The sequence below is a fragment of the Coptis chinensis genome, chromosome 1 (assembly GCF_015680905.1).
Source record: "Coptis chinensis isolate HL-2020 chromosome 1, ASM1568090v1, whole genome shotgun sequence".
NCBI classification, from domain to species: Eukaryota; Viridiplantae; Streptophyta; class Magnoliopsida; order Ranunculales; family Ranunculaceae; genus Coptis; species Coptis chinensis.
In genome coordinates, this window is record NC_141456.1 from 55,652,170 (window position 1) to 55,724,258 (window position 72,089).

The 72,089-nt window shown below is 36.3% G+C and overlaps 2 protein-coding genes and 1 long non-coding RNA gene across 3 annotated transcripts; 2 read left to right on the top strand and 1 right to left on the bottom strand.

Moving 5' to 3' along the window:
- The first annotated feature begins 20,183 nt into the window (after positions 1-20,183).
- On the top strand, positions 20,184-21,113 carry LOC147524612 (uncharacterized). Its single transcript, XM_086575530.1, has 2 exons — positions 20,184-20,435; positions 20,610-21,113. Exons 1-2 carry the CDS (start codon positions 20,283-20,285, stop codon positions 21,111-21,113), a joined length of 657 nt encoding a protein of 218 aa, XP_086431656.1. The 5' UTR covers positions 20,184-20,282.
- An 8,790-nt stretch (positions 21,114-29,903) lies between these two features.
- On the bottom strand, positions 29,904-38,588 carry LOC147524613 (salicylic acid-binding protein 2-like). The gene is made up of 4 exons (XM_086575543.1): positions 38,454-38,588; positions 30,711-31,024; positions 30,485-30,622; positions 29,904-30,213 (listed from the first exon to the last, which is right to left on the bottom strand). Exons 1-4 carry the CDS (start codon positions 38,557-38,559, stop codon positions 29,923-29,925), a joined length of 849 nt encoding a protein of 282 aa, XP_086431669.1. The 5' UTR covers positions 38,560-38,588; the 3' UTR covers positions 29,904-29,922.
- A 15,383-nt stretch (positions 38,589-53,971) lies between these two features.
- LOC147524614 (uncharacterized) lies at positions 53,972-58,477 on the top strand. The gene is made up of 2 exons (XR_015219933.1): positions 53,972-55,360; positions 55,406-58,477. It is a non-coding gene; the product is annotated as an uncharacterized LOC147524614 (long non-coding RNA).
- Positions 58,478-72,089: the final 13,612 nt, after the last annotated feature.

Here is a 72,089-nt window from a genome sequence, read left to right on the forward strand (position 1 = left end):
ACCGCGTCCCTGCACAAAATATTATTAAGTCCTACCCTCCTGCAAAAGAAAGTTAGAAATTTTATATAACATATGTAGATATCCTATAGGTATTCAAATGCAAGCCCAAACACACTCGCACACTCAAATCAATTTCTCTTATCAATTAATCAATTTCTTTTCTTATACACCCACCCTTTAATACCTACTCCACGATTTGCACTCCACACATTTGCCAAATCACATATTCGTGTGTGCCTCTCTCCCACCGAATACCACAATACCATAGCCATCTCTAGGCTTTCATACACATATTTCACAGCCTCTTCAGGCACAAAAACTCAAGTCATTCATGGCACATTCAATGAATACCTTAGGTCATTCCCGCCACATTCAAGGAATACCTATCATATCACTACTGGGCAATTCATGGCACATTCAATGAATGCCCTGGGTCATTCCCGCCACATTCAAGGAATACTCAACCCTACATTCCCGTACACTCAAGGAATACAACTAACCCGCAAGGCAAATACCTTAGTTCCTCTCTAGGGCAGTCCCAAACAATCTGGTTATTCATGGCACATTCAATGAATACCCGGGTCATTCATGGCACATTCAATGAATACGCATTTATAACTCTAACGGGCCATTTATGGCACATTCAATAAATGCCCACCTAACATATGACCTCATCAGTCATAAAACTCATTTCCAAAACTTGAGGCGTGGAGAGTTCTAAAAGGGTGCGGTAAATTTGTTTACGCAATATTGAACTTTATTGCATATATTATTTCTGAGAACGAAGGAGTATCTTGTTTCATGTACTTTTGGTTTACGCGTTATTAATTAGATTGATGTATAAGTGTCATAACGTTGTATATCATAAAATAGTGAAATATCACATAGTAGTTAATACATGTACACACGTATATATAGAAAAGGTCTTAGCCTAAAGCCAAGCATGCTAATAGCCCTAGACCTATCCTAATAGACCGAATCATAATCCGAGTTAAAAGTCAAACTGGGTCAACTGGTCAAAGTCAACCCTAGTCAACGATCCAAAGTCAACTCCCAATGGTCAACAAATATCAACCAAACCAAGTCAACAAAGAATCAAAAGACCTAAACTCCTCTAACCCAAAAGCCCAAAGACTAAGGCCTAAAGTCTAACACTTAAGCCCAAAATGAAATCTAAAGTTTAAAACACTTCAGTCCACATGCCATATTCCGGCCCAAGTCCAAGCCCAGCTAAAAAAAAGAGAACAGTGCGTTTTCTTCCCTTCATCTTCCTCCCTTCCCCAGCGCATCCACCACCAGTCAACCACCACAAGCCATCGCTCGCCACCACTAGTTAACCTAGCAGTTTGGTTCCTTTTGAAAACCCTACCTACCTATACCAACAAATCGCGATTCCCTTATACTGAAAAAATCGGGATCTACGCCATTAATGGCTTCTCTGGAGCTTCAACAGCCCCACCCAATCTAGTATTTAACCCTTCCACTACAACCAACATTAAACCAAGAAATACAACTTAATAACACAAGAGTTCAAACAACAATCCAAACAGGCGACGCCATTAATGCTCCCTCAAAGCTTCGACAGCCCACATCTCACGACACCAACAATCGCCGTCAATTCAACTCACTAAAACGCATAGATACTTACCTAGTTCACCTCGACAGTTACAGTAATCATAATCAATTTATGTATTCATTTTATTTCAAAGGATTGGGGCAGATTTTTTGTAGACACTTTCGTACTAGAGAAAACAGTAGTTAAACCATAAAATTTTAAATGTAAAATTTATCATGTGAACATAATAGGTATTCTCCAATTCCTCCACATATATACAGAGTGAGTAAACACAGAAACTTAACATGAGCAGTAAAGCAGAAAACGGATATCATTATATCTTTGTCAGTAAACCCAAAACATGTTGTAAGAGTAATAATAGTAAGAACTTTCATGTTCAATGAAGTGAGGTATTCTCTACTCACCCATATTGCGTTTCGACTATCAACTAGCTAACAGAAAAACTCTTCCTTTTCTTCATTTAGTAAAACTCCTTTTTTTTTTCCTTTCCTCTATATAAAACTCTCGTTGTGTTTTTTCCTCAAAAACTCTACGTGACAAAACTCCTTTTTTATTAGTTTTAAAAACCTCACTGAAAAACAAGGATAACACTTATCTATTTACTTAAGGGACTTTTATCCCTAAGCTCATAGTTATCATATATCTAGTTTAACCTATTATCATTATTCTTATTCTTATTCTTATTATTATTATTATAGGAAAATAAAATAAAAAGATGGAGTGTTCTAATATACACACCTTAAAAGGATCTCATCCCAAGATTCAAGGTAGAGTGTCAGAGAAGAGTTCAGGATGCATCTGCCTTATCTTATCTTCAAGTTCCCAAGTCACGTCATTTTCCCTTTCACTCCATTGCACTTTTACTAAGTTTACAATCCTCCTCCTAAGGTGTTTCACATCCCTATCTACTATCGTGATAGGCCTCACTGTAAAAGTTACATCATCGTTCAACTCTAGCTCTAATGATTGAACAAACTCAGTAGGATCTTTCATACATTTCCATAGCATAGACACGTGGAAGACATCATGAATCATCACTAAGTTAGGCGGCAAAGCAAGACGGTACGCCAAACTACCAACGGAGGCTATTATCTCATATGGTCCAATATATTATGGACTCAACTTTCCTTTCATGCCAAACCTCATAACTCCTCTCATAGGGGAAACCTTCAAAAACACAAAATCGCCTGCAGAAAACTCAACCCGTTTCCTCTTCAAATCTACATAACTTTTCTGCCTACTATGTGCTGTCTTAATCCTTTCTCTAATGACTTTAATCTGTTCAGATGTCTCTCTCACTATCTCAGGCCCAAGCAATACTCGGTCTCCCACGTCTGCCCAACAAGTTGGTGATTGACATGGACGCCCATACAAAGCCTCAAAGGGTGCCATACCGATGCTCGACTGGAAACTGTTATTATATACAAACTCTACCAAAGGTAAATGCTCCTCCCATCTTCCACCAAAATCCATTACACAAGACCGTAACATATCTTCTAATATCTGATTCACCCTCTCTGTCTGTCCATCTGTCTGAGGATGATAAGCAGTACTCATCGCCAAACTAGTAACCATAGCAAGCTGAAAACTCAACCAAAACTTGGAAGTGAACAAAGGATCTCGATCTGAAACAATACTCACTGGAATCCCATGTAACCTGACCACTTCCCGAATGTACAAGGAAACTAACTTATCTGTATTTCTACGCACGTCAATAGGAATGAAATGAGCAGACTTCATTAAATGATCAACAATAACCCAAATAGATTCATTACCTCTCCAAGACTTAGGCAAGCCATCAATGAAATCTATAGAAATGTGCTCCCATTTCCAAATCGGTATCTCTAATGGATGAAATAATCCAGAAGGCCTCTGATGTTCTTTCTTAACCTACTGACAAGTTAAACACTGAGAAATATATTCTCCGACATCTCTTTTCATTCCTTCCCACCAAAAGGTCATCTTCAAGTCTTGGTACATCTTCGTTCCTCCTAGATGAATTGTAAACCGAGAACGATGAGCTTCATATAATATCTCCTTCTTTAACTCTGCATCATCTGGTACACACAATCTCTCATGAAATCTCAATCCTCCCTCAGAATCAACTGCCCAATCAAACGGACAATCATCTAAAATATCAATTACCAGATCATCTAACCGACTCAAAAGAAATCGGTCTCTGTGCTGCATGGCAATCACTCTACTGAAAATCACCGGCCTAGCCTCCAAACTGCATATATACCCCTCATCTATATCTGGTGTAGTCCGGACGTCATAAGCTGCTATAGTCTCTAAACTCTTCCACTCTTGCATCATAAGAATGGTCAAAACACCAGGCAATCGGCTAAGTGCATCCGCCACTACATTGCCCTTGCCTAGGTGATACTGAATCTCGAAGTCATAACTACTTATGAACTCTATCTATCTCTGCTGTCTCATATTCAACTCTTTCTATGAATAAAGATACTTCAAACTCTTGTGATCTGTATAAACCTCGAACTTCTCACCATATAAATAATGTCTCCACACCTTCAAAGCAAAAACCACTGCCGCTACCTCCAGGTCATGAGTAAGATAACGTCTCTCATGTATCTTCAACTGTTGTGAAGCATACTGATAAGAGCCCAAAACTGTAGTTTTAACCTTGTAACAGCCATACTTTTAGACCAATTATGTGAGTAATAATTAAGAGTTAATACTGATTACGTGTTTTTATACATTTCAGGCTTCAAAGTCCATTATGTGCAGAAATGTGCCACTTTAGCGAGATAAAGGAGCAAAGGTCGGTTGCTAAGGAGTTCTGTAATTAAAGGCCAAGATTCAAGAAGACAAAGCCTTTCTAAAGCCCGGTCAAAAGCTGAAAGGTCGACGCGGGCGTAAACAAAGACACAAAGTCGCTAGAACATCCGAAGGCGTCAGATCTTTGGACTCGGACCTTGGAATGGGGCCTACCTTATGTCAAAACGACCGGCACGGAAAGAGCTTTCCAATGGTCTAAGCCTTGATCCAATTAGAGGAGCAGAAGTGGACGAAAAGTCTGTTGAAGCCAACTGCAGCTAAAGAGGCCTTTTTGGACTGAAAGAATTGGGTTTTGGGCCTGATTCTCTGGCCCAAAACATGGTTCCAAGCCCATGCACGATTTTTGGATCTGAAAGTATAAAAACCAAAGCTTCACTCTTTGTTAATGGTAGCTAGTTAGACCTAAAACAATAGATAATTATAGATCTAGTTTTTATTTAATTAAATTAAGTTTAGTTTATATTCAATTCTTGTTTTAGATTAAACTCTTAGAATCATTATTCTTAATTAGTTTGATAAATAAAATAGCTATTTGTCAATTTCGATTCTTGTCATTTACAATTATTTAGATCTAATTTCCCTTATTACGTAGATAGCTAGACTTAGATTAGTTAGATTATTAATTTAGTATTTGAATCATTATTTTATTATTCATTAGATTAATAAAATAGTGTTCTCCATAAGTTAGTTTCATTTCCATTAATTGTTTAGTTTCAATTCGTAGATTCAAGTAATTGCCATTATTAGTTTAATTCAATTATTGCATTAGTAGTTTTGAATTGGGTTTAAACAAGCAAAGTTTCATCCTTTATATCATGTCTTGTTTGAATTCCATTGGGAATGATAGCATGATGATTCTCGGCTAAACCTCCATTGAGGGGTTGAGAAGCCTTGATGAAAGCTTGATTCGATTATCGTAGAGTCGGCGAAATTCCTTCCACTCTAGAAACGATTAGTTCACCATGAGAATGGGTTTAATCGCTCACATACTAGTTATAAATTGGTAGAAATGCCATGTGTAATTAGGGATTAGGAGTAACCATATTGTTCTCATGGCGCGTTCAATTCGATTTACTGACGATTAAATGGTTACTAGGATTAAGTCGAAGTTAAGGTGGAATCAATCCCCCTCTAACTCCTTATCATAGAATCAACGTAGCATTCCCATAGTTGCTATGATAGTCGACTAGTTGCATCTTGTGGGTAGTTGCATCGTAGTCAAGTTGCCACTTCGTAAATCTCTCATTAGACTTTAGAGTTAAGAGCACTTATACGTAGAGAACACAGCATGCGAAAGGACTAAGAGTGGAACGAACTTCCTACTCCACTATATCTCATAGGATTGAGAGTAGAATCTTTGATAAAATATAGACACGTAAGATAGTTTTAGTTTACTTACGTTTTGAGTTTCATTATTCATTTCGTAGGTAAACTATCATTATTATCATTTATCAAATGGCGCCGCTGCCGGGGATTATCAATTATTATCAATTTTATGTTTATCAAATGGCGCCGCTGCCATCTTAGTTTCACTTTCGCATTGTTTTTGTAGTACAAGTACTTTTCTTAAAGTCCCATTAAACCCACCCACCCTTGTTTGATTCATACTGTGGTTTTCCCGAAATGGGCGTGGAAAGTTCTCACAAAAATATACATGGAGCGCCGATCCGACCGCGCCCTAACCGAAAGCGCTGCTGCCTAAAAAAGATCAGAATAATCGAGCGACCGCCCCATTGTGGAGCGCAACCCGCCCTAAAACATTGTCACTTCAAGTTACGCGAATGCGACCAGCTTCTAAGTGAGTGCACCCACTCTAAGCTGCTAGAGTTTTCCCGGATTTCTACGGTTTTGATTGAATTTTGATTTTTCAAGTTTTTCAGTGTTCTAACTTGTTATATACACCTGAACACGCGTAAACAAGACACTATTCATAAGAGAAGCAATGACGCAATCAGGTATTCCTTTCTTCCACACCTCGCTTCTCCTGTTAGAGGTTTATACTAGTATATCAGAATAGTTTGGAGTGTTAATGTGTTTAGCTAAAATTGGTCTTAGCCTTGTATGAGATTAAGGTCTGGCCGAACAAAAACACCAAACGTAATTACATAACAATGTCAACAAACAAGTATATCTAGTATACCACCCACTACACCTCTAGCTACTATTTCACACACACCACCTGACATAATGCCCGACGAAGGAGAGACTCCTCTCTCGAACTTTTATAAAGCCTTGAGCGATAGCCCCAAATCTTGCATCGTTCTAGCGGACCCATTGGGGATTTCGAATCCCCCAAATATTTTAATTTGTTACCCGCTTTTCATGGATTAGACCATGAAAACCTTATCAAATTATCGTAGGATTGAACAAGTCCTAACAACATTCCACCATCCTACGGTTGGTGCGGAACAAATTAAACTAAGGGTATTCCTTTTCACCTTAGCCGATAAGGCGGCGTCTTGGTTAACTGCCCAACCGCCTAATTCTGTGGACTCGTGGGCTAAACTTGTTCAACTGTTTATGGAACATTTTTACCCACCCCTAAAGATGGATGAGATGCTTTCCAAGATTTATTTCTTTCGACAAAATCCTCATGAATCATTTTCAGAGGCTTGGAATCGTTATAGAGTGTCCACATCATAACTTAGCGAAAGACACGTTAGTTCGTGCCTTTTTCAAAGGACTTCTACACCACCATAAAGAAGTCCTAGACATAATGAATGGGGGTAGTTTCTTAAGCAAAGGAGCCTCGAGGCTTATAAATTTTAGAGGATCAAACTAAGCTTAAATAACAACCGGGGGGGTAGTGATGATATCCACCGCTCCGCTAGTTCATCAAATACAGTTAAGGCCGCCGGGATGTTTGAAATTAAACACGATCCCGAGCTTAAAACTCTAATCGAATCACTCAATAAAAAGGTAGAGGCCATTTCTGTTCAACAAAAGCCTATCCCCCGGGCATGAATGTAAATTCAAATCCATGTAGTTTCTGTTGGAGCCCGAGCATCCCCGACTTCCACTGTCCTATAGCCTATGAACAGGCTTGTTCCATTAATAGTGAACCTAACGCCCCTTGGAGACAAAATCCCAACTTCGGTTGGAGAAATAACCAACACGTCACACCTCCAGGGTACAATAATCAATATGTTAGGCCAACACACAGTTTTAACCAAGCTCCACCGCGACAAGGATAGGGTCAGGGTAATTTTAATAATTATAACAACCAAGTGCAACCTCGACAAGGTCAAGCACAAGGTCAAGGAAGTTATAATAATTATAATGCTAATAGAGGTATCGTTCCGGTAAATAATAATTATCAAAATCCACCCATTAATAATTCACGTGAAATAGTTCCAGTCACACCACCCGTGACTACTACACCCACACAACCGGATCGTCTTGACACCTTCATACAAGTGAGCCAAAAACTTTTCCAAACCTTGGCTCAATCTAACCAACAGCTTCTACAATCCGTTAATAATTTAAGCCAACAGTTGGCCCAAGATAAATCCCAACCCAAAGGTGTGTTTCTAGGTCACGAAATATCTAATCCTAAAACAACAAACACAGCCTTTGAGGTAACCAATAATACTAGTAATGACTATGAAAATGTAAGTGAGCTAAAGGCCATCACCACTCTCCGCTTAAGCAGAGTGGTTGATAACAAAAGTAACTATGCCTATAGTTACCCCACCAAGAGTAGCCTACACCGCTATTTTACTAGATACCTAAAAAGAAATCAAGAGCGCATTCAATCGTAGGGTACCGGCCACAACACAACCTAAGAAACGAAAAGCCATGGTTAAACATCCAGGTGATACCATTGCTAAATATAGACAGAAACCACCATTTCCACAAAAATTAGCCGTGTTAACTAGGGATACTAATTATGAGGAGATTAGGGACGTTTTCAAGAATCTAACTATAAACCTTCCCTTCCTCGAAGCTATTAAAAAGCTACCACACCATGCTAAGTTTCTTAAGGAGTTGTGTACTACTAGGCGTAAGACAAATATACCAAAAGACGCCTTTTTAACAGAACAATTCCCAACTCTATCTGAACATAATGGAATTGTTAAGTACAAGGACCCTGGTCGTCCTACTGTACAATGCACCTTAGGAGATTCCTATACGACGACCGCGTTATTAGACCTGGGGGCTAGTGTTAACTTACTCCCGTTTTATTTGTATAGACAAATAGGCCTAGACGAAATGTAACCCACTAAAATGACATTGCAATTAGCTGATCGGTCTATTAAGTATCCTAAGGGTGTGTGATCGAAAATGTTCTGGTAAAAATTCAGGATTTCTACTATCCGGCTGATTTTGTCATCCTTGATACAAAAGTTGTTAACGACTCTGTCCCGATCATCTTAGGGCGTCCTTTCCTGGCAACTGCCAATGTGCTCATTAATTGCTGAGATGGTTCAATGTCTATGTCTTTTGGCCATCTTGCTGTTGAAGTCAATGTTTTTAAAACAAAGACACAGTTACCCGATTCGCCTATGGATGGAGAGGTTAGCATGATCGAGAGCTTTGCTCGAGATTATTTCAACAACACGTTCTCTGATAATCATATGCCCAAATTTCTTTCCTTTGGAAGTTCAGACTCCAACATTTTCATCCCTACACTAGTCGATACACATATTACGGATGAGGATGAGATAGATGACTTTCTCAAAGATGTAGAGGACTATCATAGTAACATGGATATGACCAATTTAGATGAGAAATTCGATGAGTTTCTTAGAGGAGGTGATGATTCACCCTATCAAGAACTACTTTGCACAACATCCACCTTGACTCCTCTCCTTCCACCCTTTCAAAGGAATCTCGAGTTTGCACTCGATCCTTTTGTTTCTTCTGTGCTTCATAATTTTTTAAATCTACCTAGTAAACAAATACTTTAGAAAGACAAACCATTTGACACCTTCATTTTCAGACTTGAGACAGTCCCTACCTACACTATGAATGAGTTTTGTGCTAAACCCACATCCTCATTTTTTCCATGCTTTCCTTCTACAACTTATCCATATCCACCATATTCTCCACAACCATTCACCTTCCCACACTTAGTTACTAGAACACCCTCTCGTTCAAAAATGAAAAAGAAGGTGCATGCTAGGTTACGTAATAGGGTTATCCGACTTAAACTTTCTTTCATTTCACTAGGTTGCGTCATAGGAAATCTTGGTCCTTGATTGTGTTTGGATATGTTTTCTGTGATATTTATTTATGGAATGATCCACAACTATTTCGGGTTGTTGATATATGATAAACCTGCATGTTCATACATATGTTTAGATAAAGTTTCGAGTATCCACTATAAACCGACTCAACTTTTGTGTTTTGTGCATTTCCTTTCATTTCCATATATTGGTGAGTGCACCATTAAGGTAACCGGGCCCTCCCTACGGAGTGTGTGGCTGTAAGTACCGGATCCTAAGTCCACGTTTAACATAATTCACGTTTTCCACTCTTGCATGTTTTCTCGGATTTTTGAGTCATGTTTCTCTATGGGGTGAATTATGTCTTTCTTGTTTATTGTTTTTCATTATAAAAAAATATATATATATATAAAATATATATATATATATATATATATATATATATATATATATATATATATATATAATAAACATAAACAATCTAGGAAGTCTCGGGAATCTGACTTTAAAAGACCCACTGCTAAAAAACAAATTTTCTAAGCTTTGTTGTAAAAAATTTGTTTGGGGGTGGGGTGTTCGTGTTTCCATCCTAGAATGTTTTATGTCCCATTAGAGTTGCTTAGGCCGTTGAATTGTATTATGATTCGGGTTAACATAATCCATGAATTTAGAGTTTAGTCGTTTGCATAACGTACGTCATGCACGCATTTTGAGGCATTTTCCACTATCTTATATGTCATCCACAGTCGGAATAGAGTGTTTTATGGATCATTAGATTGGAAATTCTCTCCTGATCATTTCCATGTCTCATTCACAAAAATCGGACCAGCAACGAAGCGGCAATTTTGATTTGAAGTTTCGCTAAAAATCGAAAAATTCAAAAATTTCGAATTGGGCTTAGGCCCAACCCGCACCCACCGGCAGCGCACCCGCGCCCTTACCTTTCCCCAAACAGTCGCGTTCATCTTCCAAATCGCCATTAACGACCACCAAGCTCCAAACCTAAAAAAAAAAAAAAATTAAAAAGAAACCTAATTAAACCCACGCCCACAATCAAATCAACTTCAAATCTTCTATAAATCCATCCACCACCACCTCCACCAAGTAGAAAAAAGCCAAAAACTATCGGAAATCGCAAAAATTGTGAACTGTCGCGCCACCACCGTGCCACCACCACGGTTTGTTTCAGTCGGTCGACTCAAATTCCAACACCACATCCCTTTTAAACCCCCACTACATTCCAAACTCTAAAATGGCTCAACAACGTCGAATCTTGCCGGAGCAAGCATTTACTGGCGACCACTTCGCGCCGTTTTACGGTGACAAAATGATTAGTAGAGACTGGAATAGCTTGTGGTACTCGACTGAAGCCTTTTACCACGAAGACTTAGTCCGACGGTTTTACAACACGAAGGAGGTGGAGGGGACTAGAATTTTTGTTATGGTGGCGAAGAGGAGGAAGGAAGTAACTACTAGGTTGTTGGCTGAGATTCTAGGCATTCCGCCTAGAATCCATCTGGATGTCACGTTGCAGGAGTCCCAATACAATGGGGTAGAGCCATTGATGAACGTGACAGTTACCGAAGGGAACTACAATGCGAGATTGCATTGTGTTCGCTAGGCATCCCTCAGAACCAACCAGCTGGCTGCAGCTCAGTGGATTGGTCAAAACGTCCTGGGCAAGGAGAAGGTCAGCGACATCGGTCTGAACTGCCTCCACATTTTATGGATACTCCAGGAGCAGAAGTATGAGTTTTGTATCTTGGAGTTTTTGCTTAGCATGATTAGGGGAGTAGGGAAGGCTGTTGCACCTCTCCTTGTGTTGATAACTAAGATCATGCTGAAGTTGAGAGCAGCTCCGGTGTCTGATAGGTCTTACATCACCCTGCACCGAAATCCTCGCATTTATAAGGAGTGTGTCCAACGAGTTTGGAGGTTGCCTGAGGATAGGATAGAGGACGAGGAGTATGGTGGAAATGAGAATGCCGAGGAGGATGGGGGAAATGAGATTGCCTCGGAGGATGAGGAGGACTTGACTTGTTTTGATGCGGATGCCCTGGAGAGGTGTTGGTCAGATGCAGAACGCATGGCCGTAATTCATCGTGGCATGCGTTCACTCAACACTATCTGCGAAGACCTCCGGACTCGACAGGCTACTATTCATCATAACTTCGAGATCCGATCCCAAATGAGGACGAAATGGGGAACAGATGAGGGCCGAGCTAGAAGCTCAGCGCCAGTTCCGGTCCGACATGCTTACACGACTCCCACCTCACGGGGATTCTCCTTTTGAGGACACACCATCGAGGCACGAGCGTCGTCGCCGAAAGACGAATGGTGCTGGCCCATCGGGAGCTCAGGAGCTATCTCCTGACCGTGTGCCCTCCGCTACCAGTACCGAAGTAGTTAGGGATAGTATCATTTGATGTTTATTTGTAGTTTCATTATTGTTATTTATTTTAATGTAAGTTTTATTCCGTAATTTGAATTTTGGAGTGAAATGTACTTCGAATGAAAATTTTAATATAATGAGGTTATTTTCATTGTGCGTGGTTGTTTAATATTGATCCCACCTTTCCAAATTGTTTGGGGGTGGTGTTATCTATTCCAGCATGATTTTTATATGACCCTTGTTTTAGAATTTATTGCGAAGTCAAGGTGAAAATATGGCCGTTTAGGCAAATCTATGAATAAGTGTATGAAATCTCGATTAAATAGGTAGATTCTATCCTAAATTCAACCTAAAAGATACTAGGTTTGTTTTAGAATCAAGGAAATGAGTTGTTTCCGTTTTCGGGTTTGGAAAGTTTAGGATTTCCGGAAACTACCGTAAAAACTTGTTGGCAACTTCCCGATCCGTTTTAGCAACTTTAAACCTATATAAACTTCATTCATTCTACACTCACAACTCACACTACACCTAACCTTCATCACTCACCTTTCACTCCCACGATTCCCCACGTTTAGCCTCAATTTCCGATCTTGAAGAGACGGGCCCGCTGAGGAGAGTGCACTCAGCGCCACCGCAATTTTTCAGAATTTTTGTCGAGGAGTCGCTTCAAGGTGAGCACGACCGCTCAAACACTGGAATTTTTGTCTTCAGAGCGCTTTCGCTCGAAGCTTCCGCTGGACTTCGTGGACGAAAAAATTCAAGTTTTCTACGGGTAGTTTCCGGATCATTCGCAGCTATTCCAGAGCGTAATTTTGAGATGACATCTCCTACCTTGATACCGGAACAGTCTTTCAAAGATTTGTTCCAAAGCACTACTTATGGTTCTTGGTTTCGCGAGGCGATCACATACGTTGGCTGGGAACCGCTTATGGTAAGACCTGATGCACTTTATTCTCCAACACTAGCATCTTATTTTTACGATAACTGCATTTTCTTTGAGAGACCAGATGGAGAATCAACATTGATAATGAACCAATGGAAATTACCAGGTTCTTGCTAGCATTTATTCTTGGACTTGCTATGCCCGCTGAAATACAAGACCCATGGTGCTATTGGGTAGATAATATGTATGTCTACACTTACGAGTTTTTGCATGAGTCGTATGGCGCGGGCATTTTCCGTATCGAGGACCAAGGGAAATATAACGTCGCCTTTGGTAGCCTGTCCATGAACATAGGAACTATTATGTTTTGGATCATGCTAAACATTTTAGGGGAATGGCGTTTTTCTTACGTGAATGAGGTCACTTGCAAAAGATCTTCCTTTGCTTTAGCCACGGGGACGTATGTGTCATGACCTTCCCGAACCTTGATGTCTAGTTTAGCTCGATCCCATAGCATGAGGCATAATTACCTTCTTATGCCTATTCTAATTTCCGTATTATGCTATGTTTCTTTCCTTTTTTTGTACACGCTTTCACGGATTGGATTACGGATTGACAGCATGCGACCCACCAATAGTATTATTCGATCTTTCCGTGCAATGACTTGGCAAGGGTGGAGGATACAACCTCATCTTTTGCACCCTACACCCGTCGGACCAAGTGGCTCTTAATAGGTTAGCAATAATAGATGATAAATGGCGGAAGCCCGCAAATTATCATGGCATGGCAGATGGAACCTCACTTCTTTATAGAAGAAGAGGATGAGGAAGATGATTAATAGGTTAAGGTAAGTTTTAATTCTAGTTAGTGTCCGCTTATGTCCCAAGCAATTTCATTCTTGTTAACCCCATAATGGGTAGAACTTCTATAGATTAGTCAGTTTTATTTCCTATATTAGTAACCTTGTTTTGCGGATGTTTCTAAATTTCACGATTCAATGGTATTTTTCCTACCCTCTTTATTTAAAATGCTTTGAGGACAAAGCATGTTTCTTGTTTTTTGGGGCATAGAAACACGTGTAATTAAGGCATCTATTAGGATATAGATAGAGATAATATGCATTTGTTTTCTAGTTAAAATTTCAAAAAATTCAAAATATAAATAAATAAGTTCATGCTATACACTTAGGAATATTGGTATTGTTTTCCTTCTCTATGCTCTTAATAATCTAGAAGTCTCCGTAGATTTTGCATTAGAATAATTTTTAGAAACTTAGGTTAATATATAGGTAATAATCTTTGCATCTATCTATAAATATATTACATGAGTATCGATGATTGTTAGCGATGAAGTTTCTGAAATCTAGGCTAGAGTACTTATTCTACAAATCTTGTGAGAATATAGCCAAAAGCCTTATATGAAATAAACATTTGAGAAATGACACAAGGGAGAAGTAAAATCCGGATAGAGAAATCACACGTCCACTTGCTTGATCACTATGCCATATCCTAAGCGAGAATTTAGGCCCTCTTTGGATTGATATAGCCAGAAATTCAAACCTATGAATTATTTTCCGCTAGTCGCCCCTCTGAGCCTTTCTTTAGCCTTTCATAAACCACAAATCCTTTACCCTGTTACAAAACAAAACAAAATAAAAAATTCAACCTACCCAATTTAGATAAGTCTGAAAATAGAATGAGGAAGAAAGAAGAAGAGAAAAACTTGTGTAAACAAAAGTTAGTTAATTGCTTCAGAAAATAAAGAAAAGAAGTTTCCATCCAAAGAAAAGAAAAATAAAAATAGAAATAAAATAAAAACTCCAAAAATAGAATAAAAGGGAGTCAAAAGCCAAAGAAAAAAAAAATATATATATATATATATGGCTAAGGATGGAAACAAAGTATAGAAGAAAAAGAAAATAACAAGGTTTTCTCTAAGTTACATAATATGAAGACTCTATTATCTCAGGACTTGTCCTTTTTGAATATCCATTTCTTTCCTTCTTAAACCATCTCCTAATCCCCCAACAACACCTAATAAAGACCTCTAGCTCAATTAGGAATAGGTTAGTGTGATAGTAAGTGGCAGATGTGTTTGATCGACTCCGCTTCCTTTGTTGTCATTGAGATTGTAAGGTAAAGTGTGCCCACTGCACACTGGAGTAGCGGAACTTGAGTGGAAAAATTAGAGTGTTGTATCTTGACTATTATTGTGAGAACCTACTTAAGGACTCTATCCCGAATTTCAGAAACGAACCTGCTAGGCATTTCATAGTATTACTCATAGTATTTATATTTGTATCATAGATGATTGATTATTATGCATATATTAGCTTAGGTTTCGACTTGATTACTCTATATGCATTGCTAGTGAGAGGTATAGTTAATTTAGAGCATGAATAAGGAAACAATAGTTTTATTTCTTAGTCGTTGTAGTATAGAGGAAGTTTGTGAGTACCTTCACTGGAAAACTCTCATGAGGCTATAACTCGTCCACTAGGGAATTCCTAGTGGTTTAAGGCCTTGTTGCATATGGTCAATGCAATCGCACTCAGCGAAACGAGAGTAGATAGAACTCCATTTTTGGTCACTTATTCTAATTTCTCATCTTTGCTTGAGGACAACCAAAATGCTGTTTGGGGTGGTTTGATAAGAGCCCAAAACTGTAGTTTTAACCTGTAACACATACTTTTAGACCAATTATGTGAGTAATAATTAAGAGTTAATACTGATTACGTGTTTTTATGCATTTCAGGCTTCAAAGTCCATTATGTGCAGAAATGTGCCACTTTAGCGAGATAAAGGAGCAAAGGTCGGTTGCTAAGGAGTTCTTTGATTAAAGGCCAAGATTCAAGAAGACAAAGCCTTTCTAAAGCCCGGTCAAAAGTTGAAAAGTCGACGCGGGCAGAAACAGCACACAAAGTCAGCAGAACTTCCGAAGGCCGTATCTTTGGACTCAGACCTCGGAATGGGGCCTACCTTATGTCAAAACGGACCGGCTCGGAAAGAGATTTCCAATGGTCTAAGCCTTGATCCAATCAGAGGAGCAGAAATTGGACGAAAAGTCTGTTGAAGCTAACTGCAGCTGAAGAGGCCTTTTTGGACTGAAAGAATTGGGTTTTGGGCCTGATTCTCTGGCCCAAAACATGGCTCCAATCCCATGCACGATTTTTGGATCTGAAAGTATAAAAACCAAAGCTTCACTCTTTGTTAATGGTAGCTAGTTAGACCTAAAACAATAGATAATTATAGATCTAGTTTTTATTTAATTAAATTAAGTTTAGTTTATATTCAATTCTTGTTTTAGATTAAACTCTTAGAATCATTATTCTTAATTAGTTTGATAAATAAAATAGCTATTTGTCAATTTCGATTCTTGTCATTTACAATTGTTTAGATCTAATTTCCCTTATTACGTAGATAGCTAGACTTAGATTAGTTAGATTATTAATTTAGTATTTGAATCATTGTTTTATTATTCATTAGATTAATAAAATAGTGTTCTCCATAAGTTAGTTTCATTTCCATTAATTGTTTAGTTTCAATTAAGTAGATTCAAGTAATTGCCATTATTAGTTTAATTCAATTATTGCATTAGTAGTTTTGAATTGGGTTTAAACAAGCAAAGTTTCAACCTTTATATCATGTCTTGTTTGAATTCCATTGGGAATGATAAGCGTGATGATTCTCGGCTAAACCTCCATTAAGGGGTTGAGAAGCCTTGATGAAAGCTTGATTCGATTATCGTAGAGTCGAGTAAATTCCTTTCCTCTCTAGAAACGATTAGTTCACCATGAGAATGGGTTTAATCGTTCACATACTAATTATAAATTGGTAGAAATGCCATGTGTAATTAGGGATTAGGAGTAACCATATTGTTAGCCAAAGCGATTCATTTGGATTCTGACGATTAAATCGATAGTAGGATTAAATCGAGTTAAGGTGGAATCAATCCCCTCTAACTCCTTATCATAGAATCAACGTAGCATTCCCATAGTTGTTCGATAGTCGACTAGTTGCATCTTGTGGGTAGTTGCATCGTAGTCAAGTTGCCACCACTTAGAAATCTCTCATTAGACTTTAGAGTTAAGAGCACTTATAATGTAGAGAACACAACATGCGGAAGGACTAAGAGTGGAATGAACTTCCTACTCCACTATATCTCATAGGATTGAGAGTAGAATCTTTGATAAAATATAGACACGTAAGATAGTTTTAGTTTACTTACGTTTTGAGTTTCATTGTTCATTTCGTAGGTAAACTATCATTATTATCATTTATCACATACGACACCACCTTATGGTCTTGCATTAACACACAACCCAAACCAGTTCCACTAGCATCTGTAAAAACCATTAGTTTTCCGCCTCTAGTCGGGATTACTAGAATTGGAGCGGTAGTCAACCTCTGTTTCAATTCTAAGAAAGCCTTCTCACAATCATTAGTCCACATAAACTTCACATCCTTCCTAGTTAACTTCGTGAGCGGAGCTGCAATAAGCGAGAATTTCTCAATAAATCTTCGATAATATCCAGCTAACCCCAAGAAACTCCTAATCTCTGTAAGAGTGGTTGGTTGTTTCCATTCTTTCACTGCAGCAACCTTCTCAGGGTCTATAGCATTCCCTTCACTTGATACCACATGTCCCAAGAAACGAATTTCATCCTCCCAAAAATGGCACTTGCTAAACTTAGCATACAACTTCTATTCTCTGAACGTCTACATCACTATCTTCAAATGCATCTTATGTTCTTTTGTGTTTTGTGAATACACTAAATTGTCATCAATGAAAACAATCACAAATTTATCCAAATAGGGCTTGAAAATACGATTCATCAGGTCCATAAAGAATGCAGTTGCATTCCTCAACCCAAAAGGCAGCACATAAAACTCATACAACCCATATCGAGTTCTAAATGCAGTTAAAGGAATACTCTTCTCTTCAACTCCCATCTGATAATAACCAGTCCTTAAATCAAACTTTGAAAATATCTTAGCCCCTTTCAACTGGTCCAACAGATCATCAATCCTAGGAAGCGGATACTTATTTTTTATAGTCACCTGGTTCAAATCCCAGAAGTCAACACACATCCTCAAAGTACCATCCTTCTTTGAAACAAAAATAGCAGGCGCACCCCATGGTGAGTTGCTCGGTCGTATGAACCTGGTCATACACACCTTAAAAGATTCAAACCCATATACTCAAAAGATATGGTTAAGCCAAAACAAAACACTAAAACTTAAACTCTTACCCCTTCTTAAGTAATTCCTCGACTTGCACTTTCATTTCGTCCAAAAGCTTAGGCGCCAACCGGTAAGTCGACTTTGAAACTGGTGCAGTCCCTGGTAACAAGTTTATACGAAACTCCACCTCCCTCTTGGGTGGCAACCCTGGAATCTCCTGAAAAACATCTTCGAAGTCTCTCACTACTTCCACATAATTGATATCCCTCGTGGGTATCTCTATAGAGCACAGGAAGCTAGACATCACCGAGTCCTCCTTACTAACAGATGTGTGAATCAACCTCGGCATGCCAGGTGTATTCACTATAACTTCTCTCCTCGCACAATCCAAGGTAACATGATAACGCGTCAACCAGTCCATACCAAGTATGAAATGGAAACCCTCAAACCCCAAAATGATCAAGTCAACCACAAAGACACGATCTAAGAAGTACAACTTCAAACCTTTGCACTCGTCATATAAGGTAATAGAACCTCCTAGCGGTGTCTCAACATATAAAGGCTTAAGTAAAGGTGTAGTTTTAAAACGTTCTTTCTCAACATACTAACGAGATATAAAGGAATGTGAACACTACTACAGAATGACACTTATACCACTGTTTTTAAGTGTGGTATAAATATATTTACCACTGTTATACAACCATGACAATAGGTGGTGTGGTATATAATAATAGCGAAACTGTGGTATATATGTTTAACGGATACCACGGTTTTTCAAAGAACCGTGGTTTGTAATGCCCATTATATACCACGGTTGTCAACATAACCGTGACATATAAGCTATTGAAACCGTGGTTTATATTAGTGTATGTGTTATAATACCGTGGTATATAGTTATACTAAACACTACGGTTTATGCCAAACCGTGGTATATATATATATATATATATATATATATATTTAATAATAATGCTAGTAACAGTCTTCCACTTAAAAACCGAACCTGCATAACAAAATTTACACAGCTTGCCTGCATACAACATTTCCATCTTCCTAACAAATTCCAAAATGTACAATAAACTATCAAATATTGCAAAAAAAGATAATAATAATAATAATAAAAAAAAAAACTTCTATTAATTTTTTGAGTGCACTAAGAAAACAAACTTCAAATTCCTTTTCATAAATTAAAAAGGTAAAACTCATAAATTAAACTAGAGGGGTCTGAACATTGCTAAAACTCATCCTCATTCGCTTCCAACTGAAACACCCCATTTTCCTCAATGCTCGTAATCTGCCACAAAATCTTCTGGGGCTGCTTTGCCGTAAACACCAACCTGGGAACTCTTCAGCCAATAAGGCACCTTTTCCGCTCTTGCAGACCATTGTTCTGGCCACTGAGATCCCCGCTTAGATGCATCAACTGGGATCTTGTACATACATGCCTCCAGTGGCACATTCCTACGACGATAAATAATCACATGTCAGGAAGCTTAGCTCACTGAGTTCTAACTGGACTAGAAACTGATCAAACGAGGACACTGAATCGCCTTTATTTTTAACACGCGTATAGCTCACCAGGTCAAACATATAAAACTACGCATAAAAAAAACACACACACACAGATAAATATGCTGCTAATCTCAAGGCAAGAAATTGTACAACTGCCACAGATAACACAACAATAGTCGAAATGGATACACGGAGTAAAAACGCAATCTAATATTATAAATTTACACTTCTAATTTTAAAGACTATTTTCGACCTTAGCTACTATACACTTCTAGTTAAAAGACATAATGATATTGTTTGTAAATATTTATATTTCTAATGAAAAACATACTAACCAGGATATCTTTCCATAAAAGATCTATTGTTCCATAAGGAAAAATGGCCCATTAAGTGTGATGTACCTAAAAAGTGTGAGCCATAACTTTGGCCAAAATCTAGTATGAACCATTAAACTTTCATGTACTTTTTCTGCTCTTTTTCATTTCTGTATCATAGTGAGTTTAAGTTCTCAAGCAAACTCTTGATCAACCGATCATCACAGTTGCATTTCAACACATAAAAAAACTAGTCCTATTAAAAAATCTCTCCTAATGAAAAAAAAAATCTACAACAAACAAGTACAAACTGCATGCTACAAGATCAAACAAGTACTAATTAACTCACTCACTCACTCGTCACCTTAAACTGTCTCTCTTCTTTCTTTCTATCATGAACAACACTATTTACCAACTCTTCCTCTCTTGAGAAGGAAGTAAAAGGAAACTATTTAATGGGGTGTTTTCTTAATTGTTTTGGTGCAAAAAAGGAACGTAGACGACGAAAACCGAACAAAAGAGTAATACCTAAAGATCAAAGAATTGGTTGTAATGAATCGGCCAAGAGAGTGCAACTTTTACACAATGTACCCCCATGCAGAAATGTCGTGAGGAATCGGAGAGAGAGTGCTACCTGTAGTTGCAGGCCAAAGAGAGGCTTGTGATGAACCTTTTTGCAAGAACTGGTTGTGATGAACCTCTTTGTCCCGCTATCTCTTTGAGTCAAGACCTCCTGAGAAAAATCCAAAACCCCAATTGTAGAATCGAGTGATAAATTGCAGGAGCAATTGGGCTTTGGTACTAGAAAGAAAGTCACTTTTGACTTGAATGTAAAAACCTATGAAGAGACTTCAACTCACGAGATTAGAGATTATGAAAGTGAAGAAGAAAAAGAAAGTGAAGATAAGAAAGAAGAGAGAGATGAGTCGAGCATAATAAGTGTAGTAGGATCTTTCCCATCAAACCATAGATACCAAAATTGCAGCAATAGTGATGATGAATACAAGGTCGAGTCGGAGGAAAGTGAGCTAGATGACGATGAGGATGATTATTATGATGATGACGATGAAGATGACAAATCAACCAGATTGTGCAAGATGAGTCTTCGAGTCCTTTTCTCTTTACCATCTGCAGCGATTAAACGACATGGCTCTGAAACTCCATTGGCTGAGAAGGAAGTCAATAGCCCTTTGCCGCTAAGCCGTCATCGCCCCGAGGAAATGAAGACCCTAAGCTCTAACCAGAATACTTTCGAGATAGAAGCCAATATGTCCATTCAGTTTTAAATCCAAATTGAGAATCTAGCTCGGTGGGAGGTTGCGAAGAAGAGGTCAAAACCACCACTCATACAACGAAGGAGAACACCAATTTAGATCAAGAACTGCAAATACCATTCAGTTTAGAACCAATATTCAAGGTTTCACCATGTAGTTCAAGCCCAAAGAGTGATTGGTCAAAGTCTCCCAAGGAAGAATTAGTCGTGGATGCAAGCCTTTCAAACCGGTTGGGTTCGTGCGAAACAACACCCTCAACCAAGACTAGTAATTTATCTATTGGTAATGAGTCACCGAGAGAAGCATGTCGTCGAGAGATCAAATTCACCAAGAAGTCACGAAGATCGACCAATCGTAGGTGCTTTAACTGTTGAAGAGCTTAGACATTTTTCAGCAACTTCATCACCAAGAAAGTCACCAAGTAGAAGTCCGGATGAAATGCCTATCTTAGGAACTGGGGAAGCTACTTTGGAGTCATACAGATAGGCTGTGGATTCATCAAGCTCGGGTTCTTCGTATAAAGGAATACCAAATACAACCAAAAAAATGAGAGAGGACAAAAAGTGAATTGGCATTCTACTCCATTTGAGACAAGGTTAGAAAGAGCTTTGATCAAAGGTGAAGCTTCGCCAGCTAGTAAATGGTTTGAAAAAGTAATGGATGGACCGCTAGCTGGCGGCTTGTGTTTTTCGTCTTGGGTTTGTATTTTTATGTTGATTCACATTTGAACATATTGTGAAGATACATGTGTTGTTTTGAGAAAAGAGTTTGAGAGTGTTGTTGTGTTTATGTGTCCCTCTTATCTTGTTTAATTAATTTATTTATTTTACGGACATATTTTGAAGATATAATGTATTAGTTCCACATTTGTTTGAAAAAAAAAGTACTAATTAACTGAAATACTATGAAACTGATATTTCATTCTAAGCTCAGAGTTGGACAGATGATAAAAATAAGATCGATGAACATACATAAAGACAGTATATGTTAACAACATCAAAGTCACAAAAACAAGAATAAAACACTTTTCAATCTTTCATCTCTTATAAATTCAATCAACTGAACTAGCTATAACTCCTCACTTAATAATTCACCCCCAACAGAAACAAATCCTTAGCAAAACAAATAGATTTCATAAGAAAGATGCATCACCCAATATACTAATTAAATAAATAAAAAATAATAATGAAGAAACAAACCTGTTAGATTGAAGCTAGTTCTGGCCAATGATAACCTTAACTCAACGAAGTATAAAACATTAAAGAATAATAGAAACAACAGAATGCTTAGTTAATTGTTTTTAGAGAGAGAGAATTACAACGTCGAAACCCTAGAACTACTAACAAAGAGTTTGAGGGAAATAATTTGAATGAAATAGAGAGTACCTTATTACAGAACAGAGATCAGCGTTCATTCTGTATAATTCCTTTAAAGATTGTTCTTTCTCTAGATCTTCCTAAATTTTTCGCTTTTCCTCTCAACTACGGTGGTGGATTTCTAAGATTTAAACTAATATAATAAAAAAATCTCTAGTTAACTGGGAGAGAGGCAGAGAATGAAATGGGGTTAGTGGGAAAGAGAGAGAATGAGAAACCATTGTTTACCTTTGTCTGGGGGGAGCGAAAGAATAAAAATGGTGGAGCAGAAAAAGAGATGGAGAGAATAACAGAGATGCGTGCATGACCAAAAGCGGCTGCATTGCTTCAATTTTTCTTTTTTCGTTTTTTTGTTTTTTGGATATATTTCTATTGTTTTGAAACATTATTCACAGTTATAAACGTTAGACAATGCCAAACTAACTGTGACCAGGTTATTTAATTTTAATTCTCGATATTTCCTAACGATTTCTTCCATAAGTAACAGATATACCTATGACACACTATATAACGGATATATCCGTTACTAACTGAAATTTTGGTCTGTTAGAAAATGACTGTTCTGGTGTAGTGAGAATAGCGGGAATACAATTTGAATGAGTTTCGTACTGTGTATTTTTTTTTCGTGTATTTGACTATTTGGCATAAAGTCATAAACCACGGTAGAAAGTGGAAAATTTATATACCACTGTTTATGTTTAAGGTAGTGGGGATGTGGAGTACTCTCATGCTGAAAAAAAAAACTAACCATGGTATATGACCCAACTTATCCCACGGTTTTTATGTAACTGTGGCATATACTAGTAAACCAATGACCAAAGAAATTTCCGCCGTGGTATATAAGTATTTCCCACGGTTTTGGAAGAACCGTGGTATAAATGTTCTTATTGACCGTGGTATATGTGTCATTCTGTAGTAGTGGAAGCACCCGAATCAAACAAAACTCTAAATATAAACTGAGATGAACTAAAGGTACCTTCAACATTCCCATGTCCTGGCATAGCTGCATAGGCTCTAGCACGAGTGACTGGTGTTGGTGCTCTGTTCTGCTGATTACCCTGCTTGGTAGGGCAATAATGAGATAAATGACCCACCTGCTTACACTCCCAACAAGCCCTTTCAACAGGAACTATGGCTCTGAGCGCTGGTGCTGGTGCAGGTAAAAGTAATGTTGTTGGTCGATACGGAAGAGTGGGAGCTCGACCCTGAAACTGGGGACCCTGCCTCTGCCACTGATTCCCCTGAGGTCTATAGCCTCCAGTCTGCCCTAGTGGCCTATACCACCATGCTATGCAAATCCTCCCTGGGGTCGAAATACACCCTACTGATGAAATCCTCCCTGAAACCCTTGGGATGGTGGCCTCTGAAACAAACCCCTCTGAGGTATATCATAAGGCATAAACATATTCGGCTGCCTGCTCTCAAAAGGCCTAGGACCAACAGCTGGTATCTCACCAAACTTCCTCTTCCCCCTCGACTCTCTTAGGGTAGCATTCTGTTCCTCATATCTCAATGCCAAATCCAACACACGATCAAAGGTGTCCCCGTCAAAAGGAATCAACTTGCTAGACAAGTAACTCTCTAACCCAATATGAACTTTTGGTTTTTCTTCTTGTCAGTATCCACAAGATAGGGAGCAAACCTTGATAACTCATTAAACTTGGTCACATACCCAGTCACAGACTTCCCGTCTTGAGTCAACTTAGAGAACCGTTGAGCCAACTACTCTTTTACTACCTCCGGAATGAACTTATTCTCAAATCAAACCTTGAAGTCTTGCCAAGTCAAAGTTCTAGTGTCCAGACTAGGGGTGAGAGCTCGCCACCAAAACCTAGCAGTGTCATCAAGTTGGTGAGCTGCCAACTCCTGCTTCTGAACCTTAGTAAGCTGCATACACTCAAATATATTTTCACAACTTTGAATCCAAGACTCTGCTGCAATCGCATTCCCAACACCAGTAAATCGCTGCCCACCAAGAGTACCAAACTCTTTATTGTGCTTAGGAAAAGGATCTCCCTGACTAGGATGGTTATTCAGCATGGCCTGCAACAATTGATTCAACTGTCCTCCTGACATCTGTACTGGAGTGTTCACTGCAGGTCTAGTAGTATTACCATTACGTGTCTCAACCATGATCTACAGTTCAAACAAAACTCCCGTTAATATTCACATATTTCCAAAACTCTCAACACTATAACCCATATTCCACATCCAAGGATCACTTAGACTTTTAAATCTAAGCTAATCTAGGCTCTGATACCAAAAATGTCACAGCCCGAATTTCTAAACAAAAACAAAGTGAATATTTGAAATATAAATATCTCAAACATCACTATGTTCACTTGTTTAAAAACCCAGACTATGATGGGGTGGGTACAACACATACAAAACCCTAATAGCCATATCATAAAAGAATCAACTTAAACTGCATAATCCCCATAATTTTTCCACCATCATTTTATTAAACTATCTTCCGTCCAATAAAACATCAAACAAACTCTCTGAATAAAATTCCTCACTACCATGTTCTCATGTCATGCTAAAAAGTAAACTACGTTATTACATCCTTCCAATAAGAATCGGACCTAATAAAAGAACTAACGGACTACTCTAGGCAAGAATCCAAATCACACGCTGTGGTTCCACTGCCGTCCACCTATGTTCCCAAGAACACACCCACGTTACCAAAACAAAGCAAACATGGGTCAGCAAAATAGAATTTGTTGGTATGAGTAGACTAACCACATATAAATATTTCCAATCTTTACTTATCCAACTAACACTTTAAAATATATCATAATTTAATCATTCTCAGCTTGGAAGACATGTAGTTTCGTCATTTCAACCGGCATAGTTTCTTTCCAAGCAAGACTTCCATCTTATTAACTCGTTATAATAATTTGTTTTAATAACTAAGTAATTGAACTAAAACTTACCGATATCCACTGCTGTATTAGGGTAGGACCGCGTCCCTGCACAAAATATTATTAAGTCCTACCCTCCTGCAAAAGAAAGTTAGAAATTTTATATAACATATGTAGATATCCTATAGGTATTCAAATGTAAGCCCAAACACACTCGCACACTCAAATCAATTTCTCTTATCAATTAATCAATTTATTTTCTTATACACCCACCCTTTAGTACCTACTCCACGATTTGCACTCCACACATTTGCCAAATCACATATTCATGTGTGCCTCTCTCCCACCGAATACCACAATATCATAGCCATCTCTGGGTTTTCATACACATATTTCACAGCCTCTTCGAGCACAAAAACTCGGGTCATTCATGGCACATTCAATGAATACCTTAGGTCATTCCCGCCACATTCAAGGAATACCTATCATATCACTAACAGGCAATTCATGGCACATTTAATTAATGCCCTGGGTCATTCCCGCCACATTCAAGGAATACCCAATCTTACATTCCCGTACACTCAAGAAATACAACTAACCCGCAAGGCGAATGCCTTAGTTCCTCTCTAGGTGATAAAAGATAAAAGATGATAATTTACCTACGAAATGAACGATGAAACTCAAAACGTAAGTAAACTAAAACTTATTACGAGTCTATATTTATCAAGTTTTCTACTCTCAATTCTATCGAAATAGAGTGGAGTAACAAATTCGTTCCACTCCTAGTTCTCTAGCATGGAATGGGTTCATAGTTAACTAATCGGTCTTAAGTCTAATGAGAGGTTTACGAGGGGAATTCTATACTACGAGGTGAATGAACTTAACAAGTTACGAACAACGAAATGATACTGAATACTGAATACTGAATAATGAACTTAAAGAATTAAAGGGGAATTGATTCCACCTCGAATCCAACTTAATCACCTAGCATAGACTGTTGTAATCCAATCCTTACGTTCTTACTGTAAGGATTGCTCGTTCTAATCCCTAATTAACATGGCATTTCTACCAATTATAACTAGCATGTGAGGTTATTTACCCATTCTCATGGCGAAACACGGCCTTCTCTAATGGAATAAACTCTATAACGATTCTACACTTATACAACTAAGCTTTCATCAAGGCTTCATCAGCACCTCTAATGGAGGTTTAGCCTTGATTCATCAAACCATCATTTCCCATATTATTATAACTAAACATCATATCAAAATTCTAACTTGACTAATTTAACTAACAATACTTCAATCTAATTTAACAACTCAGAAATGATAATCAACAAGAATTAAAACTAGATCTATAATTTGAAATGACAAAATCAAAATTGACAAATAGCTATTTTATTTATCAAACTAATTAAGAACAATGATTCTAAGAGTTTAATCTAAAACAAGAATTGAATTTAAACTAAACTTAATTTAATTAATGAAAACTAGATCTATAATTATCTATTGTTTTAAGTCTAACTAGCTACCATTAACAAAGAGCTAAGATTTTGTTTTTATATGTTTTCAGATCCAAAAATCGTGCATGGGCTTGGAGCCATGTTTTGGGCCAGAGAATCAGGCCTAAAACCCAATTCTTTCAGTCCAAAAAGGCCTCTTCAGCTGCAGTTGGCTTCAACAGATTTTTCGTCTACTTTTGCTCCTCTTATTGGGTGAAGGCTTAGACCATTGGAAAGCTCTTTCCGAGCCGGTCGTTTTGACATAAGGTAGGCCCAATTCCGAGGTCTGAGTCTAAAGATACGGCCTTCGGAAGTTATGCTAACTTTGAGTGTTGTTTCTGCCCGCGTCGACTTTTCAGCTTTTGACTGGGCTTTAGAAAGGCTTTGTCTTCTTGAATCTTGGCCTTTAATCACAGAACTCCTTAGCAACCGACCTTTGCTCCGTTATCTCGCTAAAGTGGTACATTTCTACACATAATGGACTTTGAAGCCTGAAATGCATAAAAACACGTGATCAGTATTAACTCTTAATTATTACTCACATAATTGGTCTAACAGTATGACTGTTACAGGGTTAAAACTACAGTTTTGGGCTCTAATCACTAGGGCAGTCCCAAACAATCTGGTTATTCAGGGCACATTCAATGAATACCCATTTATAACTCTAACGGGCCATTTACGGCACATTCAATAAATGCTCACCTAACATATGACATCATCAGTCATAAACCTCATTTCCAAAACTTGAGGCGTGGAAAGTTCTAAAAGGGTGCGGTAAATTTGTTTATGCATTATTGAACTTTATTGCATATATTATTTTCGAGAACGAAGGAGTATCATGTTTCATGTACTTTTGGTTTACGCGTTATTAATTAGATTGATGTCTAAGTGTCATAACGTTGTATATCATAAAATAGTGAAATATCACATAGTAGTTAATACACGTACACACGTATATATAGAAAAGGTCTTAGCCTAAAGCAAAGTATGCTAATAGCCTTAGACCTATCCTAATAGACCGAATCATAATTCGAGTTAAAAGTCAAACTAGGATAACTGGTCAAAGTCAACCCTGGTCAATAGTCAAAGTCAACCTGCCAATAATCAACAGCAGTCAAGCAGCCAGGTCAACAGCAGTCAACCAGACCTAAACTCCTCTAACCCAAAAGCCCAAAGACTAAGGCCCAAAGTCTAACACTTAAGCCCAAAATGAAATCTAAAGTTTAAAACGCTTAAGCCCACATGCCATATTCCGACCCAAGCCCAAGCCCAGCTAAAAAGAAGAGAACAGTGCATTTTCTTCCCTTCTTCTTCCTCCCTTCACCAGCGCATCCACCACCAGTCAACCACCACTAGCCACCGCTCCCCACCACTAGTTAACCTAGCGGTTTGGTTCCTTTTGAAAACCCCTACCTACCTATACCAACAAATCGCAATTCCCTTATACTGAAAAAATCGGGATCTATGCCATTAATGGCTTCTCTAGAGCTTCAACAGCCCCACCCAATCTAGTATTTAACCCTTCCACTACAACCAACATTAAACCAAGAAATACAACTTAATAACACAAGAGTTCAAACAACAATCCAAACAGGCGACGCCATTAATGCTCCCTCAAAGCTTCGACAGCCCACATCTCACGACACCAACAATCGCCATCAATTCAACTCACTAAAACGCATAGATACTTACCTAGTTCACCTCGACATTTACAGTAATCATAATCAATTTATGTATTCGTTTTATTTCAAAGGATTGGGGTAGATTTTCTGTATACACTTTCGAACTAGAGAAAACAATAGTTAAACCATATAATTTTAAATGTAAAATTTATCATGTGAACACAATAGGTATTCTCCAATTCCTCCGCATACATACAGAGTGAGTAAACACAGAAACTTAACATGAGTAGTAAAGCAGAAAACGGATATTATTATATCTTTGTTCGTAAACCCAAAACATGCTGTAAGAGTAATAATAGTAAGAACTTTCATTTTCAATGAAGTGAGGTATTCTCTACTCACCCGTATTGCGTTCCGACTATCAGCTAGCTAATAGAAAAACTCTTCATTTTCTTCTTTCAGTAAAACTCTCTTTTTTTTCCTTTCCTATATATAAAACTCTCGCTGTGTTTTTCCCTCAAACACTCTACGTGAGAAAACTCCTTTTTTATTAGTTTTAAAAACCTCACCGAAAAACAAGGATAACACTTATCTATTTACTTACGGGACTTTTATCTCTAAGCTGATAGTTATCATATATATAGTTTAACCTATTATCATTATTGTTATTCTTATTATTCTTATTATTATTATAGGAAAATAAAATAAAAAGACCGGGTGTTATAATATCCACTAGTTTGTAGGCCCGTGCATACGCACCGGCTCTTTTGAAAACATTTAGATTTTTTTTAGAAAATTGGGGCTACCATTTTAGTCGCTAACCCGTTTTAATTTTCTAACAAATTATTTTAAATTAAGTTTTAATTAAGTTTTAAAAACTCATTTTTTCAATTGGGAGAGAGATCATGTTTTAATAGGAGAATAATTCAAGTTTTAATTAAATATGCTAGATTTTCCCTTTTCAATAGGGGAGGAATTCTCATTTTAAATATATTAATATACTTCCTGCTTTAATTAGAAGTGCTAGAATTTGTTTTAATAGAAAAGAAATTCCGGTTATAATAGGAGAGAAATTCCCGTTTTAATAGGAGATGATGTGGAATTTTAATAGAGCTCGAAAAATACCTCATGTGGGAGCTTTAATATTAAGATATAGATATAAAGCACTGGACAGGTTTCATATAGAAATGAGGAAAATGATTGGCCATGTTGTGGCTACTTCAGCACTTTGAGGTGGAAATCAGTCAACATGGTAAATGCTATCGACTTCATGACCCCAGTAATAAACCCACTATTTGTCGAAAATAATCATACATAGAAAGAACTTAGGGAAAAAAAATCATACATAGAAACATGGAAGAGATGTTGTCACCACGGCCAATTTCACTCATATCTAAACGCTGTTATAACGAAAGTTGTAAGTACAGCATATATTAATAAAGTTTCTCACATTGCTTATTACAAGATTACAAGTACGCATTCGCAATATCTAAAGAGAACAGTGCAAAGTTCTTGTGGCTTACAAATCATTGCCATATGATCTGAACCCTTAATCTCCTTAACTTGTTTTACTCGATTATTTTCAATCATCCATCGCTGGAAATCCTCTGGAATTGCTTTATCCTCATTGCAGACAATGTAAATTCTATTGACCGAACCATATCCTTCATTGGAAAATTTTGCAACAATTGACAAGTCCTCTGCAAACGTTGATCCCACCCTTATCAACATGGTAGCCAGTAAGATATCCTTTGGATTGGGAAACATAAACGAAGGGGGTCGCCAATATTTCTCGGGAAAAATGATCAAACTAAAATTCATTGAAGATAATGTATAATTGTATATACGAAACTAAACAACCAAAAACATTAAAACAATGGTGATCAGTTAGGGGTTCGGTTTTGGTTTTCAAGGGTAGGCCTCGAATTGGTTTCCACAATTAGAAAATTAATTTTAGGGAACTAAACTACTCATTTGAATCAAATAGATCTCAAATTGTGTGTAGGTGTGCTTGAAGTACCTCAGCCGGAGAGAGTTGATAGAGCATCAATGATGAGAACTTGGGACCAAATAACATTGTAGTTTTTGGCTTTTTAGTATCTCCTTCGATTGAAAACTGAGTATCTAAGAAACTCTCATTCGAAGATAATTCAAAGTACTAAGGATGCACAAAAAAGGAAGCAGAAGCAGTGAGATCTAAAGTTACATTTAACAAAGAACACGCTGGTCTACACTTTTTTAAATCAAAATGTATACCTTATCCTATATGAAGGACGATGTGAAGTATCCGGCATTAAAGTAGTTAAAAACACACCAACAGAAACTTTCTCAGGGAACATTTCCATTGCATAAGCTATATTCAATCCTCCCAAACTGTGTCCAACAAGAATTATTCTTTCCTCATTAGAGATTGCTTCCATGAACTCAATCAACGGTTGCGAGTACTCCAACATGGTATCAACCTCATTCAGTTTCTTAAGGTTAATACCTGAAGCTGCAAGATCAAGTGCAGTAACTTGGTGTCCGGCTGACTCTAGCAAGGTTTTAAGTTTGTTGGAAATAAGGTTGGATAGATGCCCACCAAGATAAGGATAAACCACTGAGTATAGGACTCTATCCTATCAGATATTAGATGAGTATAGGATTCTATCCTATCAGATATTAGATGAGTATATGACTCTATCCTATCTGATATTAGATGAGTATAGGACTCTATCCTATCAGATATTAGATGAGTATATGACTCTATCCTATCAGATATTAGATGAGTATATGACTCTATCCTATCCAATATTGAGGAGGTGGGAACCTCTATAAATAGACCCCTCACCTCTCACATATTAATCATCCGAACAAAAAGAAAAAGCTCTCTCTCCTTTAATGGCACCTCCAACATTTTCTAAAGTAGAAGCCCGGTAATTTATGGAGATTCCATAGGTGGTATCCTCCCTAGCCATTGTCGGTTTTGGTTCTTGGTTCGTGAAAAAAGGTTGCTTCCGTTAAGTGGTTGGAACTTGACTCCAAGAAAGTTAAGAAGAAGAAGATCTTGAGTGTGCCAAGAACATCTTCTCCTCGTAGATCAAAGCTTGGAACTTCAAATTGAAAGTCGTGACCAAGGTACGATCTTCATTTCATTTAGCTATTTTATGCATGTGGTATAACGTAATTGTATATATCGTAGGAATCATGCATGAGATATCGATAAAATATCCTACATTGGTATCGAGCCCGGTTTTCCATGGTTTGCATGCTTTTGTTTTAAGGTTTTGATCTTGTGATGTACAATTTTTGAAAAACTACGGTTTTTCAAAATCTTTTAATTAATTTTTAAATAATTAGGTTGTTTAAAAATTAATTATATATTGCTTAATTTTTTTTGCAAATAAATTATTTATGGGAAATAATTAGTGGAAATTTTTTTTTCTAGGAAATTTTTTTTTTTAGAAATTTTTACATGGAAATTTATTTCGAGATTATTTCTCTATAAATTTTAGGATTTTTTTTTCACATGTATTTTTCCACAATTAAAAATTGACATTAGGATGTTTATTTTTACCATGCAGTAATTATTTGAATCTGAATTTTTACTATTACATGTATATAAAATTGTTTGTTTTCTATCAACGGTCATATGAAAACCAAGGCACAATGCCTAAGTCACATAGACCCGAAACTTGTAGGAAAACTGAACCAGATCTTGGGAGACGGGCTTCCAAGAAATGCATGACTGCTAAGCAATATAGGAGAACTTTCAAGAGTACTATCTTGAAATCTGATAAGATAGAGACAGAGCCACCATCACCAGAATATACACCAAAGAGCCCTAGTCCTATTCAGGATAGGAATGAGGCTCGACCACTTAAATCTCTCCTACATCGATTATGGGACGATGCTAAGGAACCAAATCCATATGATGTGTCATCAGGGTTTATTTTCCCACCTCACGGGGAAACAGAGGAAGTGGCTAGTAATTTTCAAATGGCTAATAGTGACTGTGAGGATGAGGATGACTCCCCTGGGCACCCAGGACGCTTCTATGTTCATGGTTGACTAGCTCTGTTTAGTTCTACATTGTTTTTTGAAAGATAGGAAACTCTTTTTGTAGAAACAATTTTATGAAATGGAAATTTAAGTAGTAGATTTTTGCATATTCTATGTTATTGATAGTCAAATGCATTGATTTTATTTAATGGCTAGAATCATGCTAGTAGATTATCATGATCATCTCATATGTGAAAATGTGGATTACTTAGATTTAATTTAAGAGATGATTCTTATTAAGTAGTATCTTATTTTGGAATTCAAACTTGATAGAATGGCACCCGATGGAAAATCCCCGTTCTGATGCTACCGAAAAGGACTTGTTAAACGATAAGAATTATGAACTTTGGTCTAGGAAAGTTAGGCTAATTCTGGCAGATAGGAAGGTCATTGATGTAATAACCGAGACAATGAGCGAACCTACATTTGAAGGATTAACACAAGTCGCTTATCTTGCTGTTCTTAAGAAGTACAATGAGTATACAAGCAAAGATAATGTTGCCCGAATTGCCATACTTGGCACCATGAGGAATGACTTCATGATGCGGTATGATGGCCTTGGATCGGCTAAAGAGCTATGGGAAGCGAAAGGCGGACCTTGGGGTACGACTACTCTTGCCACACCGTGAGGAGGCTACAAATGAGCTTTAACAAATTTATCAATCTGCCCCATACCTCTATGACCTGACATTGCACGGTGATGAGAAACATGGTTCTTTGAAGTTAGCCCAAGCTGCAGGGCGAGTCCCGTCAAATGAACAACAAATTCAAGCCGTCATTAGGTCTTTACCTAAAACTTGGGAAAAATTTTGTCTTATTTTGACGATGACGACAAGATATCACAAACTTTGCACAGTGCAAAGGAAATGTGAAACTTGAGGAACAAAGGCTTCTCAATGAAAAGCCCGTTGTTCAAACCGAAGCAAATGTTGTCAACTCCAAAAAGAGGAAGGCTCCTTGGAACAAGAAAAGTGGAAAAGGGAAAGGCAAGGAAAAGGCCAAGCCTAACCCACGAAAAAGAAACCTAGGAAGTCGATAGACATGACTAGTGTTGAATGCTTCCGTTGTCATCGATGGGATACTATGCTAGGGCATGTCCTTCTCCCCGAGGTGAGTTTTACTTTAAGTATCTTGTCAATGTGATAAGTATCTGTCATCTTTGTCTGATTCATCACAATATTGGATTGTAGATTCAGCAAATGACGGACCACATAAGCCGATAGGTCCCTGTTTGAAGATTTTCGAAACTTCCACAAGGAACTCGAAGAGTCCACATGGGAAACCAAAGTGTAGCCGATGTTTTGGGCACGTGCACTTGTAGGTTGGATTTTTTTCGAGTGGGAGATCCATCCTTATTGAAGAAGTACTCTTTGTACCCTCAATTAGGAGAAATCTTTTATCGGTTTGAAATTACTTCAAGAATCCTATGTGTTTAATTTTTCCCGAAACTCGCTTGAGATATCTTTAAATAACAGTTTTGATAGGTCATGCTTATTTAATGAATTCTTTTATGACATTACACTTAGCACAAACTGAAGTTTTTATGTCTAAAATGGTTGGTTGCCAATTGTGGCATGTTAGACTAGGACATATTGGACACGATGGGATAGACCGCTTAGCAAGGGGAGGGTTGTTAGGTAACTTAACCTCTGTTAAAATAGAAACCTGTGAAAGTTGTCTTGCTGGAAAAGCCACCAAGAAACCTTTTGGGAAAGCCCAAAGGGCAACTTATTCACTCAGACATCTATGGACCAATGAATGTAACAGCAAGGCATGGGGCTTTGTATTTCATTACCTTCACAGATGACTATACACGTTATGGGACCGTGTACTTGATGTCTCACAAATCAGACGCCTTGGACTGTTTTAAAAAGTACAAGAACCTAGTTGAGAATCAACTTGATAGGACAATAAAGGCCTTAAGAACCGACCACGGACATGAATATCTTTCTGATGAGTTTAAGGAACTCTGTGAAAATAAGGGTATAGCTAGATAGCTAACTATTCCTTATACCCCTCAGCAGAATGGTGTCTCTGAGAGAAGGAATAGAACCCTGCTGGACATGGTTAGATCTATGATGGCTCAGGCTAACTTGCCTATCTCATTTTGGGGTGATGCATTGTTAACGGCTGCGCACATACTTAACCTAGTTCCTTCAAAAACTATTGATAAAACACCCTATGAACTATGGGCTGGTAGACAACCCGTTTTGAACTACCTTAGACCATGGGGGTGTGCTGCCTTTGTCACTTCTCAAAATCGAGAATTTGGAAAGTTGAGTGCTCCTGGAAAGAAGTGTATCTTTATAAGATACAAATTGAGACTTCTAAGGGGTATGTCTTCCTAGGGAGGATACTCAAGGGGCATGTCACGTAAATAGAAGCACGTAACGCCGATTCTTAGAGGATCAATACCCAATGAGGGGTGAGGTTGATAAGGATATACAACTTTCTGGTTGATAACCTTATAACTGGCCGATGAACAAGGCGAAGATGAAACTTTCATCAACCCTAATTCTAACAACAATGGCATTGGTCAAATGATTGATCAATCCCAACCTCGTAAAGAGTGTTAGAGGCCATATCCCCAAACGCCGGTTTGAGATTGAAGGGGAGATAAATATGACCAATGCACTTACACAGAAATATCGATGAACCTAAAACGCTCAAGGAGGTTATTTCTGGGTCCAATACAAGTAAGTGGATGGAAGCTATGAAGGAAGAATTGGAGTCGATGAAGAAAAACAAAGTATGGGACTTAGTTGATCTACCTCCAAATAGGAGATCTATTGGGAACAAGTGGGTTCTCAAGATCAAGAAAAATGCGGAAGGGAACATAGACAAATTCAAAGCTAGGCTTGTTACAAAAGGTTACACCCAAAAAGAAGGAATAGACTATGAGGACACTTTCTCACCAGTAGTGAGATTTGCCTCCATATGTCTCCTCTTGTCAACAGTTGCCCATTTAGATTTAGAGCTTTACCAGATGGATGTCAAAACTGCTTTTCTCAATGGAGAATTACAAGAGGAAATCTATATGGATCAACCCACTGGTTTTTCAATCAAGGGTCAGGAACACAAAGTGTGTAAACTGAACAGATCCATATATGGTTTAAAACAAGCCTCTAGACAGTGGAATCTGAGATTCCATGAAGCAATGCTTCAAGACAAATTCAAAATGGTAAATGAGGACCATTGCGTATATGTCAAGACATCTAAAAATGGTTTTGTGATTCTATCTCTATATGTGGATGACATTTTGTTAGCAGGTAACAATAAGGCATTAATAAATTCCACTAAGGAGTGGTTGTCATTAAACTTTGAAATGAAGGACATGGGTGAAGCTAGTTATGTCTTAGGAGTTAAAATAACTCGTGATCGACCCAAACGCTTGTTATCTTTGTCTCAGGAGACATATATCAAGAAGGTTTTGGAAAGATTCAACATGACTGATTGTAAGCAAGTGGATCTCCCAGTAAGTCTAGGAGAGTTTTTGAGTTCTAAAATGTCTCCCAAGAATCCTACTGAAACTCAGGCTATGAAAAATGTACCATACTCAAGCGCAGTCGGAAGCCTTATGTATGCAATGTTATGTACAAGGCCAGACATCCGCTATGCAATTAAGGTTAGTATCAAGGTTCCAAACAAATCCTCGGGTCGCACACTAGAAGGTCATCAAGAAGATAATGAGGTATCTAAAAGGCACCGTGGACTACTCACTTGTCTACCAAGGGAAAGATCTTAAGCTGATTGGGTACTCCAATGCCGACCGGGCCGAGACCTTGATGAGAGGAAGTCAACTTAAGGATATACCTACATAATGAATGGAGGTGCTATATCCCGTAGCAGCAAAAGAAAAAACTTCCATAGCACTTTCAACTATGGAAGCCGAAAGTATATTGCATGTTGCTCGCCACCACGAGGAGGCCGGTGGCTCGAGACGATTCATCAAACACTTGTTGTTAGTGTTCTCAAGAGCTACTGAACCAGTTCACATCTGATCGACAAAGATGGCTGCTCTTGCATATGCTAAAGATCCAAAGTACCATGGAAGAACCAAGCATATAGAGTTAAAATATCACTACGTACGACAAATGATACTGAAGAAGAAAGTGGTTCTACAACATATATCCACCGATCGATGGTTCATGGATCCACCGACCAAACCTATTCCAAAGGAACTCTTCCTTGCACATGTAAAAATGCTTGGGTTAAAGAGGATGTGATTATGTTAAGAACACTTTGATGGTTTAATGAATAAAAGTGCATTCTTTCCAGATCGATTGCATTCTCATTATACTATTTATCATCTCATATGTATGTCACTAGGGTTGACTGGTTCACTCACATGAACAGTCACTTCCATTTTAAACAGTGGGAGTTTAGCTTGACAAGTCACTAAACCTTATAGGAAGGGTGGACCTAGTGCCGAGTCATGCCCTTTCTTATAATTGGATAAGAAGAAACAGGCTTCATAGAGAAGATTCTGTCTAAACCTACTAACGGTTGTTGCCAAGTGGGAGCATAGTATCCTTGGAATTGTCATTAGGGATGACAACACTTGCATGGTATAAGTTGACATACAGATATCTATTGTTGAGTAAACAAATTAGATACTCTTGCCATGACATGTTTTCACACAACATGTGTATAGTTGACCACCTGAGAGCAAGAAAAGAAATATCCCTAAAATTCTTGCTATGTGAGCTCTATTGATATATTTTTTGTTTAAAACATATTGAATGGTACCCTCCTTGAACTTTTGACCTTGTCAAGAAAATAAGAGGACTACTTGTAACTTTGGTTTGTTCCCCACAAGCTCTTACTAAAAGGCTGACTGGATGCATACTGGGAAGTTGGTAGAACTCTGACGACAATGACTTGCGTGCAAAGGGTAAAAGAACTGAAGGTTTATCACACAATCACTGGGATTCTACCTGGCCAGGACAATTGATGATAATTGTGAATCATGTGATACGTTTTTTACTTTATGGTGTGGACTCATAGGGATGAGTGCTATTTGTCAAAGTGATGAAACAAACAGATCTTGGGGTATACACACACTCTCCGGATATTAGGTTTTCGGATTCATCTTCTTTAAGATCACTTTCATGGTAGATCACCGGTCGCGGCTTTTCATTGCGACTTGCTACTTCACAGATATCATGATACGTGTGCTAGGGTCACACGAACCATTTGTCGTGTGAGACACACAAATGGCTAAGCATTCTACTTAAATGCTTCTCTTAGAAACCTTCTTCGCCGCCAGGGCGAGAGTGGGAGATGTTGGAAATAAGGTTGGATAGACGCCCACCAAGATAAGGATAAACCACTGAGTATAGGACTCTATCCTATCAGATATTAGATGAGTATAGGATTCTATCCTATCAGATATTAGATGAGTATATGACTCTATCCTATCTGATATTAGATGAGTATAGGACTCTATCCTATCAGATATTAGATGGTATATGACTTTATCCTATCTTGATATTAGATGAGTATAGGACTCTATCCTATCCAATATTGAGGAGGTGGGAACCTCTATAAATAGACCCCCACCTCTCACATATTAATCATCCGAACAACAAGAAAAGCTCTCTCTCCTTTAATGGTAGCCTCCAACATTTTCTAAAGTAGAAGCCAGTAATTTGTGGAGATTCCATAGGTGGTATCCTCCCTAGCCATTGTCAGTTCTTGGTTCTTGGTTCGTGAAAAAAGGTTGCTTCCCGTTCGTGGTTGGAACTTGACTCCAGCAAAGTTAAGAAGAAGAAGATCTTGAGTGTGCCAAGAACATCTTCTCCTATAGATCAAAGCTTGGAACTTCAAATTGAAAGCTGTGACCAAGGTACGATCTTCTGTTTCCGCTGCGCTATTTTATGCATGTGGTATAACATAATTATATATATCGTAGGAATCATGCATGAGATATCGATAAAATATCCTACAAAGTTTATACCAACACCAAGCCCCATGACCAAGACCATGCACTAGAACAAAGTGATGCCTATTCGTGATCCTGTTAATCTCCTTCTCCAAATCAATGTTTGCCATTCTTGCCAAAGTACATGTAGAGAACTAGTCTCTTTTATGAGTAAAGATAAGCGCACGTACCCTAGCTACTTGTCTGCGAGCGTTTCTAGCCGCACTTTTGCGTTTGGTTCAACGTAGATAATAATATATAATAATGGTAAGAAACATTTTTTTTGGTAACTTTTTTTCTAGCCGGCCTTTTGCGTTTGGTTCAACCCTTCAACGTATAATAATGGTAAGAAACTTTGTCCAGATAGAGAAATATTTAACATACATTGAATGTTTTTTTTGGTAAACATACATTGAATGTCAATAGTGACTTACTATACTCTATACTCTGTGTACTATATATAGGTGTTTGGTGGTCTCTCACCAAGAGATCGACCATGTGAAGATTCCGTACTGACTGTTTGGAATTACGTAATTTGTCTTGTGAAAGGGGCGCACACCCCCATGGCTTTGCACGACAAAGTTTTCTTCAGGATGTGAAGTTTGGGTATAGACTAATTGTTCACTATAGGGGCGGACGCCCTTGAATATGCCTAGCGACAGGCCCTATGCCCCAATGCCTTTACACAAGTAGAATTCCAGTTTTTCTCACATAAACCAAGATGATTTGGAATTTCGTTTTACACTAAAATTTTGGAATACTAATATATGAAGTTAAGGTTTCTTATTCATAACAAGAGAAAGAGAGAGAGAAACCAATTTTAAGAGCAACCAAAATTGAAAAAAAATCTTTACAAAGAGATAAAACTTGTAAAGGGAGAGATTATAGAAGAGAGATTTAGTAAGTGTTGGAGAGACTTAAGAAAAGTGATTGTAATCTTCCTTCCAATACTTATAAAAATATTGGCTCTTGTGAAAGTAGGCATCATTCACCGAACCACGGTAAGTCATTATGTTATGTTTTTACTTTATATTGTTATTGCTTATTTGTGACAGTTAATTTCATAGCATAGGTTTGTGGTTGTTGGTTGTAGTGAAAACTTAGATTTTTTTTATTATAGTTTAGAGTGTTTATATACAAACTATCTTAGTGGGGATTGATTGGTATCATTTTCACCAACAAGTGGTATCATAGCCGTGATTAGATCAATCACAAAGATTGTTGTTCCAAACTTTGCACGAAAGGTATTTGATTAAATTCCTAAGATAAGGTTTAAGTTGAAATAGTTTGTTGATGATGGATCATTCTATCAACACTCGTATGACTAGTCTAATAGAAGTAACTACACCTTGTGGAAAACTAAGATGGAAGACTTGTTTTATTGTAAAGATTTGTCACAACTCTTTGAAAACGGAGGAGTAAAACCGGATGCAGTATTCATACCCGATTAGAGCAAGCTTGATAGAAAAACTATTGGGTACATTCGACAATGGATTAACGATAGTGTATTCCACCAAGTATTCCAAGAGACCACCATTTTTAGCTTGTGGAAGAAATTAGAACATCTCTATGAGAAGATAATAAAAGACACACAGAGTAGCTATAGTCACTCAGAGATCCTTGTCACAGAAAGGCAAGAGCTGTAAAGAGTCATGCATCTCATTCTAGAGGTGATGACAAAAGAAAAACTAGGAGCATGAGTAAAACTCCTAAGAAAGAGAGACAATATTACTACTATGCCACTAAAGGTCACTTCAAGTATGAGTGTAGATCACTAAAAATGGATGAGAAAAATAAATGTGTACACGAAGACATGGTAAAGAGGAATGGAAACACAAGCCAAGATACTACCGTAGTAGTTTCATATGATAATCTATTGTGAAATTGTGTCAGATTGTGGTGAGTGTTGTGTTAGTACCTCATGTCAGGATACAAAGTGGGTGGTAGATACCACCGGATCATCCTATCATATCACACCGCACAAGAGTTTTTTCACTACCTATAATTGTGGTAATTTTGGTGAGGTGCAGATGGATAACAGTGGAGTCTTAAGGATTACAAGGATTAACGATGTTCATGTGGAAACTAGTGTCGGTTACACCTTGACACTCAAGGATGTAAGACATGTCCCCGATCTTCGACTAAGACTAATTTCCGCTGGGAAGTTAGATGATTATGGTTTTCAGAGCTCGTTTGGTAATGAGGTATGGAAACTAAGCAGAGGTTCCTTTGTGGTATCCAAAAGGAAGAAATGTTGTTCGCTTTATAAAACACAAGCTAGTTTATGTAAAGCAGAGTTAAATGCGACAAAAGAAGAAGTATCCACCGAACTATGACATAAGAGATTGTGTCATATGGGAGAGAAAGACATGGAAGTTCTTGCCAAGAAAAAGGTGTTGTCAAATATCAAAGAGAATGTTCTTGAGCTAGGACACTTAGATTTATGTGGTCCCATGAAAGTGAAGTCCCACGGGGCGCTTTTATACTTCTTGACTTTCATTGATGATGCTTCAAGAAAGGTATGGGTATATAGTTTGAAGACCAAGGATAAGATTCTCAGTGTGTTCAAGACTTTCCATAGTATGGTGGAAAGAGAGACCGGGAAGCCTTTGAAATGTATTCGCTCAAATAAAGGGGAAAGTACATTAGGCCGTTTGAGGAGTATTGCAAGAGTCATGGGATTCATCATGAGCAGATAGTGCCCAAGTATGTGCATCACAATGGTCTAGCCGAGTAGATGAACCGTACCATTCTAGAGAGGATAAGATACATGTTGTCTCATTCAAAGTTACCAAGGAGTTACTTGATAAAAGCAATGCACATAGCTGTACATATGATCAACCTATCGCCTTCGAAGTCTATGAATAGTGATTATCTAGAGAGAGTATATGTCACACCCCGAATTTCAACAAAATTGGAAAAACAATATTTGTCCTCGACTCTTCGATTTTCGAGGTGTGATGCACTCTCAACTTTCAAAAACACATTATCCATTTAACTATTCCAATAATTGGAAACCAATAAAAAAAATTTAAATAAACAAAAGTTCTCTTCATTACAAAAATTCACAAATACGATTAAGTTACAAACTTCCTTTCAACAACTATTTAATTATAATTACAACTGAAAATACAAAAAAAACATTGTCTCAATTGAAAATCTATTGCACCTCAAGGGAAAACAAAACATATTTTGTAATGAGACGCTAACACAAACCACAAGCATCAATCAACCTTCTTCAACACTAATCCTGTCAAAACTTATCGACTATGTTCATTTTATGAATACACCCGATAAGCAAACATGCAAATCGGGTTAGCATTATAAATAATGTTGGCATTATAAATCGGGTGAGCAGCCCTAAAATACAAATCATACTTATACATATATTTACACAATCAATAAGGCAGTTAGTTCCTTCACCAAGGTGCCTTAACATCCAACGAATAATACAACATTCTTAAATATAATAATTAAGGCAGGTAGTTCCTCCACTGAGGCACCTTAGCTTCCAATTCAATAATAATAAGGCATTTAGTTCCTCCACTGAGGTGCCTTAGCTTCAAACCGTACTAGATCAACTGCATCTAATAATAAAATAACAAAACTAAAACTTACTCTATACTTACACTGGTGTAGCCCTAATCATAGAGTGGGTCACATCTGCATAAATAATCAATTCAACCCACCCTTCAACAAAACCATTATGAATGCAACATAAATTACAATAAATCATTTATTATAAATTTAACGTACACTTTGATATATCATCACAATTATTGTTTAGAGTTTCTTCAAGTGACTCTAGTAACATGTCGTCTATATGTCTTACCTAGTTTCCTTGGCTACCACAATCATTTCCCTACGCCGAACATGCACATCCACATGCCTCCCCTCATGTAATGATACACTATGTGCGTAATTACCTTAAGTGGGATATCGCATACCAAGTAACCCCCACACGAACGTCATTATGTGGGTACTTCCACTATTCGCTATAAAATATTGTGTGTCTCGTTCTAATTTTGTGAACAAGATAATCCAACCACTATTTGGCTGCAACTGCCCTACACAAGGGTCAATCAGCATCACACACACCCTACACAAGGGCCAAATCATATCACATACGCCCTACACAAGGGCCAAATCACCTGAGTTGTGGTAGCTAGGTTATAAGATTTTTCATTACGTAATTTATTCAGGTATCATACATTAGTATCTCATAACCATTTCACACTATCAAGTGGCAAATAAATTATTGCACTAAGCCACCATATTTGGAAATATCACAATACCTTTTATTTTCATTCTTTCACGTGCCAAATAAAATATATTGCACTAAACCACAATCCCTTTGGAAATATCCACAAATACTATAATACCTCAGAGTAGCATCTCACAGATATAATGACGGAGCGTTTACATTTATTTCTCAAAAATATTGCATTTAATATATATCCTAACATATTATATCATTTAACATAACAACAATTTCAACATACCACATAATGTCACAATTGCTCCAAACGTACTACATAACATTTTTATAGCGTTTTAAGAATATCATGTCTCTTAAAATTTCACTATCATCACATGTTAATAATTGCACAATATCAACGTCAAATCTTTCTTAGCTAATGACAAAACAGTTTATACATGCTTCCACAACATGCTACCATTGGATTAGTTAGTCTATAAAATTTAATATATACAAAATGTAACGCAATAAACAGTCAACATTCAACGGTCAACAATCAAAGGGTTAACTGGTCAACAGGTCAAGTCCAATAGTCCCAAACCAGTATTCATCCATACGGGTCCTGACGCAAACCCGTATGTAAAACACTTCAACCCATGGTCCTAATCCAACTAACCAAAACAAAATCCAAAACCAAGGCCCAAAACCAAAGCCCAAAAGTCTAAACAACTTAAAGACTCAAATTGAACCACTTAAAGTCATATGGAACCAGCCCAAAACAAAAATAGAAACTGGCCCAAAGAAACAAACTAATTTTGTTTCGGACCAAAGAAACAAACTAAGTTATTTCGGCCAAAGCCCAACCAAAAAAAAAGAAGTAGGATCGCCACCCCTCCTTCTTCTTCCTCAACAGCTCACCCCTCCACCGGTTAGCCACCATCAATTACCCACATTTGGCCCCTCTAAACCCATAAGTTTTAACCTTTACCAAAAATCCAATCTTTCGATACAATCAAAACTCAAAACCCTCGCTGCTCTAAAACTCGATCGCGTTGCCATTAATGAGTCTTTGGGGCTTCAACCACACTTCTGCCAACCACCAACCACCACAAAATGGTTGGGTTTTGATCCCTATCAAAAACCAAACCTTTGGGTGTAATCAAAACCCAAAAATCCTCACTCCTCAAAAATCATGTTTGACACCATTAACGCCTCCTTCAACAGCACCCACCCAATCAACCAACAACCAACATCAATTTCTTAATCCCCCAACATCAACCAACAGCCCAAAACAACAACATTATAAACATAATAAAGGTTCAAACAATATACAAATCGATTTCTCTATTCTTTGGGCTTTCATAGCCATTAACTTCTTCAAAGTTCCAACAGTTTCAATAATGTCAATAATTAAGAAAAACAATGTATAATATTTAACTAGCTTAACAATTCAGTAGTATAAGAGAAATATCGAAAGAAGAATAAGCAGAAAAAAAATGGAGCGGAAAAACTCTGACAGTAAAGTTTTTTCTTCGTTTCGGTGAAATAGAAAAAAAAAAATAACTACTCACCTCTCGTATGGCAAAAAAGAGTATAGAGAATATTACGCCAGAAATTCGATCCCAAGCTAGCTAAAAGATGCACGAATCCGCCATTTCTCCCTCTTTCGTTTAGTTAACTTGTCTAGTTCTAAACAAAAACTTATTTTTCTTAAAAATCCTAAATTTATCATAAACCATTCCATTCTAAAGAATTTATATTATGTTTAATATTTTAGAAACTTTCTATTTTACCAAATATCTTTATTCCTAACTATATAATATTTTTCTCTATTAGAAGTACTATATTTATTATATACCTTATATTAATATTTTGTTTCACTTTTATTTGAAAACTTTTCGAATATTAAAAATCTCCACAAAAAATTAAAATTCAAAACACTAAATTCCTTTAATCAAATTTTCAAAAATACCATCTTGTTTTCCCTCTTTTATCCTTATATCAAAAAGTCAAGCCCACATTTAATAGCACGTTGACCAGGAAATAAATATCAAATTCTTAAATACTAAATATTGTTACGAAATAATGTAAAAATAATTGGGGTCTTACAGCTATACACATCTCAAAAGAATCTCGTCCCGAGATTCGAAAGTAAGGTAAGTTATATGAACACGTAATGTTAGTTATTAAATTAGAACGTACTCAAGAATGTACAGAGATTAAACTTAAGCAAGATAATATTGATATGCACTCTTTTTAAATAATTCCAGAATATATGTCCTCATGCCACTACAAAAGCTGTTATAGTTTAACTATCTATATTAAAACAAATTATTACTACTTAAACTAATCAATAATATGGGGTAAGTTCATCCCTGCAGAAAACATTAGGGAGTTTTTCTTTGTTATGCACAAAAGAAAAATTAGTGTCCTAATACACTTAAAACAAAAATCACTCTTGTCATTGAAACTACAATAAAAAAATCTCAAACATTTTAGTTAAACATATGAGTCAAATCGAAAGGGAAACATCTAATTAAAAATACAAACAATAATATGAATCAATAACGTTCACTACTCTAAACACCAATGTATCATCATTAATAATGCATAAATGTTCTGTAACATGGTATCCATTTTTTTTCCCGTACTATCAACAAAACGCATTAAAATATTCTTATCCAATTTTACATCAATTTCTTTTCATGAATATATCAAAATGTATTATCTTTTACTAATAAACTATATATATATATATATAAAGTTCCTCTTATTATCATGGATGACAATCTAAGCAACAGACATACTACGTATTTCATAAGAAAATTGAAACAACAAAATACATATAATTTATAGTTTCATCCATGACAACTAATTATGATAAACCATAAGACTAAATGTGGTGAAAGAAAATATCAGAACACCAATGCACTTTAAGTAAACAATAATAAAATTAATTAGTTGGCAAAAGTTATAGAGAACGGATGAATTACACTAATTATTATGCATTTGAAATCTATTGAAATGTCACAGGATAGTAACAACCTCAAACAATAAAACTTTATATTTACTTTAGTCATGCTATCAGAAACCCTTTTATTTTATTATTTTATTGTATCTAGAAATGTTATTTCTTTGCATTGTTAAACAAAATATTAAGGAACTCTAACTCAAGTTTATACAATTATAATTTAGCAACATGAGATAAAGATAAACAATCAAATATATAATACTCTCATTTCAGCAAGCAAAAATGAATCATTTAAAACTATATAAATCATAAATATGAAAACAATCATCGAATCCTAATTCAGGAATGAAACTGGATCAAATATAACACGTATTCCAAATATATATATATATATATATATATATATATATATATATATATATATATATATATATATATATATATATATATATATTTTTCATATCCATCTATGAAAATTATATAGACTGAAACAAAACAATTAAGAAGAAATACTCGATGTTCATTGTTATTATTATTATTACTAATTATTTTAAATAGAGAAAAGGTACAAAAAATTAATCTCCATATACAATGACAATTAAAATAAGACTTGCTACCGTATAACACGAATTTTAAAATTTTTAGGATAATATAAACCCACTTCTAATATATCACCAACAACAAGTTATATTGGCATGAACAAAGTTCAATATATTAATTAAGAACAATAAATCCAAGACATATATTTTTAAATACTTGAAGATGCAAAAATCAATGTGAAACTAATGTAACAATATTAATCAATCATGTCATAGTTTATATGCACGAAACACACTTATAAGATAAAAAAAAAAAAAAAAAAAAATTGTTTGTTGTTGAAGTAAGATCATCATTATATTAAGACATCCTCTACATAAATTCCAATATGGTTTATGACTACTAATTATCACAACTATTTTAATTAATCATTTATAACACGTCATTAAGAAAACAACCTACACATGCATGTCTTATTGGTGAAACAATATTATCATCATATACACACGGTAATAGTTCATCTATATACAATAATATAAGAAAGTGTATATACGCAAGCATACACATCTCAAAAGGAATACACTTTTATTTTATTTTATTTTTTTTTCCTATTTCTAACTAATCACATCTAACAAATTAATCTCTTATATTCTATAACAATATTCATTAATTAAAATTGTACGAGTGGGGCGAGATAGTTCCTCCAACACAGGCAATTAGTTCCTCACTTAGTACGTCGTAAAGTCATCAACTAATGTAGCTCATTCAATATAGATTAAAATATCTCATTGTTTCTTGAATAATAACATAACACTCAAATACAAAGTTAACAGACATGTTATCGTACTTAATCCATAATCAATGTGAAAATGAACACCAACAATAAAACAACATTATAACATCACACAATGTTTTGATAAAAACCACTAATAATTAACATATAACAAATATAACTACTCCTCATATGATAAGGAAAATAAAAAGCATTTCATATGCACTCCACAAAAGTAACTAATATAAATATACACATTACACATACAAACAAATCAAAAAATATATTGACTCGCTTTATTTATTTTCTTTGTAAAAATAAAACGACTAGTACAAATAGTTTTAAAAATAATATTTTCTAAACACTACCCATAAACCAAGATCTGAGGATTACTTAAACTCACCTAAGTCTAAGATAACCAAATGTTCTGATATCAAACTGTCACACCCCGAATTTCGACAAAATCCGAAAAACAATATTTCTTCCCGACTCTTCGATTTTTGAGGTGTGATGCACTCTCAACTTCCAAAAACCCATTATCCGTTTAACTATTCCAATAATTGGAAACCAATAAAAAAAATTTAAATAAACAAAAGTTCTCTTCATTACAAAAATTAACAATTTAAATATGATTAAGTTACAAATTTACTTTCAACAACTCTTTAATATTAATTATTATAATTGAAAATACCAAAAACATTGTCTCAATTGAAAACCTATTGCACCTCAAGAGAAAACAAAACATATTCTGTAATGAGAAGCTAATGCAAACCACAAGCAGCAATCAACCTTTTTCGATCAGCACTAATCCTGTCAAGACTTATTGATTATGTTTATTTTATGAACACACCCGATAAGCAAAAATGCAAATCGGGTCAGTATTATAAACAATGCTAGTATGAGTAGCCCTAAAATATAAATCGTACTTATACATATAAATACACAATCAATAAGGCAGTTAGTTCTTCCACCAAGGTGTCTTAACATCTAACGAATAATACAACATTCTTAAATATAATAATTAAGGCAGGTAGTTCCTCCACTGAGGCGCCTTAGCTTCCAATTTAATAATAATAAAGTATTTAGTTCCTCCATTGAAGCGCCTTAGCTTCAAACCGTACTAGATCAACTGCATCTAATAATAAAATAACAAAACTAAAACTTACTCTATACTTACACTGGTACGGTGTAGGCCTAATCACAGAGTGGGTCACACCTGTATAAATAATCAATTCAACCCACCCTTCTACAAAACCATTGTGAATGCAACAAAATTACAATAAATCATTTATTATAGATTTAACGTACACTTTGATATATCATCACAATTATTGTTTAGAGTTTCTTCAAGTGTCTCTAGAATCACGTCATCTCTATGTCTTACCTAGTTTCCCTGACTACCACAATCACTTCCCTACGCCGAACATGTACATACACATGCCACCCCTCACGTAATGAACCACTCCGTGCGTAATTACCCTAAGTGGGATATTGCATGCCAGGTAACCCCCACACGAACGTCATTATGTGGGTACTGCCACTATTCAGCATAAAATAATGTGGGTCTCGTTCTAATTTTGTGAATGAGATAATTTAACTACTATTCGGCTACGACTACCCTACACAAGGGTCAATCAACATCTCACACACCCTGCACAAGGGCCAAATCATATCACATACACCCTACATAAGGGCCAAAACACATGAGTTGTGGTAGCTAGGTTCTAAGATTTTTGTTACGTAATTTATTCAGGTATCATACATTAGTATCTCATAACCATTTCACTTTATCAAGTGCCAAATAAATTATTGCACTAAGCCACCATATTTGAAAATATCACAATACATTTTATTTTCATTCTTTCACGTGCCAAATAAAATATATTGCACTAAACCACAATCCTAACACAATCCTATCATTTATTTCTCAAAAATATTGCATTTAATATATATCCTAACATATCATATCATTTAACAGAACAACAATTTCAACATACTACATAATGTCACAATTGCTCCAAACGTATCGCATAACATTTTTATAGCGTTTTAAGAATATCATGTCTCTTAAAATTTCACTCTCGTCACGTGTCAATAATTGCACAATATCAACGTCAAATGTTTCTTAGATAATGACAAAATAATTTATACAGGCTTCCACAACATGCTACCATTGTATTAGTCTATAAAATTAATATATACAAAATGTAACGCAATAAACAGTCAACAATCAAAGGGTTGACTGGTCAACAGGTCAAGCCTAACAGTCCCAAACCGGTATTCATCCATACGGGTCCTGACGCAAACCCGTATGTAAAACACTTCAACCCATGGTCCTAATCCAACTAACCAAAACAAAACCCAAAACCAAGGCCCAAAACCAAAGCCCAAAAGTCTAAACAACTTAAAGATTCAAATTGACCCACTTAAAGTCATATGGACCTAGCCCAAAACAAAAATAGAAACCGGCCCAAAGAAACAAACTAATTTTGTTTCGGCCCAAAGAAACAAACTAAGTTATTCCGGCCCAAGCCCAACCAAAAAAAGACACAGGATCGCCACCCCTCTTTCTTTTTCCTCAATAGCTCACCCCTCCACCGGTCAGCCACCATCAACCACCCACATTTAGCCCCTCTAAACCTATCGGTTTTAACCCTTACCAAAAACCCAATCTTTCGATACAATCAAAACTCAAAACCCTCGCTGCTCCAAAACTTGATCACGCCGCCATTAACGAGACTTTTGAGCTTCAACAGCACCTCTGGCAGCCACTAACCACCACCAAATGGTTGGGTTTTGATCCCCATCAAAAACCAAAGCTTTGGGTATAATCAAAACCCAAAAATCCTCACTCCTCACAAATCGCATTCGATGCCATTAACGCCTCCTTCAACCTTCAACAGCACCCACCCAATCAACCAACAACCAACATCAATCCCTTAATTCCCCGACATCAACCAACAACCCAAAACAACCACATTATAAACATAATAAAGGTTCAAACATTATACAGGTCAATTTCTCTGTTCTCTGGGCTTGCACAGCCATTAACTTCTTCAGAGTTCCAACGGTTTCAATAATTTCCATAATTAAGAAAAATAATATATAACATTTAACTAGTTTAACAATTCGGCAGTATAAAAGAATATCGAAAGAAGAATAAGCATAACAAAAACGTAGCGGAAAACTCTGACAGTAAAGTTTTTTCTTCGTTTTGGTGAAATAGAAAAAAAACATAACTATTCACCTCTCGTATCACGAAAAAGAGTATAGAGAATATTACGCTAGAAATCCTATCCCAAGCTAGCTAAAAGATGCATGAATCCGCCATTTCTCCTTCTTTTCTTTTAGTTAACTTGTCTAGTTCTAAGCAAAAACTTATTTTTCTTAAAAATCCTAAATTTATTATAAACCATTCCATTCTAAAGAATTTATATTATGCTTAACATTTTAGAAATTTCCTATTTTACCAAATATCTCTATTCCTAACTATAGAATATTTTTCTCTATTATAAGTACTATATTTATTGTATACCTTATATTAATATTTTGTTTCACTTTTATTTGAAAACTTTCTGAATATTAAAAATCTCCACAAAAACTTAAAATTCAAAACACTAAATTCCTTTAAACAAAATTTCAAAAATATCATCTTGTTTTCCCTCCTTTCTCTTTCTATCAAAAAGTCAAGCCCACATTTAATAGCACGTTGACTAGGAAATAAGTATCAAATTTCAAAATACTAAATATTGTTACAAAATAATGTAAAAATAATTGGGGTCTTACAGTATGGTCAGGCAGAGATATTGATTATGGATACTTGAGGGTATTTGGGTACAAAGTATTTGTTAATATTCCCAAGGATGAGAGGTCCAAGCTTGATGATAAAGCCAAACAGTATATTTTTCTTGGTTATGGGGATGAGAAGTTTGGTTATATCTTTTATGATCATATTAACAAAAAAGTAATCCGTAGTCGAGATGTTGCATTCTTAGAAAACCGAACAATAGAGGACTTTGAGAATTGAATTGTGAGAAGCTAGAAGCTTTTGTTGACGACCTTGTTGATTTAGAACCGGAAGTTTCGGCTATGGAACAACCGGTAGATGGCATTGAAAATGTAGAAGACCATGGGTTTGAGGCTCATGATGTCCTATTGTTCTTGATGGGATTGAACCTATTGAGATAGAAGATGCAGAAGATTTGCATGAACCACCACTGAGCAACCACATGATGAGTTGAGGAGATCTGAGAGAGAAAGACAATCTTCAACCAAGTACCCGCCACATACTTATGTATTGCTATCCGATAGTGGAGAAGATATATACTATCAAGAGGCTCTTGAAGATAAATATTAAAAGAAATGGTTGAAGGTTATACAAGATGAGATGGGGTCTTTGCATAAGGATCACACCTATGACTTGGTTGAGAAACTGAAAGGAATTGAAGAAAAATTCTCAAGAACAAGTAGATTTTCAAAGTCAAGCATGAAGAGACTAATCTACATCCAAAGTACAAAGCTCACATTGTTATAAAGGGATTTGGTGGGAGGAAAGGTATTGAGTTTGATGAAATTTTCTCTCCAGTGCTTAAGATAATTTCTATTAGGGTGGTATATAGTTTGGACGCAAATATGAACCTAGAGGTTAAGCAACTAGATATCAAGACAACTTTTTTTATGGTGACCTTTAGGAAGATGTCTACATGGACCAGTAAGAGGGTTTGAGGTCAAAGGCAAGGAGCACATGATATGCAAACTAAGAAAGAGTTGGTATGGGTTGAAGCAGGCACTGAGACAGTGGTACATGAAATTTGAGTCCTTTCTTGTGAAACATGGCTACAAGAAATCTACTTCCAATCACTGTGTGTTTGTTCAGATGTTTTTAGATGGGGATTTCAGAGTGCTCTTGTTGTATGTAGATGATATGTTGATAGTTGATAGTTGACCAAAACATTAACAAAATATCCAAGTTAAAGAAAGACTTGAGTAAGTCCTTTAAGATGAAAGATTTAGGTCAAGCAAAACAAATACTTGGTATATGGATCACTCATGCTAGAAAGAGTGGAAAGTTGTGGCTTTCTTAAGAGAGCTATATTGAGAAGGTGTTAAAGAGATTCAACATAGATCAAGCGAAGTCGGTGAGTTGTCCGCTTGGTGGCCAATTCCGCATGACCAAATCTAAGTGTCGGAAGGGTGAACATGAGAAGAAAGAAATGTAAAAGATTTCTTATGCATCCGCAGTGGTGTATGCAATGGTGTGTACAAGACCGGATATTACTTTCGTCATGGGTGTTGTAAGTCGATTTCTATCAATCCGGGTAAAGAGCATTGGGAAGGTGTTAAGTGGATATTGAGATATCTCAAGGACACTTCTAAGGCGTGTTTGTTTTAGTGAGGGTAAGAGCTTACTTGAAGGTTACACAAATGCAGACATGGTAGGTGATATTTACTCGATGAAGTCCACTTTCAGTTATCTGTTTATATTTGTAGGGGGAACAGTTTCATGGCAATCGAAGTTGCAAAAGTGTGTTGCCCTCTTGACTATAAAAACCAAGTATATTGCAGCCACTGAGTGTTGCAAATAGATGCTATGGATGAAGAGGTTCTTCAATAAACTAGGGCTAAAGCAGAAACTGTTTGTGGTACTATGCGATAGTCAGAGCGCCATCCATTTGAGCAAGAATTCAAGTTTTCATTCTAGATAAAAGCACACATATGTGTGTTATCATTGGATTAGATAAGTTCTCGAAGGGAAGCGATTGTGCAATAAGAAGATCTATACCAACAAGAATGGGTCGGATATAATGACCAAAGTTTTGCCGAAAGGCAATTTTGACGTTTGTTGTGCTACTACTGGATTGGTAGCACACTTCTCTTGTTAATTTGGAAATGTGTGGAGGTATCCCCCCTCATGGCTTGGGAGTGGGAGATTGTAAGGTGGTTCCTCATTATGTGAACATTCGGTATTGACTATTTGGATGGAATTACCAAAGGGGCGCACACCCCCATAGCTTTTCACAACAAAGTTTTCTTCAGGATGTGAAGTTTGGGTACTGACTAATTGTTCACTATAGGGGCGAACGCCCTCGAATATGCCTGGTGAGAGTTCTGATTTTTCGCTTATAAACCGAGATGATTTGGAATTTCATTTTACATCGAAATTTTGGAATACTATATACATAAAGTTAGGATTTCTTACCTATAACAAGAGAGAGAGAGAGAGATAGCTCTTGCAAAGAGTTAAAACTTGTATGGAGAGTGATTATAGAAGAAAAATCTAGTAAATGTTAGAGAGACTTGAGAAGAGTGATTGTAATCTTCTGTCCCATACTTATAAAATGATTGGTTCTTGTGGAAGTAGACATCATTAGCCGAACTACGGTAAATCATTGTGTTATTCTTTTACTTTGTATTGTTATTGTTTGTTTGTTATAGTTAATTCCATAGCTTAAGTTTGTGGTTGTTGGTTGTAATAAAATTTTTGGTTTTTGGATTGGAGTGTCCATATACAAACTATCTTAGGGGGATCGATTGGCCTGTATCATTTGTACCATAGTGAACAAAAAGAAATCCAAATTTTGATACTGATTATCTTTCTTCTATATTATGACAGATAACAAACAGATTATTCCATTGCAATTTTAGTCAATTATTAGGTCTATCCATCCAAATAATATGTTTTATTAGTCTACAACTATGGCCCATGATAAGTGACTGGCGGCTTGAATTGGTTTTGCTCACGACTTGATCGACTGAATTTGTTTCTTTGTCAAACAAAGGAAAATGAGAAGTTTGCTTCAAATGCACCAACGAGGCAACGAGAATCGCGCTTCTAATTAGCCAGCTTTTAAGGCCGACCGCACACGGTAGTCAGTTGTGCGTAAATTGTTACATCATTGATACTTGAGTTCACATAAATTATTACGACTGCACGTGCAAAAGATACGGTGACACCTTGAATGGACATTATAACTACTAGAATGGTGCACGATACGTTTTTCTATCTCCTCTCATCCTACCATTTCTCTCTCTTCCACGTGTCCACAAAAGCCCTTGAATGGACATTATAACTATGGAGTTACAATAACACATATTTATCGCAAGGCCAAGTGAGGATCAAATGTTTTTGAAGGCTTATATCAGCGTATTTTAATAGTAATCTTCAGTGCCTCAATATGCACCAATGAAGAAAATTACAGTTTACAAGTACTCACTCGCTATCTCTAAGAATGTATAGCAAACCACGCTATACTATCACATGGGATAAGAGTGGTGATTGGGTGATGATCAAAAGGGAATTGAAGGTGTTTTTCAATAGAGAGAAACTTCTCCATTAATTGGTAGTCCAAGTCCAAACATCCTCAACTCTATTTATTTGAAGTTATAACTTCCATATTGTAATATTGTAGACTAAAAGTTTAAGAATACTTATGCTGCAAGTCTGCCTAGGGCTGGATTGACTTTGCGCTCAAATTTGTCCTAGTTTTGTCCTCGTTAGATTTGGATTTGGGTTTCAGTGACCTAGGATGAAAAGTTTAACTGTTTCAACTCAATTTCCTACAACTTTTACACATTTATTCTAATCTAATCACCACCATGGACTGGTTTGATATTTTCTTACTTTCCTTGTGTCTTTGGATGTTCAAGAGTCAAGTAAGTAGTTAATCTAATATATCCATAGTCATGGTTTACAAGTTGTAGTCTTATTACAAATATGAAGGTGTTGTAGGCCGACGAGTTCAATGGTACTGGACTGATTTCCAGCTGCGCTTTAGCATAGTTAGAATTAGATTTAAGCTTCAGTGACCTAGCTAGGCAGAAAAGTTAGTGCTCGGTGTCTGCTTTCAAGTGAACCAAGTTTGATTGCATTTGGACATCGGAGTCCGAAGTTATGCTTTGTCGAATATGAGTTGGACAAACTGAATTTTTTATTTGATTTGCTTTAATTCGATCGACCATAGTGAATTAAGTTAGTATTTATGTGATGTGACATTCATTATATATGCACTATGTCTGTTTTATTTGTGCATCATTTCAATTGACATTATAAGATTTAGATGACATCTCGTCTTGAAGCATCCAATTCAAACTAGAGTTTCCATAGAGAAAGATAGTTATTAGTGTTGAAATAAAACTAATTTAGTAATTAGCAAATTCTGAAATAGGTTGAGTCGGTTATCTCTTTCTAGAGATTTCTTGTAGTGTCAGTCTACTAGTTCAACAAGTAGCTTCCTAGTTTATTAAGTGCTGAAATAGAAAGTAGGGAGCTATAAATACAGCCCTAAGTAAGGACGTGTATTCATCCCATTCAATATAATCAAAGCCGGCTTGTTCCCTTTTTATATAATTTCTGCTATATTCATTATTCGCTAATCCTTCTTTGTTGTTCATCAACGCCTCGGTCTAGTTAAAATGTTAAATTGCTCAACTCGTTCCAGCACTCCAACAGATTTGGTATCAAGAGTATTTTTTTTTTTTTTTTTTTTTTTTTTCTCCTAGGCCAGCCCAATACCATGAATACCGCTTCCGCACTTACAAATTTTAATTACGCGCAAACCTTTATTCCAATTTTCGACCGCGAAAGCTATGATTTTTAGAGTCTACAGATGAGAACTCTTTTCATGTCACAAGATTTGTGGGAGTTAGTTGAAGACAATTATGAAGAACCGGCTAATGTGATCGCGCTAGAAGCACTAACGCTCGAAAAGAAGGAATACAAAGACAACGGGAAGAAAGACGCCAAAGCACTGTTAGATATTTTATAAAAGTTGATTTGTTTTTAAAAAATAAACAATTTTATAAAAATATTTATTAGAATGAAATAATTACCTATATTTTGTAACTCCATATTTGTGACTTAAAAGCAAATTAATTATGCTAATTATTATAAAGTCAACCTACACCACTTATGGAGTTAGTGGATACAAATTTGTGTGTTGATGAGAGTTATGGTGATCTCTATATAAAGTAGAGAACCAACCATTAGCAAAAGAGTGAGAAGAAACGAGAAGAAACAAAATTACTTTTGTGAGTGTAGTTTTTCTTCAACTTTTGTCTGGAGTACAAACCTAGAGTTCTAAGTTCTCTTCACAATGCTACTGGTAGCTAGAGAACTAATCGTTGTATCTTGGGAGGCAGTTGCCAAAAGGCTATTAGCATTGTTGCGGCAGCAATAATACCTTAAGGACAATGTGCAAGCACATGCCTCAATCAAACCATAAGTTTTTCAATTTTTCAATTCTATTTATTTATAATTTTTGTATATTTGAAATTAGATTTATTTGTTTTAGCGGAATAGTTCCCTACAAGCACTTCTGTTCATTCAACAAGGGGTAAACAAATCTATTTTTCCAAGAATATTGGCTGCAAAGAAGTCAAAAGATGCATGGGAAATTCTTAAAGTAGAATTCCAGGTTTCACAAAAGGTAATCTCCATTAAACTTAAATCGCTATGGTGAGATTTCAACAATATATTCATGAAAGAAAGTGAACAAATTCAAGATTTCTTCTCTTGAGTTTATGGCATTATAAATCAAATTAGGAGTTATGGACATTCTATTGCCGATCAAAATATTCTTGAAAAAATTCTAAGAAGTTTACCACCAAAGTTCGAACATGTAGTAGTAGCTATTGAAGAATCTAAAGATGTGTCTAAGTTGTCTTTCTCTGAATTAATGGGTTCTCTTGGAATACATGAAAAAAGAATGAGCAGGTTTGCCGAACAGCTAGTTGAACAAGCCTTCAGTCTAAATTGAATTTCACAGACAAGAAAGCGCACAAGAGGCCAGAAAAGACAAGCAAAAGGGAAATTTTCAAAAAGGTAAAAATTTTAATTTTGGAGGAAACTACAACCAGCGATACAAAGAAGGTAATGGTACAATTCCCGAAGGTATGATAAATTTTTTTTTTCATCTCCATATTGCAATGTTTGCAAGAAAGTTGGGCGTGCAAGTGAAGATTGCATATATAAGTGTACAAGGTGCAAGAAATTGAATCATATGCAGAAAAATTATTATTTTCAGAATAGGAACCAAGCCAACTATTCTGAAAATAATAATTCTCAGGATAAGTTATTTTATTCTTGCATGAACACCCAATAGGAGTCTCATGATGTATGGTATTTGGACAGTGGTTGTAATAATCATATGACAGGTGATAAAAATTGTTTTGTCAGCTTGGATGAAAAAGTAACCTCCCAATTCAATTAAAGCTTGGTGATGGAAATTTGTAGAATGTTGAAGTCTAGATCTATTCCTGATGTCCCATATGTTCGAGGGCTTACTCAAAATTTGCTAAGTGGTGGGCAACTTCTTCAGAAAGGGTATACAGTTAACTTTGATGATAATGAATGCAAGGTCTTCGACAAAAGACACGCAGTTAGTGGCAAAAGTTAAAATATCGTCCAGTAAAGTTTTTCCTTTGAATATGCCATCAGTCGAGTCATATGCCCTGGAAGTTGATAAAATTGATGAATCGGTGTTATGGCATTGAAGGTATGGTCATCTAAATTATAGAGCTTTGCAACTTTTCAAGAGGAAAAATATGGTGATTGGTCTTCCTCCTATTGCACATGAAGAAAATGTTTGTGAAGGTGTGTGTTTATGGGAAATTTCATAGATTTCCATTTGCTTCGACATCTTGGAGAGCTAGAACTCTGCTTCATTTGGTTCATGCTGATATATGTGGGCCAATGAGAACACCTTGTTTCAATACGAAGTGATACTTTCTTCTCTTTGTTGATGACTATAGCAAGATGATGGGGGTGTATTTCCCTTAGTAGAAATTAGAAGCCTTACATACATTCTTGTAGTTCAAGGCACTTGTTGAGAAACAAAGTGGCCATCAGTTGAAGGTGCTACGAACAGACCTTGGCGGTGAATTTACATCTAATGAGTTTCTAAAATTTTGCATGGACAATGGAATCAAAAGAGAGTTTACTATAAGGCACACACCACAGCAAAATGGTGTGGCATAGAGCAAAAATCTCACTATTATGGAGATAGCGCGTAGCTTGCTCAAAGGAAAGGCCCTTCCTAGCAATATTTTGGCTAAAGCAGTTGACACAACTGTATACATCCTCAACAAAGCACGCACCTACAAAAGTAGTTCTGGACAAGACTCCTTATGAAGCTTGGCACAATCAGAAACCTGCAGTCACTACTTTCAGGGTTTTTGGTTATCTTGTTTATTCTCACACTCCTTCTCAATACAGGGAAAAGTTTGATGAGAAAGGCGAGAAATCAATTTTCATTGGCTACAGTGCCGAGTCTAAAGCTTACAAGTTACTCAATCCAAACACCAATGCATTGGTGATCTCCAGAGACGCTATATTTTATGAGTTAAATGCATGGAAGTGGGAAGATGGCAACCAGAATACCAAATTACCACTTGTTTTTGAAGAACATACATAACCAACCCTTCTAGTATGCACTTCCAACAACTCCTCCAGGAACTCTAACTTCAGCCAACTCAAGTAGTTCTAGCTCTTCTAGGTCTGATTCTGATTCACCACCAATGAATGTACGATCTTTGAGAGAGATTTATGAATCTTGTAATGTTGCATTCCTTGCTTCTGAACTAGGAAATTATGAAGAAGCAGCAATAGATGAAAAATGGCAGAAAGCCATAGATGACGAAATCAATGTCATTCGAAAAAATAATACATGGGAACTTGTTGATCGTCCCCATGGTAAAGACGTTGTTGGCTTGAAGTGGATTTATAAAACACAGTACAATGAAAATGGCTCAATCCAGAAGCACAAAGCAAGGTTGGTGCCTAAAGGCTTTTCCCAGAAACCTAGAATCGACTACAATAAGACATTTGCTCCAGTTGCCAAAATGGAGACAATTCGCACCATTCTAGCTATTATTGCACAATTACAAATTCCAGTCTATCAGTTAGGCATCAAGTCTGCCTTCTCGAATGGTGAGCTCAAAGAAGAAGTATTTGTTGAACAACTTAAAGGTTATATCCATAAATGCAAAGATCGAAAGCAAAGTGTATTGACTCCGCAAAGCACTCTATGGTTTTAAACAGGCACCATGTGCTTGGAACAACAAAATTGATCAGTACTTTCGTCAAAATGGTTTTACAAGGAGTCCCAGTCAGCCATCACTTTCTGTCAAGAAAGAAAGAAGGTACACAATATTTTCTTATTTTTTGTTTGTGCGTTGATGATTTGATATACATGAGCACTAATAAGAAGATGGTAGAAAATTCCAAGAAAGCTATGATGAAAGATTATGAGATGACAAATTTAGGACTCATGCGATATTTTCTTAGGATCCAAGTCATTCAATCTCAAGAAGGAATTTTCATCTCTTAAGAGAAGTGTGTTGATGACCTTCTCAAAAGGTTTTGTATGACTAACTGCAAGCCTATTGCCACACCCATGATGGCAAATGAAAAATTCTCAAAGTATGATGGAGCTACAAAGGTAGATGCATCTCTTTAATCGCAGTCTGGTTGGCCACCTTATTTATTTCACATATACAAAGGCCTAACATTGTTCATGCAGTTAGCATCCTTTCACATTTATGAATGTGCAAATGATGTCTGAACTTCTTGAATTTTTGTGGTGGAACGGCTTTAGTGAAATTGTCAGCTAGTTGTTTATCGGTCTTACAAAATTGTAACACCTCTTGTGACGAGTTCTCGAATGAAGTGATGTCGCAACTCAATGTGCTTTGACCAGCCTGTTGTGGAATATTGGATTATGAGTCATGGCAATAGTAGACATGTCGTCACAAAAGACTGTTGTCGGTGCTTCTTGTTTTTATTGAAGATCTCCGAGAATTCAATGCAACCAAATTGCTTCATATGATGCGCTTGTGGCTGAAATATATTCTACTTCTACTGATGAAAGTGTTATTGTGCGCATTGCTTCTTGGAAGACCATGTGATCATCTTAGTTCCCATACAACACACATATCCTGAAGTGTTTTTTCTATCATCAATTGACCCTTCCCAATCACTGTTACTGTAGCCGTAGAGATGATTGTCTTTTTTGCTTTCTGTGAAAGATACTACGATTCTTTGTGCCATTGACATAGCAAAAACGTCTTTTAGCTGCATCATTTGTAAATTACAAATTAAGAGGGGATGTTGAAATAAAACTAATTTAGTAATTAGCAAATTCTAGAATAGGTCGGTTGAGTCAGTTATCTCTATATAGAGATTTCTTGTAATATCGGTCTACTTGTTCAGTGATAAGCACCCAAAAATGTAGTTTAAACCCTTTAATAGTAGTCTACTTAGGCCAATTATGTTTATAATAATGTGTGTTTATTATTATCTACTTGTTTGTGTGTATTACAAGTCTTAGAGCTGAATATATGTATAAAGACGTCACTTTTACATGGAAAAAAAGCTAAGATGATTGCTAAAGAAGTTCTATAGTTAAAACCCAAGTTTCAAGGAGAAAAAGCCCTTTAAAGCCTAGTCAAAACTGGAAAGTCAAAGTTACTCGAGCAGAAAAAGAACAGAAAGTCAACATAACTTCAATAGGCCGTATCTTTGGACTCAGAACTCGGAATGGGGCCCATTTTATATCAAAACGACCGGCTCAGAAGTAGTTTTCTAATGGTCTAGGCCTTGACCATTTCAGAGTAATAAACATGGACAAAAAGAGTAGAACAGTAAATTCCAATAGTTTGGACCCTTTTAGAATTAAGTATTTTGGTTATGGGCTTTATTTAGTGGCCCAAAACACAGCTCCCAAATCTATGCACGAAATTGTAACCTAAACCTATATTATAAAGAGGATTAGGGCAAAAACAATCATTCCTTCTCCCCCATTTAGTTTAGTTTTAATTAGGGTTCTTATTATAGCCTCCCCTCATTACAATTCATAAAACTTTAATTCAATTTTTAGTATTCCAGTACATATGTCTCTCTATTATTGTTGTGCTTCATTGAATCCGATAAAACTAGGCGAAACCCCTAAATAGATGGAGTTTTATGATGCCTATGTGAGGGTTATAGTTGTTTTCTTAGTTTATTGTATTTGTGCTCCAAGTTTGTTTCTTGTGGTATCTATAACTAGAATCATAGGAAGCAAACTAGAGATTAGAACTCCATATATTCAAGAAATTGGTGGAGGTGCTAATCTCTCATGCTAGTTAATTCCTTACTTAGAGATAACTAGGATTTAATTAGGGATTTTCAAGCTTGAGTCTTTATGATGAAACCTTGTGTTTTATTGTAAAGGCTTAACCTTTAATTCAATAACTCAGATAAATAGTTGTATGATTCATATTGGTGGATTAAACTCTCTTTATACCTCCTTTATTCATCAAATTAATTGTTATTTCGAGTAGTTTATTAGTTAAATCATAATTTCCAGCACTAATAATATATTATAATTCACATCACAGCATTACTCTCTTGTTTTCCTTTAGATTAATTCAGTTTGAATACTTAGTGTTCTTGAGATAATAAAAGTGGAATGAACTCTTTACTTATATATATATATATATATATATATATATATATAATATTATATTGAGAGTAAGAAGAATTGATTTAAACGCAAGAATGCTAGGATTATGTATTATTTGTTCTCTTAGCATAAATATTAAGTATTCTATTGTTTTTAATGATTATCAAATGGCAGCGCGCTGCCATCTTAATTGATTCAAGACAGTATTCAGCCGGCGAATCATAGGGAAAACCCCATTCTCAACCCTCCCACCCTTTCACTTTTCAATATAGCATTTTTTGTCATTTTTAAACTATCTACTGGATTCGATACCGAGTTTTATTTTTTTTGTTATAGGTTCCTACATACGAGTTGAAAATTCATCTCCTGGAAACACTGTGACCCATCTGGAAAAGTTTGGAGTACTATCGATTAATCTCGAGGGTGCACGCCCCGTATTTACTCTTTCATAGAGGGCACATGCCCCCTCTTCTTTCTCAGTAGACATGGCGGACACCCCATATTTACTCTTGTTTAGAGGGTGCACGCCCCCTATACGTAGTGTTTAGATTTCTGACTTGTCACAACTTCTCCCTATCCCATCACGAATACCCCACAATACTCGTGTGAGTCCAACATAGTAAAGAAAGCCCATTTCAAAAAGCCCACAATATTTTAGATCCAAGCCCATTTCAGCCCAAATCTAGATCCACTAAATGACCTAAGGCCCAGCCCAATTGAACCCATTGAAGCCCATTGGAGAGAACCTATTTCTCCAGTCCATAGTCAAATGGCGCACGCCCTCTGTTTGGTTATGATTTCTCTACCTTTTTACAGGTCCCTTATAGGCCACTTCTTGGACCTAGAAACGTGTTGGTACAATGCTCCAAGCTTTTACAAGACGCTGTAACTTGTACTTGAAGGCACTAGTTAGCGTAGTAAGGAGGCATACATGTTCTCCTACTTACAGTCCTCGTTTATTCTATCAGAGGAGTTCAATTCTAGTCCTAATCATGCTGTGTTGCATGCTCTAGTCGTGTTTTGTTAGAACTTAGATTTGAATTTGTATGACATTACACTATGGTAAAAGGAAATTGTCTTCTGTGTTTTATCATAAATGTCAACGTGCACACTTATCTAGAAGATCAGACACTACACCCGCACCAATGGCTGAAGAAGCGGAGACTCTAATTTTTTATTTTTACAAAGCCCTGAACGATATGATGGACCCGAGTTATGCATCGTTCTTGTAAACTCAGTGGGGGATTTTCGAATTCCCCCGAACATATTTAACTTGTTACCAGTTTTCCATGGTTTAGACCATGAGAAACCATATCAACACATGCGTAGGGTAGAACAGGTTCTCACTACATCATCCTAGCGTAAGTCCGGAACAAGTTAAGCTTAGGGTGTTTTCCTTTCACCCTGGTTGACAAAGCCGCATAGTGGTTAACTGCTCAAATGCCAAACTATGTGGACACATGGGCTAAACTTGTTTAATTGTTCACGGAGCAGTTCTACCCACCACTGAAAACAGATGAAATGCTTCAAAATATTCATTTCTTCTGCCAAAACCCACATGAATCCTTTTCAGAGGCTTGGAATCGGTTCACCGCGTCATAACCTTAGAAAAGGCACACTTGTCTGTGCTTTCTTCAAAGGACTTTCACATCATCATAAGGAGGTTCTTGATAGCATGAATGGGTGTAGTTTCCTTAGGAAAGGAGCATTAGAAGCTTATAAATTCGAAGAAGATCAATATAAGAGAAACAACAATGGTGGGGGAGGGGGGGGGGGGTAACGATGCCCCCTGCTCCACTCCTTCTTAGCAAGTCCCTCACTAAAAGGTAGATGCCCTTTCTGTTCAACAAAAGCCCACTCTAGTCATGAACATCAACTCTACTCCATGTAATTTCTATTTAAGTCTTGAGCATACAAATTCATATTGTCTTATTGTCTATAAACAACCACCATCACAGCCAGAAGATGTCTGTATTTTTAATAACATCCCTAACGCACCTTGGAGACAACATCCCAACTTCAATTGTCAAATTAACCCACAATAAACCTGACCTCTAGGTTTTGGTAATTATAATAACAATAGACAAGGGCAACCAACAACTATAACCAATTTCAACCAAGACAAAGACAAGGGCAAGGTAATTATAATAACAATAGAGGTCTCGTCCCGGTCAATAACAACTATCACAACCCACCAGTTAATCATCAAGATGAGATAGTTCTTGTTACATAATCTATGGCCACTCAACCTGCCCAACATGATCGATTTGATTCTTGCATGTATGCAAGCTCAACAAGAAATATTACAATCCATTCAGCAATCCATACAATAGTTAGCCCAAGATAAGACCCAACCAATAGGCGAGTTTCCAGGTCAAGCAGTGCCTAATCCTAAGTCAACAAACACCGCCTTCGAAGTGAACAGTATTCAGTGTAATGGTAATATAAACCAAGGGGAACTATAGGTAGTCACTACCTTTCATTTGGGTAGAGTAGTTGATAACAAAGTGACTATGCCTAAAGATTGCCCACAAATGGAAGCTAAGAATGAAACCATACCAAATACTACCATAGGAACTCTAGCCCCTACAACATGCTGTAGTAGTTCTAGTCTAATGACAACCAAAAAGGACAACCTTACAAGATACCATAATAGAACCTGAAGATCCTACACCGGTAGAGGTACCAGTTAAAAGCCTAAAAGGAAAGGGGAAAAAGATAAAGACAAGGTTAATACTAATGTTGACCCATATGCTAAGTATAGAGATAAACCACTGTATCTCCAGAGACTAGTTGTGCCTAAAATGGACGAGAATTTTGATGAGATTAGGGAAGTTTTAAAAATTTGATTATCAGCCTACCTTTTGTCAATGTTATAATACATCTACCTAGCCATGCTTAGTTTCTAAAAAAAGTTATGCACCACTAAGAGGAAAACAAACATATCTAAAGAAGCATTCTTAACTGAACAATTTCCCTCTTTATCTGAACATACCAGAATCGTTAAGTACAATAACCCTGGTCGTCCTACTGTACAATGCACCTTGGGTGATATTTTTACAACAAATACTTTATTAGACCTAGGGGTAAGTGTTAAATTACTCCTTTTTTACCTATATAAACAACTATGTCTACATGACCTTATACAAACTAAAATGACTTTGCAGTTAGCCGATCGTTCTATTAAGTACCCTAAAGGCGGCGTAGAAAATATTATTGTCAAAGTTCAAGATATTTACTACCCAGCCAACTTTGTTATTCTTGACACAAACGTTGCTTATGACTCTGTTCCTATCAACTCAAGGCATCCTTTCTTGGCAACACCCAATGGCCAAATCAATTGCCGGGATGGATCGATGACTCTTTCTTTGGAAATCTTTTTTTATGGAGGTTAACATTTTTCGACTCAAGCATAGACAACTAGGTTTGCCTGTTGAAGGGGAAGTGAAGTCTATTGAGAGGTTCGTATCTCACATTAGTGCGGTCGACGATTTTGTCCCCACACTAGTAGATACCCCTCTTATGGAAGAAGACAAAGATTACAATTTTGACTCCTTGGATTTAGATGAAATCGAGTAAGATTTCTTTTTATTTTTTTGCAGCTCTTCTATGCCACCTCCCGAGTCCCATCCTCTTGACACCCATTCATCCCATAATGTCATGACGGAAGAAGAATTTTTCACCCTCTATCCCAGTGATTTTTCTGACCCACCTATTGAGGAATGTTTTCCATATCTCAAAACTTCTAATGATCTACAACTACAACTACTAGCTGAGCACCATTCACCCACCTCACTTCATCCTGCCACTCATTCACAAACTATCACGAATGTTCCCCTCCCTCTACCTTTTCAATGGAACCTGGAGTTTCCACTTGACCTTCTTGCTTCTCCTGTGCTTCATAACTTTCTCAACCCTCTTGATGCGGCAAAAATACCAAAGGACAAGCCACCCGACCCCTTCATTTTAAGATGTGAGACAATACAGACCTACACCATTAATGAATTTTGTGTTAAACACACTTTCTCATCCTCTTCACCCATTCCTTCTAGAATTTATCCATATCCCAAGTATTTTCCAACACCGTCCATTTTCTCATAATCATTCACTTGGGGACCCTTTCATTCGAAGCAGAAGAAGACGATACAAACTCAATTAGGATCTCGGTCATATAGATCTCGCTATCATTTCACTAAGCCACGTCGTAGGAACTCTTGGTGCTTGATTCTGTTTGGGGTTGCATTCTGTAATAGTTGTTTATGGAAAGACCCACAACTCTTTCATTTGTTGATATATGGTAAGCGGCATGTACATATATATTAGATAAAGTCTCGAGTATCTGACTATAAAAGACTTACTTTTTTCATTTTATTCTTCTGTGTACTCCATTCCAATCTTATTTTATGGGAGTGCACCATTAAGATAACCGGACCCTCCTTTTGGAGTGTGTGGTTGTAAGTGTCGGATCCTTGGTCCACGTTTCATATGACTCATACATTCCTCTCTTCCACTTTTTCTCGTTGTTTGAGTAGTGTTTCTCTATGGAGTGAGTTTTATTTTTATTTCTTTCTGGTAATTTTCTTTTTCAAAAAATCAAACCTATACAAATTAAAAAAATTAAACCATAAAAAATATATTAGTATGTCTAGGGAATCTGACTTTGAAGGACCCAAATTTTTGTACAATACCACCTTTCTAGAGTATAAACCACAAAATTTTCAAACTTAAAAGAGTTTTCAAATTTGTTTGGGGGTGGAGTATTCTGGTCTTTCAACTCAAAACTTTTTGCCACCCTTTGCCTTTTCTGTTTATTCTAGTAGAACCCATGTTAGTTAGTACCTAACAGTTTGATTGTGCTTCATGCTATAATATTATCTTTAAAATATTAATGTTACAGTTACTGCCAATTTTTGCCACGTCTCTATGGTAATCTCTTTCTTTCTATTTACACTTTGAGGACAAAGCGTTCTTTTGTTTAGGGGTGGGATAGAAAAATTTGCGCACTTTTAGGATGTAAATTATGCACTTTTATTTATAAAAAGTTTTAAAATATCATAAAAATTATTTATACTATGCACTTAGTGATAATGGTATTGTTTCCTTTTCTATGATGATATTAGTCTAAAATTTCACTTAACACTAAAATTAGAGTAGTTTTTAGAAACTTAGATTAATATGTAGGTAATAGTCATTGCATCTTTTCATAAATGTCTTGCATGAGCATCATGATTGCACTTGACAGTAAATTTCTAAGACCTAGGGTAGACTACTTACTTTTACATATCATGTGAGGATCTAGCCAAAAGCCTTATAAGAGTGAAATGTCTGAGTGCTGACACAAATGGGTAGTAAATTCTGAGTAGAGAAATCATGCGTCCACTTACTTGATCACAACACCATATCCTAAGTGAGAATTTAAGCCCTCTTTGGATCGATATAGCCAGAAATTTATACTTATATGACATTTATTCACTAGTCACCCTACTGAGCCTTTATTTAGACTTTTCATTAACCATAAATCCCTTACCCATTATAAAAACAAAATAAAAAATAAAAATAGCCTACCCAATTGATGAGATTAAGAAACAGGATGCAGTGAAAAAAAGAGAAGAGAAAAACCTGTGTAGAATAAAAAATTAGTTAGTTGCTTCAAAAAAGAAAGAAAATAAAAGTCAAAACTCCAAAAAAAAAGTAGAATCAAAGGAGTCAAAAGCCAATAAAGGGCTAAGTATGGAACAAAAGTGTAGAAGCCAAAAAACAAAAGTTTTATCTAGTTACATGTTTTGAAGACCCTATTTTCTCAGACTTGTTTATTTGAATATCTATTTCATTCTTTCTTAAACCACCACCTAAGCCCCATAACACCTAATAAAGACTACTAATTGAATTAGGATTAGGTTGGTGATGTGATAGTAAGTGGTAGTTGTGTTTGATCGACCTCGATTCTTTTGGATTGTCAATGAGATTGTGAGGAAGCATTTGCCCACTGCACACTAAAGTGACTGAACTTTAGTGGAAAAATCAGAGTGATTTGTGTCTTGACACATTCCTTGTGAGAACCTACTTAAGGATGCTATTCCAAAAGTTTCAGGAACAGACCTGCCATAGCATTTCTTAGCACAATTCATTTCATGTATGTTTATCTTTAGATTATTTGATTATTTTGCATGTATTAACTTAGGTTTTAAAATTATTATTCTTTATTCTTTGCTAATGAGATGTATAGATATCTGAGATTAATGAAGGGAATAAAACTTTTACTACTTAGTCGTTGTAGTATAGATGAAGTTTGGGATCTTTTCTTAAAAACTCTCATGAGGCTATAACTCATCCACTAGGGAATTCCTAGTAGTTTAAAGCCTTATTGCATATGGTCAATGCAATCGCACTCCACGAAACGAGACTAATTATGATTACATTGTTGGCTATTTATCTATTTTAATTTAGGGTTAGTTAGACTTACCCCCCCGATTACTAGTTGCAATTAGTGTTACCCCCCCCCCCCCCAAGTTTTAAAAATATTAGTGATACCCCCCCAATTGCAAGATCCAACGGTTCTGAGATGATTTTTTTTTTCAGGATGAAGAAATCAATCGTTGGATCACTCAAAATGGGGTAACACTAATTGCAACTAGTAATGGGGTAAGTGTAACTAACCCTTTAATTTATCATATTTGCTTCAGGACAAACAAAATGATGTTTAGGGGTGGTGTGATATGTACCCAAAACTATAGTCTACTTCGGTCAATTATGTTTATAATAATGTGAGTTTATCACCATCTACTTGCTTTTGTGTATTACAGGTATTGGAGTTGAATATGTATATAAAGATCTCACTTTTACATGGAAAAAGAGCTAAGATGATTGCTAAAAAAGTTCTATAATTAAAGCCCAAGTTTTAAGGAGAAAAAACTTTTTAAAGCTTAGTCAAAGCTGAAAAGTCGAAGTCAACTCAGACATAAAAAGAACCAAAAGTCAACATAACTTCAACAGGTCGTATCTTTGGACTCATAACTCATAATTGGCCCATTTTTAATATCAAATGACCGGCTCACAAATATCTTTTTAATGGTCTAGGCATCAACCCAATCAGAGTAGAAAAAGAGGACAAAATGGGTAGAGTAGTAAATTTCAGCAGTTTGGACACTTTTAGATTTGAGTATTTGGGTTTTGGGCTTGATTGAGTGGATCAAAACACAGCTCCTAAGCCCATGCACAAAATTATAACCTAAATCTCTATTATAAAGAGGATTAGGGCAAAAACAATCCTTCCTCCTCCCCCATTTAGTTTAATTTTAATTAGGATTCTTATTGTAGCCTCCCCTCATTATAATTCTTAAAACTTTAATTCAATTTTTAGTATTCCTTTAATTATGTCTCTCTATTATTGTTGTGCTTCATTGAATCAGATAAAACTAGGTTAAACCCCCAAATAGGGGGAGTTTTTTGAAGCCTATGTGAGGTTATAGTTGTTTACTTAGTTTATTGTGTTTGTGCATCAAGTTTGTTTCTTGTGATATCTATAGCTAGAATCATAGGAAGCAAACTAGAAATTAGAACTTCATTCAAGAGATTGGTGGTGTTCCTAATCTCTCATGCTAGTAAATTCCTTGCTTAGAGATAACTAGGAAGTAGGAAGCTATAAATCTACGTATTCTTTGTTCTCTTAGCATGTATATTAAGTATTCTACTGCTTTTAATGATTATCATTCAGCAAGTAGTTTCCTAGTCTATGGTGCTAAAATAGAAAGTAGGAAGCTATAAATCAAGCTCTATGTCAGGACTTGTATTCATCCCATTTAATATAATCAAAAGCCTTCTTCAGTAGTTAATTTGTTCCCTTTGTATATACTTTATGCTCTATTCATTATTCTCTAATCCCTTCTTTGATGTTCATCAACGCCTCAGTCAAGTTAAATTGTTCAACTCGTTCCAACACTCCAACAATTAGATCTAAAACGAGGATGCTTTGCTGCTTTCGCAATCGGAAGGGGCAACCTTACACCATATCTATTACTATAGAAGCACCCTAATTATTAACAAGAGAACTACTGCAACGACCCAAATGTTTTTTCTTAACTAAAAATAACTGTAAAATATCATATTCTTTTTAAAAATTTTAGTAGAGTAGTCTCCTTTGACATTTCATAAAGTTAAATCCTATCATAACCTAAAAAATCAATACTTCTTATTGATCAACCCGTCTACTTAATTGTCTCGCCCAATGCCAAATCAATTAATAACCTGTTTACAAAAATAAGATCATCATAACACAATCAAGGACTTGGTATGCCAAAATACCTTGATAAGATTATAATAATTATTATGAGAATAGTATTTAAATCATGTTTATCAATATTCATACTCTCTAAATATGTTGTTGAAGGAAAGTAATCGTGTTCGATCCACTCTTGTTCCTTACGTACTTAACGATAAACCTAGACTAAACTAAACTATTCACTAATGAGAGTAATAATCTTATGCTATGAAAATAGTAAATTAAATATGCTAAAATAGTAAATTGATGATATGAGAAAGAAGTAGAGAGGAGTAATCCACCATGCAATTCGATTGACTATTAATTTAGTCGTCAAATTACTTGTTTTGATCCCTAGCAAACATATGATTATCTCTAATCACAACTTTGCTAGTATGAGAGATTTTCACCCCTACAAATATCTTTGATTGGGTTTCTAACCTCTAGTTCACCATTGTGAGATTTATCTCTAAACTCTCCTAGTGATGAACTTGAAGCGCTTACACTAAGGACTACTACATTAACTACTAATCATCCTCACGTGGCTTCATAAACCCCCTCTATTGAGGGTTTAGCCTTGTGTCATCGGATTGAAACTAACTAAACAATGAATGGAAGACATAAAAGTAAAGAGAACTGAAAATGAATTCTAAAGCTTTATTGATAAGGTGTTTTAATGGAGGCTAACTACAAACTACTGAACTAAAACCTAAACTAAACTATTGAATTGTATCTATTCTATATCTTTTAAGAGGCTAGCCTTAATCTTCTTTATATAGGAGAGGTTTAAGTTACATTTTCGTGCATAGGCCTGGAAGGGGGACTTTGGCCCAAAGTCCATTAGGTTAAGTCTAAAAGAGCTAATGTTGTTAGAAAATATTTCATTGCTCTTTTTGTCCAATTTTACAGCTGTGATTGGGGTAAGGCTAGTTCCATTGGAAATCTTGTTCCGAGCGGGTCATTTTGACATAAAGTAGGCTCAATTCTGAGGCCCGAGTCCAAAGATACTCCCTTTTGAAGTTATGATGGCTTTTTGACCTTTTCTTCATGAATTGGCTTTGACTGGGCTTAGAAAGGCTTTTTCTTCTTGATTCTTGGGCTTTAAACATAGAACTCTCTCAGCAATCATCTTGACTCATTTTCCATGTAAAATGGTCTCTTTAGTCACCTAATTGGCTGATCATATCTGAATGTGCCAACTAATGCCAGATCATCCTAGCACCTTGTACTAAGTTATTGCCAAAAACACATGTTAAATATATACATCCAAATCTCATTGGTACCACTAGGTTCACATTCTTAACAAATGGTACATACTACAAAATTTTCTAAAAAGGGAAGTTAAGAGGTACAAAACTAATATTCTTAACAAAAAACACAGAAGAGTATGATCTAGGAATACCATGAATTCAGTAGTATTTTGGTTACTCAAGAACTCATGCAAGCACACTCCACTAAATATAGAAAATGTAAATATATGTGCCAGAAATGGATACAGTACAAGTAAATGGATCACATACTAATTACCAGGACAGACGAGAATATTTAATTAAACGACCACTATATCACCAATAGTAAACAAATAACACAGAACACTCATCTAAGCATTTACGTAGAAGAGACTATATAACAATAAGGTGTATATAAAATATAATTATCGGACAAGTACAATGTAATTGGTAAGTAGCTTGCAATGCGACTATAAATCCATACGTATATGTTAAGCAGACTACTAATGTATGTTAAAGCATAAAGGGTGTAATGGTGAACACCGTGATACTGTAGACAGTTAGATATGCTTATAAAAAGAATCTCATAGTCATAATGTTGTCTAACAGTAAAACATACGCTCACCTAATAATAACAAACAAATAATGGAGTGAAGTAATTAACCATACCTAACTCCACTATCACATGAAGTAACACATACACATTAAACTATCAAACACCCACATCTGTTACGTACTAGAGTAAGATCAAGCCTTGGATATACTCTATAAAATTTGTTCTATAGATTTCACACACCTTTTATTTGGTATCAGAGCCATGGCAGCTTAAATTAAGGTTAGTGCAAATTTAAGTGAGGAAATGTGTTATAATTATATTTAATTGTTTTTTTTTCCTAAAAAGATGTAAGTAAGGGATAACCCCATTATGTTTAAGGAACAGGGTAGCTAGGTTACACTCGATAGTGACTACTTGCAAAAGGTCGGTTTTCCGACCACAAAACTGTCTGCCAGTTTCCTGAAGTACTGTTGTCTCTTCCTTTCCAATTTTATAAATAGTAACTTGTTAAAGATGATATTAAGATTACTTAATCTCATACTTTCTGATACAAGACTATGTAGTTCTCTACTAGCTCATTATTGTTTCTTTTTTATTTGTAATAGTAATTCTGGGACGTCACCCAAGTCGCATAGGGGATTGGAGTGTCATTTTAAGCAAGATATGCGTGTTTAGGCCAATTTCCCCCCGCAAAATGTTG

Bases quoted from the DNA above. Each gene is read 5' to 3' on its own strand.
- LOC147524612 (XM_086575530.1), top strand. From the start codon at position 20,283: ATGGGGTGTTTTCTTAATTGTTTTGGTGCAAAAAAGGAACGTAGACGA. The intron at 20,436-20,609 runs GTGAGGAATCGG...GATAAATTGCAG, and splicing joins TACCCCCATGCAGAAATGTC to GAGCAATTGGGCTTTGGTAC.
- LOC147524613 (XM_086575543.1), bottom strand. From the start codon at position 38,559: ATGGCAAACATTGATTTGGAGAAGGAGATTAACAGGATCACGAATAGG. The intron at 31,025-38,453 runs GTAGGATATTTT...TATCCAACCTTA, and splicing joins TTGGTGTTGGTATAAACTTT to TTTCCAACAAACTTAAAACC. The intron at 30,623-30,710 runs TGATTTAAAAAA...GTGCATCCTTAG, and splicing joins ATAGGATAAGGTATACATTT to TACTTTGAATTATCTTCGAA.